This window comes from Ixodes scapularis, unplaced genomic scaffold, assembly GCF_016920785.2.
Source record: "Ixodes scapularis isolate PalLabHiFi unplaced genomic scaffold, ASM1692078v2 PGA_scaffold9__187_contigs__length_104089568, whole genome shotgun sequence".
Lineage (NCBI taxonomy): Eukaryota > Metazoa > Arthropoda > Arachnida > Ixodida > Ixodidae > Ixodes > Ixodes scapularis.
Window position 1 is genome coordinate 70824782 of NW_024609884.1, and position 62250 is coordinate 70887031.

The 62250-nt window shown below is 44.5% G+C and overlaps 1 protein-coding gene and 1 pseudogene across 1 annotated transcript; both read left to right on the plus strand.

Annotated features, from left to right (window-relative positions):
• Positions 1 to 12079: 12079 nt before the first annotated feature.
• On the plus strand, positions 12080 to 56379 carry LOC8028215. Its single transcript, XM_029981256.4, has 2 exons — positions 12080 to 12365; positions 55601 to 56379. Exons 1-2 carry the CDS (start codon positions 12165 to 12167, stop codon positions 55823 to 55825), a joined length of 426 nt encoding a protein of 141 aa, XP_029837116.3. The 5' UTR covers positions 12080 to 12164; the 3' UTR covers positions 55826 to 56379.
• Positions 28839 to 29501, plus strand: LOC115321003 (annotated as a pseudogene).
• Positions 56380 to 62250: the final 5871 nt, after the last annotated feature.

The window sequence follows — 62250 nt, forward strand, 5'->3', positions numbered from 1 at the left end:
AGCTTTTAAATTGGATATTTGTCTTCGCTTTTTCATCCAGTCCAGTTCTGCCTCACGTCTCATGGCAGAAACAGATTTCGTAAGCCTCTACAGAAACGTAGCACACATGATTATTCTAACGTAGCGTATTACAAAGCATAACAACCTCAGTGCTTGAACTCTTCTACAAACTTGTTCAGTTCCGTGCCACCAATTGTAAGCCGGTAATTTAACATGTTTTTTTCCTTGTTAGAAATGCTACGTGAAAAACACCGTCCTATCAAAATTGCTGATCACGTGCAGAGTTTCTCCCAAGCAGCATTGAGCAAGTCTTAGCCTTCAATCGTACGGACTTTGGATAACTGAATACAACCATCCGCAAAACGTCTTACACGATCAGCAAGATCGAGGCATAAATTTGCTATATCATACAGGTACTGTAAGAACAAAAATGGGCCTAGCATCAAAGTCCTTTGATCTGAAAGGCTCTTACCTGGGGACTTTACTAGCACCGACCCCTGCGGCACTCCTGAATGAACTGATAGGGGGACCGAAATTGCATCTTTACAACAAACATGCTGTGTTCAGTTACTTAAGTAAGACTGGATGCATGATCAATTCAGCCCGACCTGATGAAGCCTCGTCAATTAATTCGGTATGACGTACGCGATCGAACGCGTTTGAAAAGTCTGGGAACATGATGTCGATTTGACCCTGCTTATTCACAACAAATGCAAGCTCATGCGTACACTCGATTAATTTAATTGCGTGACCGTCGATAAACCTTTACAAGTGCACTCTACGAGACCGTGCACGTATTAGGGCAATAGAGGAAGCCCGGGAACAAAATCGCAATTTTTTTACCATTTTCTATTCACCAATATAAAAAAAGGCTGTATCTAAACTGCACTAATAATATATCATGTACACAACAAGAAATAGATAAATTTGCATGGTAAAGAAGAAAACGTACATTCCAGGAGAATGTTAGCGCAAACTAACCATCGACGTTTTTTGTTTTTTGTTTTCTTTTTCCCTCAGTATTGAGGATGGTAGATTTTACTACCTGCCAGTACCCTTTCAAAGTAAAACGCGAAAAAGCGCCAAAGTCATGTTGGTGCTAACAGTGTTGCGGAGTGTATGTTATAAATAGGGTTTCGTGTTTTCGTTTTATTTTTTTTTTTCGATTTAAAACAGCGTTTCAAATCGAATTTTTTTTTTTTTCTTGAATTTGATATAAACGTTTCGGGAGGTAATTTTCGGGGTTTATCAGTGGTATTTACCGAAAACACAGAATCCTAGTTATAAACAAGGTCACCTGCGTTCTCAACAAAAAAAGTGATCTAAACACGTGCGAGGAAAGGCTCCTTTGTATCTCGAGATATCCGGATAGCCGTTTGGCAAAAGCATCAACTGGAATTTTCTCTCTTTCAAGGATCCTCGGTTGCCTTTTTCCCCAGCTTCTACGATCACACTTCTCCCTTATATGCTCAATAAAAGTATGTAAGAAAGCTATCCTGGACAACCAGAGATAGCCTACACCAAGGAAGAGCGACTCTTCAAGATTTTCGCCGTCGTTGAACCCCCTCGTAACGCCATGTATATTTAGGTTCGTTCATGACGTAACGGTAGAAATAGAAAGCGTTTGCATGTGCCAATGCGATTTAGTTTAATTCCAAGTTCTCACCTAAATCAAATAAATATAATTCAACATTTTGAACTTGGGACCGAAGCAACTTTAAGTGAAACAATCCAAGTGGGACATAACAAGTGCCAGAAATACCGAGTCTTACTAAGCTTAAAAAAAATTGAGGCTTGACGTGCTATACTTACCTCGGAAGTTCGTTAGAGAGGGAGTAAAACATCCACCAGGCATCAAACTGTCATTGAATAAATATAAGGCAAATGCGAGAAAAGCAGTGTTTCTTTATAGCCAGCAGACCAACTGAAAATATGATAGCATGAAATTGAATCCACAATAATTAATATAATATTAGCTTTTATTTACCAAGTAAGTATGGCGCAAGGTAAGGAAAACAACTGTACAAGCAGCTTGACTCGTCCTCAGCCCCCCTCCCTCCCCCCCCCCCCAGGTACACAGCAGTTGCGAAAAACATGCACAAAAAATTATATAATACACATACTGAGCAAACCATAAAGCAATGAAAAAAGTCTACTGAAAGTCAACACAACAGTATAAAAGGTTTATTTTGATAAAAAAATATATCTCCTAATCTAACGTGTGCTTCAAGATTCTACGGTATATCAATATTAAAGCGCAGAAGCGTGTTTAACAATGTTGGCAAGGTCCTTTTAATCATCTGAAGGCCATAATCTGAGCATGATGCCTCTACTAAGGGATTCCAAAACAATAAAAAGCTATTTGTCTTACGACATTCCTTTTTATTCTTGATACAAAGTCAAAATTCATAGTATTTGAATATTTTTAAAACACCCAGACTCTCAACAAGTTGGCTGGTGTGATGACTATAAGGACACAAATCTTATCACTCTCTTCTGTAGTAAGAATAACCTTTGGAGATTAGTTTTGGTTGTCGTACCCAGACTAAATTACAGTAGTTCAGATGGGCTACAAATAATGAGTAATATAAAAGCAACTTAACTCCAGTTGGAAGGGCATGACGATGTCTGTGTAACATACCACTGACACACGCGAGTCTAGAAATGATAAAGTCCACATGTTCATGTTCCGCACAAAGTTTTCACGAAGCACATGTTCATGTGCTTCGTGAAAATCACCCCCAAAGTTTTAAACGTATTATTTTAATAGGTGAGGAGTCTAAATAAATATCACTTAGAAGGTCAGTGTTCCTTTTTTCTAGATAAAAAAGTGGCCTTGGTTTTTTTTATTATTATTATAAGATTGTTTGCATTAGACCATATTTTGAGACGTTTTATGGTGTCATTAGCTACATGAAAAAGTTCATTTGAAGTTTTAGCTGAAAAAAGTACGCTGACGTCATCTGCGTAAATTATGTACTTTACCTGTTGCGCAACGTTAACAATGTCATTGAGATTTATGTTAAAGAGTGACGCCCCAGTATGCAGCCTTGTGGTTCTCCAGATTTAACTGGTTTAATATCAGAAGAGTGATTGTGGATATTAACAAAGTTGTGAAGATTTCCTAAATAATATTCGATAAGAAGAGCAGCATGCCCTGTAATATTATTAATTTCTAGTTTTCGAATGAGCACCTCATGAATAATGTGGTCGAATACTTTCGTAAAATCGATAAATATACCCAGGACTACACTCTTTGATCCAATGTTGCGTGGAATAAATTCATTTTGGTCTAGCAAAGCAAATTCCGTAGAGCGTTTCTTTTTGCTTTTTTTTAAATCCAAATTTGAATTTTGTAGTTATGTTTATCTATAGATATGATAAAACGATTGTAAATGTTTTTAAGCCCCTGCAGGGGGCGCCTACACCTTAGGTGTTAGGTACTTGGTGAGTAGCGTCACCACGGACCCCAGCCACGTGGGCCACCATACCCATACGGAGGGGGCATCCGCTTTAGTTGGTGTTTGGTGAGTGGCGTCACTACAAACCCTGAGCCATGTGGGTTCACTCACCCACGCCTGGCTGTGCGTGGCTTAAACCGTGTCCGGGGAAAAGGGGATCCTGGTGGTTGAGCTGAGCCCGGGGTATGTTTGAACCCTTCAGGGCCCCCGGGCAAGGCAATACTGTATACGACTTCGGCCCCTGCTTCTCGTAAACGGGTGCTCTGGCTTGGCACGACCACGATGATTCAGACAGTCACCTCTTCTACCCCCTTCTTTTTTTTCCACCATTCCTTCCACCTCTTTCTTTTTCCTGCGACACTCTCTTCCGTCCTTTTTCAACTTCTTATGCGGCAAGAGCCAACCGTGAGTGGAAACAGGTCCTGTCCCTGCAACCACACTTCGGTATAGTGCGCGGGTAGCACTGGTAGAGTAATTGTGTCAGCCAAGCGTTCCTTGCTATGACACATTACCTACCTCCTTGTTGGGCTTTGTGGTGGGCGGCTCACCCGCTAAGTGATTCTTCTTCCCATGTATTAGGGGTTCTAAACTAAAACTTTTTCTTGACCGGCCTCCGAAAAGGGGCCGTGCCGAAGCACTACTCATTGAGAAAACAACTTGTATACTTTCAATGTTCCCCAAGTGTCTTGTTATGCACTCGGAGGGTGATAAACCGCTTGGTAAGTTGTCCCCTTTCCTCGTCTCAAAGGTTCTTGAGGAAATGATCGGAAAAAACTACAATGCAAAAAATATGTCACCCCCCTTACAAAAAAATGAACTGAGTTTCAATTGAAAGTGTAAAGGACTCACTCAATAGACCGCATTCAGTCTCAATTGAAACTCAATGGACTTTTTCTAATGAGTCCCTATTGAACCGTACCAGGGTATTGGCCACTGAGTCTTAATTGAACTTTTAGCAATTGCATTTCAATTGAATTTTGACAATAGCGTTTCAATAGAACTTTTGCTATTGAGTTTCAATAAAAATATTGCAATTGAGTTTCAATTGAATTTTTGCAACGTGTCTCAATAAAATTTATTACAACTGCGTTTAAAAAAAAATTGCAGCTGGTTGAGAACTTTTTTTGTATAATTCCTTAAAGCACGCAACATGAAAGAAACAAAGCACATGGAGGAAACGAACACAAACATCATAACTAAGCACCCACAACCCACTATTCGTACTCCCCTTGACTACCCCACCGCCTTATATACCCTACATAAGAAAGGTATTCATTTGGCCGGTGACCACCTCAGCATCTACTAAGGTTCCCAGTTTGCTATTTCCTCCTTGGAAGTCTCATAAATGATAAACAGTGTTTCGACGTCATTGGACTCTATCCCTTAATAGAATAATAGAAAACCATTGGTACAAGCAATAACCGTTCGGTGCAGTAATCCACAAACGACCAAACTCAATCGCATTCCTATTGAGTAAATTCAATAGAATCGAAATTGAGTTTCTTATGACCAAACTCAAATGCATTCCTAATGAGTAAATTCAATAGAATTCATATGGAGTTTCTAATGATCAAACTCAATTGCATTCCTAGTGAGTAAAGTCAATAGAATCGATATTGAGTTTCTTATGATCAGTCTCAGTTGCATTCCTATTGAGTTAATTCAATAGAATCGAAATTGAGTTTCTTATGACCAAACTCAATCGCATTCCTATTGAGTAAATTCAATAGAATTGATATTGAGTTTCTCATGATCAAACTCAATTGCATTCCTAGTGAATAAAGTTAATAGAATCGATATTGAGTTTCTTATGATCAGTCTCAATTGCATTCCTAATGAGTAAATTCAATGGAGTCGAAATTGAGTTTCTAATGGTCAAACTCATTAGACATTGAGTTTATATCGAGTTTCAATTGACTCAATAGGAACAAAATAGAAAGTCAATTGAAACTAATTGATCATTTTTGTAAGGGCCGGTACTATCCTAGTAGAAATACACACTAAGCAACAAAGTCATTCACTCGTAGCACCCAACTGTGCGACTCATTACAAAGTGACTCCCACACCTCATCGAACACTTAGCACGATTCAAGGGGTAATCTCAGAAGACAAGTTGCTCTAGAGTACAGAAGCCGAAGTAGTTGAGCGGATTTCTATACAGGGAGTAATTGCTTTCCGGCGCATTACCCTTCGTCGCGGTGGTGTTGAACGCATGACCAAACATATCATACTTACATGTAGGTCAACCACCCTTCCTGAAGTTGTACAGGAAGGATATCTTCAATGCCGCATCCGCCCCTACGTGCCGAACTCTCAGCAGCCCTTTAAATGCCAGCGGTTCGGCCATGGGTCACGGATTTGTCAGGGAAGTGACACTTGCGCCAAGTGTTCTAGTAATAAGCATGTCGCTGATGTGTGCGAGAGTGAGCCCCAGTGTGCTAACTGTAATGGCCATCATCCAGCGTACTCCCGATCCTGCTCCTTGTGGAAACAAGAAAAGGAAATTCTTACTTTGAAATTCTCTGAAAACATTTCTTAACAGTGACGCAAAGAAGAGCTTTCCTTTTGTTTCCAAAGGATCTTATGCCCACGTCTGCGTTCCCACCGACACCACAGCCAATGGTGTCGGTGGGAACGCAGACGGCTCCGGGCGATCTGCGTCTCCCGTTGAGGTTCGCCTCTACGTCCTCTGGAGCGAAGCCAGTGGCACCGCATCCAAACAGCAAGGTGGGTGCTGCCTCGTCAGCATCCATGCCGGAGCAGGGGATGACACCCCCTGCTCCACCTTCAACTTCGGCCCCTCCCCGCACCTCTGTTTGTCAACCCCCCCCCCCCCCCCCTCCTCACACCTCTGCTGCCCAGAGGAAGCGTGGGGAGCCGTACAAGCAGACGGCCTCCAAGGGTCAGCTGCTGATGGCAACAGACAAGCCTTTGAATGAGAATGGGCCCAGATCTGACGAGAATGCCCTCCTCTCAGGATCGGAGTCCTCCCTTTCTGCCGCCAGTCACTCGGAGGCAGAAAGATCTTCCTAAAAAACGTAACACCCCACGGTAAAGAGAAATTTTAAACCGTAACAAATGTCAATTTTAGTTCATCTTTATGGCGTTCTTCTTCTTTTCTTTCCTCTAAATGCCAAAGAGTTCTAGCATCATGCAGTGGAATTGCCGTGGTCTTTTCTCTAATATTGATAACATGAATATTGTTCTTGATAAGCTTCGGCCTGCCGCTATATGCCTACAGGAGACTGATCTCAAGGACACACAAACAAGTGTTCTACGCCGTCATCAGGTTTTTATAAAGGACCGTGCATCCACAAGAAACTCCTCTGGTGGAGCGGCTGTGGTCGTGCAGAGTGGTATTGCCTGTGCTTCAGTTCCTCTCACAACCTCACTAGAAGTAGTAGCAGTTCGTATTTCACTTTACATGCCACCAAATATTCCACTGCATTTACATGACCTGCATGGACTTGTGGCCCAGCTTCCGCAAACTTTTTTTAATCTTGGGGGATTTTCACGCCCACCACCCTATGTGGGGTAGTGCTTGCCAAGACTCTCGTGGTGGTGTCATTGAACGATTTTTGTTGTCATCCAGCCTTTGCCTTTTAAATGTATAAGAACCAACGTTTTTAGTGCACATCATAATACTTTTACTTCCATTGAATTTTCTCTTGCATCCCCAACTTTACTTCCCTGTTTGTCTTGGAAGGTTTTAGATAACCCTTTTTCGAGTGACCATTTTCATGTTATTTTAGAAAGCATTGTATACCCTCCATCACTTCCAACACGCATCCCCAGGTGGAAATTAGCAAAGCTGACTGGGCTCTTTTTGCATTGGAAGCAGCAGTGCTTGACCCAACTGAACTTTTGGGTAGGAAACCTGAAAATTCCACCATGTACGTTACTGACCTATCATAAATGCCTGCATATGTCTCCATTCCACTAACATCTGGAAATCTTCCCAAGCGCTACAAGCCTTGGTGGACCAAGATTGTACTGTTAAGCTTAGATCTCAGGCCAGGGCCTGGAGCACTTTTTGCCAGTTCCCAACGGTCTAGAACAAGACAGACTTAAAAAATGTAAAGCAATAAAGGCCCCTAAAGAAACAAACAAATAAAAGCTCGTGGATGAATTATTTTCTCAAGTGTTGTCAGGAGGTGTGGGACCGCGAGTGAGGAAAATTCAGGGCAACTACCTTTCTTTTTAGGACGCCTAGATTTTTACCCTCGCCTTCGCCAACTTTGATGGGCCAGGCAAATGCTATTGCGGAACATTTTTGCGAAGTTTCTAGTTCATCAAACTATTCTGCAAAATTTTAAGAAAGTTCAGAGCTGTTGCGGAAAAGCTGCCAATTGCTATGTCTGGATCAGATACTCTTGCATGCAACCAGCCTATCACGAGTGAAAAAATCAATCGGCACCTGGACCTGACAAAATCTTTTATAAAATGTTGCAGCACTTGTCGCTTGAAACTCTAGGCTACTTGTTAACCTTTTTTAATCGTTTGCGGGAAGCTTCTGCCTTTCCTCAGTGCTGGAAATGGGCAGATATAATTCCCCTGCTCTGCTCTGCCAGCGAGTGATCGTCCCATTGCGATGGCCAGTTGCCTTGGGAAAACTCACGGAAAACTAATAAATAGACAATCAGTACACTTTTTAGAGGCTGAAAGAATTTTTGTTCCCAATCAGCGTGGGTTTAGAATGGTGCGATCAACATTGGGTCATCCTGTTCCACTGGAAACGTTCATACGTAAAGCATTTGTTCATCGACAGCACTGTGTTTCAGTATTTTTGACCTAGAAAAAGCCTATGATACTGCGTGGCGGTACGGGATTCTTAAGGACTTGTACACATATAGTGTCCGTGGCTGCATGTTTATTTATTTTATTTACTTATACATACCCTCAAGGCATAAGCATTATAGAGGGGAGCGGTAGAGCAAATAACAAGAAGTAAGCATGAGATGAAAATGGGGGAAGCAATAGAAAATGAAATTACAAGAAGCAATGGATACAAACAACTCAAACACTTCAAAAATATCCAGTCCGCTGTCCTACACACACACACATATATATACAACAAAATCTGTAAAAGATATATGACTTATACTAGTACTATTACATGCGCTGCATAAGGAAATTTTAGACTAACCGAACTTTTTAGGTTAGGTTTGGCTCCACACTTTTGTATGTTTTCCTTCAAGAAAATGGCATCCCTCAAGGGGGTGTATTGAGCGTCACTTTGTTTGTGTTGAAGATAAACAGCCTAGCTTGCTGCAGTGAAATGTCCATCCGTTTCATATTCATTATATATGGATGATGTGCAGATTTCATTTGCGTCCTGCAATTTCTCAATTTGCGAGCGCCAACTTCAAGTCTCGATAAACAAAATGAGCAAACGGGCCGATGAAAATGGTTTTAAGTTTTCTTCTAAAACAACAGTGTGTGCCCTTTTCACTACGTTGTGGTCTGTCACTTGATCATTGTTTGCAGCTCAATAGCACTGCAATACCTGTAATACACGAGCGCACATTTTTAGGGGCTATTTTTGACAAGAAACTTACCTTTCTGGCTCACCTCAAGAAGCTAAAGCAGAAATTCTAGCGGTCACATAATATTCTCAAAGTGCTTTGACACACATCCTGGGGGTCTGACAGGCGATGTCTCATCGCCTATCAGACCGTAGTCCGCTTCCGTCTGGACTATGGTGCACTTCTGTATGAATCAGCACGGCAATCTGTCTTAAGAATGCTAGATCCAGTTCATCGTCTTGGCCTCTGACTTGCCACCGGAGCATTTCGGACATCGCCTGTCTTGAGCCTGTATGCAGATACACATCAAATGTCACTAGAGAAGCGCAGACAATATGTTAGCTTGTGTTATGGGTGCAAATTGAAATCTGCTCATGTAAATCCTTCATTTAGTTTTATCCACACCTCAGTGTTTTTTGTGGCTTTTTGGAAACAAACCAAGCATAGTACGGACATTAAGCTTCCGGCTTCAGAGCATTTCTGCCTCCCTGCAGCTGGCTCTTCATGAAAGTAATTTGGTTAAGGAAACTCAGACTGTTGGGCCCCTTGGAAGGCAGTAAGATTATGATGTGACTGGTCGTTCACAGGATATAATGAAAGGTCAGTTAACCATCAGGTTCTTCAGAAGAAATTTCTTCCATAACAAGAGAAATATAAAGACTACGTAGCATTTTTCTTTTTTACTGGCGGGGCCAAAAGCTCGTCTTTCGTAGGTTCCGCAGTATATTCAGTACACTTTAGTAGAGCAAGACGTATCGAAAGTGTTGCAAGTATTTTCACTGCCGAGCTTTACGCTATGCTCATGGCGCTTGAACACATCTTGGAAAACCGTGTGAGAAAGGTTGTTTTGTTTGTTGATCCCCAGGGTGGCTCTACTTGCTGTGTGCTCTATTACCGTTACAAAGAATCGTCTCGTACATCAAGCGCGTATTCAAATAAATCGCGCTCTTCTAATTGGCCTTGATATAAAACTATGCTGGGTGCCAAGCCATGTAGGTAGCGAAGCAGCAGATACATTGACTGCTCTGTTAATAGTGACCTAAAAGCATGTGTAGGCCTATCCTATGAAGATATTAAAGTTGTTATAAAAAAGATTGATTTATGAACTTTCGCAATGGGATACAAAAATTGCCAATAAACTACATAATATCAAACCTTGTTTAGGATTATGGGAGAGTTCTCACTAAAGGAACCATTGCCATAAGGTTTTGATGTGCCGCCTGCGTATCGGACACACATTGTTCAACGCATCTATATTTACTTTGTGATGACGATACCCCGCGCTGTGAGAATTGTGGCAAAACACTGTGCTGCATACTAGGTGGCACTGCTTGTGCTTAGATCGAAAACGACGAGCATGTTTTCCTAGTATTTTTGGATCCCATCTTCCATTTCATCCCACATTCTTGCTAGGAGATGAACCTCTTGTACTTTTCAGTAAAGTTTTGGAATTTCTTTAAAAAAACTGGCTATCTGTTATAACTCGTCCTTTTTACCATGTTCAATTGACCTGAGACTGGGGTAGAGAAGAAACATCAAAACGTAGAAGGGACAGAAAATAGACAGGACGACGTCTCAAAATATTAACCATTTAACCTGAGACTGGGGTAGAAAAGAAACATCAAAACGTAGAAGGGACAGACGTCGTCCTGTCTATTTTCTGTCCCTTCTACATTTTGGTGTTTCTTCTCTACCCCAGTCTCAGGTTAATTCAACATGGTTAATATTCACCAGCTCGCCTGCACCCTCACAATTCTTTTTACCATGTTTTTTTTTTCCATTGCAGAAAATTATTTATTGATTATAACTTTTATTCTTAACTAAACTTCATGTTAATATATTTTAAACGATCCATGTTCACGCTTTTATTACATCACCAGCTACTCTAGCTCTGTTTTTTTTCTTAACTCTGTAGTTGCAATATCTTATGCACCTGGCTCATTTTGGCCTACGTGCTCTCGCGCCATAAAACTCCAATCAATCAATCAATCAATTTTTCTAAGCCCTTCGAAATGGGAGCAACAAAGCTGGTACCTCAAGCCAGTTCCGATACCGAAGCTCTCCAATTACATGTGACCTTCCGTCCGCTCCGAAGCACAAACAAACAAGATAGCACTCAAGGTTCGCTGGGAAAACCCTGGAGAAACCCGCGAAAAAGGAAGCTCGAGAGAAAAACGATCCAAAATACCGCGACCAGCGATAGCACAGCGTGCAAACAAAGCGTCGTCATTGAATCCAACGCGGGACACGATCCACACAAGCCTCACCCATCAACGGGTCGTTACCACGAGACGCATCATGAACCACACAACGCTTCGACAGAAAGCCCAAAAAAAGAAATTTGGAGCAACCGCGTAGGCGTTCGGTCGTGAAGTAACTGATAGCGGCGGCGCATTAGGCAGTCGTTCCTCAACTGGGAAATTAAGCAGCCCTTGGGATGTTCGCAGTTGTATATTCCGAAGCGCTGGCTTCGCGTGTCCCAACCAAAATGGTCGCCCCTGGCCGCAATACTTGTTCCTGTTCTTTTTTTCCGAGGAGGAGAATGGCTCATTAGCAGTCCACGCGTGCACCCTTCTCGATCCGCAGCGACCGCGTAAACATGTAGACTTTGAAACGACCGTAATTACGAATAGCACCGTCGAGCGCGGGCAGAAGCGCGCGAGAAATTGCTTCATCGGAAGTCGCTCGCGTGAGGAGGCGGAGAGGCCTCGAAAAGCGCCCGTCGTTTCGTGGTAAACACGAAAATTCTTATTTCACGCCAGGGGGGCGTGAAATAAGAAGTCCTCGCGGGAAATAAAAACGGGTCCAACCGCTCCTGTTAGACCGGAAACGCACCCGAGGGTCGAAGGCAGAAGTCTCGGTCAAGGGTCCGGCTGGCTCTGGCCGGGCACGTTGGAAGCAAGGCCGGACTGCGGGTCCCGTCCTTCCGGGTGAGGCGTCTAGCTTGAACGCGAGCCGCACGCGAGGAGGGCGGGCGCCCAGACGGACCAGATTACGCGCCCAAGAGGAAAGCCGCATGGATCGAGTGACAGCGCCCGGCCACGATTCGCGCGCTTCTTGTTGTTTTTTGTTGGCTCCGGGCCCCCCCAAGGAGCGTCGCCGGGGGCTCGCTTGTATCTTTCCCAATGTACGCGATAGCGGCTGCGACGCGGTCGGACGTCCAACGCGCTGCCCAGCCATGCGCGCGGGCTGCGCCCTAACCGCGCTCCTGGCCCTGGGCCTCGTGGCCTTCGTCGCCTCGGCGGGGCCGCGCAGGCCGCACAACAGGGCCTTCGCCAGGGCGGCACAGCACGAGCAGCTCGTCTGGACAGAGGGCGCCTGTCGGCGGCCGCAGCCCAGGGTGCTCTGCCTCAAGGCGCTCCGGCCCAACGATACCAGGGTGAGCCAACGCCGCGCTCAGCCACCCACCGGCACGACGCTACGTGAGCTGGCCGCCTGGCGTCCTGTCGGGGGGTCGCCTCCGGCATTCTTATCGATGCGCAATAATCGCTTCACCGAGAGTCGCGTGCGCCAGACGCGAGAAGCTAGTCAAAGGGACCGCGACCGCCTGGGAGTGCAACGGTACTCCGCAGAATGCGCGCGCGTGGGCGACGTGATAAAGCGGGAGACATGATAAGAAATAACATCGTTCCAGCTTTCTTTTTTTTTTTTTTTGACGTGCTGGTGAGTTTGTGTGGCACCGCCCGCCGAAATTCCCTCGTTTTCTGGGAGTTTAGAAAACGACCCGGTCTCCAGGCAATTTGTCCTGATTTCCAGGTAATTTGTCCTGTCGGGGTAGTTGAAGATGAAATAGGTGAAGCCAACTTATGTAGATTCGGAGAACTTAAGAACTCAACGCGTAACATATTTGCTCTCTCAACTACTGGAAAATCTGACGTCTCATTTTAACTAATCGCGTTTATAACAAAGTTTCTCCTCTGCTATGCTCGTCCAAACATCAATAATGTGCAGCCTTGGCTGTTGGCATTCGTCTCTTCAACCTCTCTCTCTTAGGAATGCCTCTGGCCCTGATGTTAGTGGCTTCAACGTGCCCCAATGAGGCACCTAAAAGCCGTTTAAGCGCAAAAAAGATACACCTTCGCTGGTTTCATGTCGGTGCTCATATCTGATGACCTAAAGGAGGGTTTCAGTCCTGTAACCGCTCACTATTATATGTGAGTCTATTGTTAGGTTTTACTCATAGTTCCAATAAACAAAATCGTGGTGGATTTAGTCTGTCTCCTTTATTACGCTTGTCTCTTTTTATTCACTTAATTGATATATGTAAGCGAAACAAAAAGTATAAAACGCCACTGATTTCCGCGCTGAACATAATACAGAGAGGACGAAACGAGTTGTGTACGTCCAAGGCTTGCACATGTATTGATACGCCCGACCCGTTCCGCTGGCAAACCAAATTCCAACGAATCCCAAAACCAGGCTCTCCAACTGAGACAGGTGACTAATGCTCCCGCGCACGCCGCACTGAACTGAAAAAAAGACTAAGTTTGTATTCCTTGAAAGTTTGTACACAAATATCACGGCGAAATTTGTATTAACTGCTATAATACACTTAAGCTAGTATCCCTCAGCAAACTGTGCATTCCAAACCAACGCCACGTGTATGCGGCTGAATCGCCCTAGATAGTGTCGCCATATCGCTATCAAATTGACTGGGTGCCTTATTTTTGTATTCGAATCACTCGAGAGTGCAACACATTGCCCAAAGATCCTGTTTCCAGCAGAGATAGTGCTTCTTTTTACCATCGGCTGTATTCCAGTAGTCTACCGTAGAATACTTTACGTGTATGTTATTTTGTGAATTCCTGTCTGGCCCTTTACTGTTATGCAATTTGTCTTTTTTAAAAAGGATGTTTTGTGTACATTTTGTATTTTGTTTACCACCCCCCCCCCCCCCCCGCCCCATCCTCTCTCGCACCTAACACTCCCCTGCGAAATGGCTAAACGCGCATTAAAAATTTGCTTTTATAACAAATATTTAAAAGAAAGCACGTCAAATTAAGTACAGTATATAGAATAAAAACCTAGCAATTTCCGTTCATTGAGTCAAGCAGGCGTCAACTCTCGCAGGCACATCACTACTAACAACTCCGATAAGAAAGATAAGACTCGCTCGTAATGGGCGGCAAATCTGCCCACGTGAATAACGTTCCCTCCATCTATTTCCTATTCCGATCCTCGTATGTCGACTCTTGGATCGTCCTTCGAGGTACGCGTGGAGGGGACGCTAATCTCACGATCCGTCGCGCCATCTGCGTGTCGAATGCTGCTTACTTATTTCGAGCGTGTCAAGAATCTTCAACTCGACTTTTTAAGTATTCCAATGATCGATTTGTTATTTCGAGTAATGACGCTGATAATATCGTATCACTCGCCTAAAGAGAGACGGTGCTTCTTATTTTTGGCCAAGGTCGCGTGCCAGCTCGCGGTACCCCTTTTCCGCGATTAGTTGCTATGCAATCACGTATTTACTAAATAATTCATTAGCTTCCGATCGCCCTTCTCTGTACAGGGTGACAGCAAACCGTTCCTTTTTAGGCCCCTTTAAGCGACTTCTTTGAAAGTGTTTTCTGCTTTTCTCCTCCCGCAAGAAGAGACAGGAAGAAACAAGCTAATCCTGATTGATATATTGTAGGGAGGAAGAAGAGAAGGAAGCGGGCGCACGGGGTTAGAGCGCGCGGGAGGATCGAAAGCGGACACCTGGGCCTCTAGGTTAGTCGGCGGGATCGCCGACCGCCGTCATTGGCCAGCGCTGGGCCTGACTTTTGCGCTGACCATTCGCGACGCTACACTAGCCAATCGCGGCGGTTGGCGATCTCGCCAACTTTCTCGCCGAGTGTCCAACTTATGGCGAATTCGGGTGGTCAATCGTCGGCGAGTCCTTGCCGGCAGCACCGGCAACCAAAAACGCGCCAGAGGCGCACCAAATTACGAGTTATTGGGATGACGTTTATAATGGGTAAAAAAATTGTGTTATTAACTTTTTGTGCAGAAGATAAAGCACATTTACAATTAAGTATTTCCTCTCCGACCGATTATAATTACAAAAAGTCTAAGAAACCGTACGGGTTACACGCGAGTTGTATGAAAAAAATTAAGGAACGTAACAAATTATACAACTTCATCCGTATATGAAAAAATAGCAAAAACCTTAAGAAAGCTCGTGAAGAATACTATAAAAACAAGTTCGCAGCTATTTCGAAATAACCTTGGAAACCTTAGAATACTGTCGCAAACCGTTTTGGCAATTCAAAAAGATACTCTTGAAACTAACGTTTGAGTACTCAGTACTGTGATGCCCTTTGGCGTACAAACTTCATTCCTATTTTGAAGTGCGGTTTCGTCACTGTAGTCACAAGGCTCAAAAGAAAGCTTAGACAAGTATATTTCATCTGCAGCTGTAGATTCTATTATACTGACCCAAACTGATGAACAAGAAATATACTTAATCTATAAATCTTTAAATATAAACACAGCAGCCGGAGCAGATGACATCAAGGCCATGCCGATCACAACTGTCGCTCACCTTTTCTGTTCTCCCCTCCAGCATATATATGTAATGTTGCTCTTTTGCACAAATTATGTCCTTTTGACATTAATAACTCTAGGCCGATATCCGTACTTCCTTTGTTTTCAGAAGTTTTAGAACATCCGATAAAAAAAAAACGTTTTAGCAAGTTTTTGAATCATAGAGTTGTTTCTGTAATGCAGCAATACGGTTTTCAAGAAAGAAAAGGAACCGAAATGGCGCTACTGGGATCGAAGAAAGATTTATAATTTTGAAAATTATCTATTTACCCCTGAAATATTGCGTAATTTTAGAAACGCGCTTGATTCATTAAACATGATATCTTGTTTTATAAACTACCGTTTCATGGAATTCGAGGTCGCTTTAGATATTGTACGTAGTTACTTATCATGTCGGTTTCGATATACGTGTTTTAATGGGTACCCGTCTAAGACAAAAAATTTTATATGTTGTTCCACAGGGGTCTATTTTAGGTCCTCTGTTTTTTTATTATTTATATTAATGATATTGTACGTATAATAAACACTCCTGAAATAGTTTTGTGTGTCGACGATACAATCTTTATTTTTCTGGTCCATTTTTGCGTGATCTTAAAATTACTGCCAACACATGGCTAAGCGAGTTATCAGACTGGCTTGACTCTATTCAGCTTCAGTTAAATGTTACAAAAACTAAATATATATTTTTTAAGCCATGAAGTAAACCTGATGAGTGTGAAAGTATTTGAAAATTCCAGGACTCTGTGATAAAGCGTGTCTAAGTCCATAAATTCTTAGGAGTTATTTAAAAAAAAAATCTAATCTGGAGACCTCATATAAATAAGATTCATGCGAGTACCTCTAAATCTATTATTATATTATAGAAAATTAGATTGCTGTTTCCATGCTGGTTAAGATGCCAGTTGTACTCTACTTTAGTGTACTCTCATCTCTATTACTGTATATTATTTTGTGGTTCAAAAACTAAAACAAACATTTAAAAAATGTTTCTTTCACAAAAAAAAAGAAAGAAAAGCAGTACGTTGTATAGAAAACCTTTAGCGTACTGAGCGCACAGCACAGCTATTTTTCAAACACTTCTTTTTTACTATTTGTTATCTATTCCTCCAACGTTCAATGCATATCTATATTAAAATAATTAGTTACCAGTCCTGTTTTCTTTACCCACTTCTTCCTAATATTGCACAATACAATCTTCTACATGGCTCTTAGTTAATAGCTTGGTCTAGGATGAATTATGGATATCACCAATTCGCATACTTAATACCGGAGATCTTAAACAAACATCCAGCCGTTATGGAAATGATTTCAGAGTGTGCTTCAAAACAAGGCTTCAAAAATACTATAAAACGGTACCCTCTGTCATGTCATGTGGAGTAAATATTTCCAGATATTGTTTTCATTGCTCAGGAGTTGTATTACCTGGTTCGTTTTGCATTTCCAAAATGTTAAACAAGCACTGACGATTGTATTAACTTTGCACAAACTATGCTGTTCTAACTGTTGTTGATGTGCTACTATGTCTTTTTGTTCTTTATTGTGTAGTATTTTTGTTTTCGCCTGCTGAGCAGTGTAAACGGGTTATAGTGCCTCGTCAAGCAGAATCAATCTGCCTTTCTGTTACCCTTGACCAGACTTGTACGTAGTTCAACTACTCTACTCAAGTTACTAGAGTTTAACTACTTGTCTGAGTAGTTTAGTAACTTTCAATTACATTTTTATTTCGGTAATTAGTAGTTTACTTTAATTACTTTTTTTAGTAACTTCTACTCAAATTACAATTTACTTTCGAACTTTAGTGGTTGTTTTGCCTATCAACAAACATTCCTACGCAGAAGAGATAAGATGTTGGAAGATCAGCTTATATTTGCAAAGAGGGAGAAGCATGTGGCGTAGGAAGGGGGTGGGGGAGAAAACAATTTGGAGAGTTCGAAACCCACAAAAAATTTTCACAAGCCCCCCCCCCCTTCCCCCCCCCCCCCCCCCCCCCCAACTGCAACAACGTTGCTACGAGGCGCGGGGAGCGAACGGACAGGACGCAAGAGAGGCCGAGTAACTGCGGGTTTAGCGCCGAAGATCGGCGTTTCTTTGTGTCCTGAAGCCCAAGAAGACTTGACCCATTTGAAGAAAGGGCTGGTCCCCGCTTTTTCCCAGCGTAGAAACTCTCGCCCACTACAGGAGCTGCACACATTGCATCTTCACTCAAAGGAGGCAACAAAATGCAGCACCTGCTATGAAGCTCATCTGGTGCTCCCGTAGTCTGTGCTGCACTTGAAGAATCGCCTACTAAAGGGCAACGCAAAGGCGACCTTTTTTGCGTTGTCTTTCCTCCCGAAACTCAGGATATGCAGATCTTCGAAGATTCGAAGATCGTTCGAGAAACCTTAATAATTCCCCCAACGTTTTTATATAATAAACAAGCAGTGTTGGGAAGGACTCTAAGTACATGGTACTTGAAGCACTATTGTTTATAAAACTTGTACTTTACTTGAAGTACATTCTCTGAGCATGTACTTGTACCTTTCGAGGAAAGTAAAACTCCCGACTTGAATGTACATTCCCCGAATTTGAAAACAAAAAATGGCATATCTTCATGTGAAAACGCGCTCTTTCGAGACGTCATCTGGTCATTTCTCTGAATGAAGTAATGGCGGCTATAAGACCGACACAAATAAGTGCCTTATAAGTTGATTGTGTCAAATAGCTCGTCAGCAAGAGTAAAACAACTACTCTGTGGCGACTTGACTTTATACAATATATGCTGCCATTTCCGTAAAAACTGATGCACCTCCGATTACCTTTGTAGCAATTCCTACCAATTAAAAAAAAAACACTGTATAGGGAATGAAAGGTCAGTATGAAAGATTGTGTTAAAAGTATTTGTATTGTACCTTGAAAGGTATTGTGTTTATAGTACGCTAATTCTAGAACATTGCACCTGGTGTACATACTACTTTACTTGAAGTACATAACCTCTCATTTACTTTGTACTTTACTTCAAGTACTTTGAAGATGTACTTTACGGAACACTGTAAACAAGCATGCACTGTCTAAAAAATCAAGCTCAGGCAGTGCTAAACCTCAAAGTAGAAATGACACATTTTCCGCAACGAATCAAAACCTATGTACTTTCTTTTTACCATACAAAAACATATAAAAGTAACTTGAAAGGTAATTGACTACTTCCTTTACGGTAATTAGTAATTTTCTCAATTACTTTCCATTTAAGTAATTTCTACTCTACTCAAATTACTTTTCAGGTCAATACTCGGTAACTTAACTTAATTACTTTTTGTGTAACTTGTACATGTCTGCCCTAGACCTTGTGTCTAAATAAAAACAAATTCAATTCAATTCAACACAAAGCGCCGGCAACTGGTGTTTTCGTTTGAATGGGTCGCTGGTCAGCTTGTTAACTTTTTGCGATTATCTTATTGTACGATAAGCACGGTGTATACATCAACAACATAAATTCGGACTCAGATGTGTGTAAATACAAGTGGCTTCACCCTATTTTCCGAAATATTGGCATTACCAGACTCACAGCTTACACGATCTTACATTATAAACTAATGTGTGTGTTTGTACGTGTGCGTGTACGTGTGTGTGTGGGGGGCATATTAATAAAATTGTGGTGTGCTGCCCGCACACGCGTCACATTTTAATATATTTTGTTTGAATTTCTGAAAAACTGTTGCCATCTAACAAGGCTCCCAAGAAGACCTATCAGCGTCACTGTTCATTTTTTTTTTATTGGTATTATATTTTCCGGAACCTTTTCATTGAGCCCACCGCTTTGAAACTGCATTGCTCGTTCAAGTGCCGAGCTTCAGCACTATCCATATTTTTTTTTTACAGCGGTGTAATAACACACCCTGTCCAAGAGCAAACTAACCTTGTGCAAGCTGCAGGACGAATTCTTCCAAAAGTGTTAGCTTCCTTTTAAACATTGTACATTTATCTTCGTTGTTTTTGCTACGTTTTCTCGGATCACAGATCACTGTTTCTATGGCTTCGTTTTCTACTCGAACCGGTTATCGGCGAGCGTTGTTTCGTTTGGTTCCCCTTCCCGATTCGGATATGACGATACCGGACACCACTAATCTCTATTGTAGATAGTTTTCACATGACGTCACTTTCCCTATTCCCGCCTGCCGGCCGCCATTACCAGGTACTAAGAACTAAGAAGCAGACGCGGAAGCCGCCGCCACTCGTACGCTGCTCGACTACGATATCGCTACGGCGTGTGTATCGTGCGTATGTTACAGCATCCACATGCATGACTACAACACTAAGTTTCCATTCGAAATGCAGGATCACTGAACTGAACTTTTTAACTCAGAGGATTAATCAAATGCATTATGCAAACCGGCAAGGCTCATAAAGGCCGGAGGTTGTTCACCGCGTTCGTAGCCCAGACGCTGGGTGGGCACCCAATAGGGGTTCGCATTGTTCATGAGAGTCGAAGGTTCACCTGCACATTAAAATACGTGCTTGTACTTGAGGCATTAAAAGCCGCAGTATCTGAGCTGTACAAACTCGCGCCGCCACCGAAACACTACCAACATAAGTAGGCAGGGAACACTACGGAGATGGGGAAGCTCTGCGACAGAGTTAAAACTTAAAAGTAAAGAGAGCAGCATGCAGCATGGGCACCGACACACACTATAAATCTGCCTTAGCCGCTGTGGCAAAGCGCACAGAGTAAGAACTTAAGGTTTCAGAAATCTATATATTTGGATGACACATGTATTCCTTACCGATAATGAAGCAACGACCCCAGCTACGGTCGTTGTCCAGGTTCTTCAAATCCTTCCGGTGTATCCGAGCAAAATAAGCTCCACTGAATCTCGGACAGCAGTTTGTGAGCTCAAACTGTCGGTTTATCATTTCGACAAAAAATGCAGCCTTATATTTCGCATTGTTTTTCTCTCCTTTGCGGAGGACTTTCTTCTGCTGGTGACAACCTAACATCGCGCACACCGGCATTACTGCACCATTGTGACCGCAAGTGTACATAACATGAAAGAAGGAAAGTGCAGCGAAAACAATGCACCAGCGGCCAGTGTTGCCGGAGGCGGCCTGAAACCGAAACTATGTCAGTACCTGGTGATGACGCCGACATATCCAATAAGCCGCGGCAGTGACGTCCGTGAAAACTATATACAAAGGGCTGGATGGCGCATAGCTACTTTCCGAGCCGGACGTAAGTGCAGCCACCGGAAGTTCGATGCTTGTCGCGGAAGTTGGGCGTCCTAGTGCTGGGCTTCCTAGTGCATTCAGTCGATGTATTCATCCATACTTTCCTGTGTCTTTGAGTGGGTTTTAATAATCCCATTTTCAATTAAATCCCAAGAATGAGGCATTTTAGCTTGGAACATATGCTGACTTGATCAACCAGAATCTCAAAATGATCCCATCGAATTACTTCCCAGGAGTCTTCTCGGGTCTGCATGCGCTCTTACTGCCCAACAAGCAGGCTCTCTAAAGATGACAAGCAAAAATCCAGCGCCCTGGACACTTTTAGAACAAGCCCTCGGAAGGGTTACAAAGCCTGTCAACGGCTCACCTCCGGGACAAGCCGTTTACTTCCGGTGGCTTCATACCACCGGAAGTTGCTCAACACCCTCTAGCCCCCCAAGTGGCGATCAGTGCCAATACAGTCTGGCAAACAAGCTGCCCAACCTCTTGAAGCTCAGGCAAACATTGTGCCGCCGAAATGCCTGCACACGCCTGAGAAGCTCCACCCGAACGGCGTGCACTCGCCAGTTCTTGACCACGCGAACGCACTTGCCGAAGATATGGTAATATATTTTGCCAGGAAATGACCACACAAATTAGCCGCTAGGGCCACGGGTCGGAAATTAAACAGTTTGCAAGCGGAACACGCTTTATTCGATGTCGGAAGTGGAACTTTATCCCGGTAGACTCCTTCTTCCGAGGATGGAACCTGTCTCCACTCCTGGAGAGGACCAGACAGCGAGTAACAGCACCGGAAATCTGGTCGTCTTGAACCCGCTTGCTTTCCAACTAATGACGCTTCCGTAATATCCCCTGGAGCAAGCCAAATCCTCGCGCATACGAAAGGAGAGTCAGTTCTTGCAAGACGCAGTGTCATGCTTTGAGGACTTGACGGCCTCTGTCGCCGAAAGTTGGTAGCGCCTGGAGTCCAAATTCCAATAAGGCAAGGATTCCCGTGCTGTTAACGTTCCAGCCCAGAACCCATTGGGACTGCCAAGTCGACGCTTCAAACCATCGAAATACGATCATAGCACTCATTAGGGGCCTAATAGGATATTTTGCAAGTCAATATCATCTCTGTCGCGACCTATTAGGCAGAGCCTCAAAGTCTTGGCCACCCATCTAGGTGGGCCAGCGTTGAATCTAATGCATTATTTACCACCTGAACCTTGACAATCCTACCAGGCTTTGGTCACAAAACTAAAACGCGCGCTTCGGAGGAAGGCTGCTCCTGTGCATGCATCATGTACACCGTCGCAGGCGCCGCCAGTCTCCGGAGGAGACAATCAGTGTTGGATGAAGTACATCTAGAAGGTACTTCAAGTAATGTACAAAGTAAATTAGGCGTGATGTACTTCAAGTGAAGTAGTAAGTACACTGAGTGCAATGTTCTTGAAGTAAAGTACTATAAATACAACGTACTTTCAAAGTAAAGTATAAGTATTTTAACACAATGGTTCATGATGCCCTTTCATTCCCCTATACAGTGATTTTTTGACTGGTATGCATTGCCCAGGGGTAATCAGGGCTGCATCACCTATTTTCAAAAACAGCGGCGAATATTTGATAAAGTGGCCCCAGAGTACTTATTTTCAGGAATTGAGCCTAATTCCTGAAAATCACTGTACTGTGATTTTCTTGTAGTGGATTGTTGCATCCAAGGGGGTTCAATGTACTAGGAGAGAGCATGACGTCAACCCTGTAGCTTCCGCAAGCAATCCTCTCATAGAGGAGTGTCATCTCTTTAATAAAAAAAAACAAAACCAGAGAGTGTGCAAGCGAGCTGGTGATAATTATTCATAATGTGACACCTGAGATTGGGGTGCGAAAAAATTAAGGAACTTTCAAGTCGAAGGAAAAGACAAACGAGAATGTCTCAAAATATACTGACGTTCTCCTCTCTTGTCTTTTTCTTCGACTCGAAAGTTTAATTTTTCCGCACCACAGTCTCGGGTGGTACATTTTATTCATTTTGCTCGTCTAATATCTTAAACCTCTCGCTCGCACTGACCGACCAAGAAGTACAAAAAGCTACGGGAAAGCCGCCCCCAGAACAAACGGAGCGATGCGTCGTCTACTCACGTTTCTGGTATGGGTAAACTAAACCTCCCAGTATTTCTTTGGAATTAACAAAGCATAATTTCGTGATACTAATTTAACAAAACCACATTTGGGGAATGTACTTTGAAGTCGGGAATTGTACTTTCCAAGGAAAAAATACTTTAAGTAAAGTACAAGTACATACTCAGAAAATTTACTTCAAGTAAGGTACAAGTTTCTTAAACCTACTTGAAGTAGTACATTAAGTACAATGTACTTCAAGTACTTCCCAACACTGGAGACAATCTTCCATATCCAATCTCACAGATTACATCAAACGCCTCGCACGTCTTGCGTTCCTGGTGGTCCGCAAGAAACAACTGATGCTGTCGCCGCCATGACATTTATAGACACCATCTCGTCTGTCAAAGTGCAGAATGTACTTCGCCCAAGCATGTCTGCGGGAAGCACACACTTGTACCTTGGACATAGAAGCTGCTCGGTAGGCATTTCGATTCAAGTGTTTGCAATCCAAAAAGCCCCACTTTAAGGATGCAAGCACTTCCAGCTCTCATTCACTGGATTGTCCACCATCAAGGTCCCACGTGGGCAGTGTGCCAGAGCATGGCATTCGAATAGCCGGAATTCAACAGCGGGGAATCTAAGCAGAATCATACCAACTCGTGTTTTGACTCCGTCTCTGACTTCCATGTACATCCAGGGCGTCGTCAACGGTGTGTCAGTGCTCGCACCTGTTGACACCAGGACAAGAGCATCTCTCATCCGCCTGGAAGTTTTGCTGAAGGCAAGCCGAGTCATCCCACCAAACCGCAACAGGGGATATGGTAGCTGGTATGGGCCGCACAAGTGTGCCTTTCACAGCAGGAATTCTTCAAGCTACATTGCTTTTTATTGTCGCGGCTGTTGAGGAGCAGTGTATCCATGACGTCTATTTCCTCAACTCACACAAGTCCGTACTTGACTTTGATACTGGGTTGCTGCGTTTAGGCACCGACCTGTTTCCTTTGGGTGCCGCCACGATTTACGACAGTGGGCTCCCAGCAAATACTTTTCTTCCGTACCTTGGCCTCCGCGGGCTATCTATCAAGATAGCTGCACACCTTTCACCACTGTACGACTGTGAACTTGAATGAAGCCGACGCTGGTAAGATGCAAGCTACTTCAACAATGCAACACTCTTTTAGTACAGGCGAAGTCGAGTTTGGGCTCTCGTCAGCAGCAACACACCGAACAGCAACAGGACAAGCTACCACTGCACGGCAGCCTCTCAAACGCGTCCCCCTTGCTCAGCGGTCATAAGTCAGTGACATGGTCAAGACGATGCTAATAGGGCGTGATTGAACCCTCGTGTTCCCCCTGGTCTTCACCAGTCACACTAGTAAAGAGAAAGGATGGGTCAACACGCTTCTGCGTAGACTGTGGGCGACTCAATGATGTCACGATAAAGGTATCTTTTTCCTTATCTCGAACCGACGACATTTTGGACGCTCTCTTGGGGCTCTCGTGATTTTCTACGCTTGACGTGAATAATAGATATTGACCGGTTCCAGTACACCCGAAGGATCCCTAGGAGACCGCCTTTACCGCAAGAAAGGGCTCGTATCGATTTAGGGTGATGCCATTTTGACTCTGCAGTGCTCCAGCTACATTTCAAAGACTAAAGCCGGGGTCACACTGCTCAAACATTATACAAAAGACAATCTGCAAACATGAGTCACCGAAATATCCGTGGCTCCAATGCCGCGCGCCAAGTTTTCTCCTTGAACGTATTGCCATGCGGCATTCGAATAACGGATCTCGCGATGACTCGCATTCAAATCTGCATACAAACTGTTCCGTGTATAATGTATAAGCAGTGTTTGCCCGGATTTACGGAATCCATTTTCTACGATCTCATGGACACAGTTTGTCTCGTATATCTCGAAGATATTGCTGTCTTTGGCAAGACATTTGTTGATTATCTGGCAAACCTTGAGCTGGTATTTTCACGGTTACCAAAGGCGAATATAAAGCTAACACCAAAGGAATGTTCATTGTTCACAAGGCAGGTCGTATATCTCTGGCACATCATTTCGACGGACATGGTTTTCCACAGGCCATCGAAAACTCTCTGCTCTTACCTGCAGTGGTTGACTCCGAAAACCGCCGATGACGTACAAGGATTCATTGGGTTGGCATACTGTGATCCTACTGACGAAGATTTGCCCCCAGTTTTGCTGACATTGTCAAGCCTTTATATTCTTAAACAGAAGAAAAAGGTCAAATTGGGCTAATCACTGAGGCACTCAAAACAGCACTCACGTCTCTGCCAACTCTTGCCTACCCAAAAGACTCCAATATTCATACTTGACACTGATGCCAGTGCCTCGGTAGCTTGACACAAGAACAGAACTGATAACAGCGAGAAATGTCATTGCATTGTACAACAAAGACTTCACGAAGCCCAAACACAATAACTGCACAACACGGCGCGAACTTTTGGTCATCATCAATGCTATATATCCATTTCCATCACTATGTTATGGCCGGAAATTCATTCTCCGAACAGATCACGCATTGTTAACATGAACGCTAAGTTTCAAGTCCCCTCGTAGACATTCTAACCTTCATGTCCCGGGAAGGTTGTTTGAATTTTAGGACTGGAACAACTTTTCCAGGACAAATGCCGTCATCACGGACTTCGATCTTTCTAGAACTGCCATCAATAATAATATTGTTGCTGATTGTGCCTAACCTGTAATTTGTATTTTGTTATCGTCATTTTTTTCCTCCTCTTCTTTAATGCCTTTGAGCCCTGAGGAAACAAAAAATAAAATAAAATAAAATAAAATGAAATACGGTTTCGATATCCAGCATCGCACTGCTCCTATTATTATACCCACGCCGATGGCATCTCTCGTCGTCCCTGCGTTGAGAAGTCGTGCAAGCTGTGCCTGGGTATTACAAAACGCAGCTTTAAGTCGCTCACCGGACTGAGAAATCATCCTTGCAACAACGAAGCATGGTCGTTGGAAACCCTCCGTGCTGTTCAACTTGACTATCCAGACATCGGCCCAGTAGTTCAGTGGAAGATGGAGAAGAGCAGACCCCAATCTCAAGAGGTGTCAATGAGACATATCTTAAGATTGGGACTTAAGAGCTGGTGCAATGTGATCCTTTGTCCCGGCAGGCGTAAGTTGTCTACATACACTGGGAGTCCGCTGCTGCTGGTGTATGTGTCGTCTGGCAACCGGTGCTGCCGCGCAAACTTAGTTCTCAGGTGGTCCAGCAACACTTCCCATAAGGAGGGCACTTTGGCATGAATTGTACTATAATAGGGATTCGTCAACGCTTCTACTGGCTGCAGTGCTACAATGATGTAAAGCAGTGTTGCCGTCGGTGTGAACTGTGTGCATCGGGTAAAGCACCTCACATAAAACAGCGCGCACCATTTCAACTGCACGTAGCGGGAGCAACTTTTGAACGCGTTGGCATCGACGTGCTTGGATCGTTTTCCTCAATCTAAATTGGAAACTGTCCGCAATTGTTGACAACTTTACCAGGTCTCCAAAGGCCAGGGGCCATTCCCATTCACAACTAGGTCACACCCGAGATTGCTGGCGCTATGGATAAGCAGTTACGTGGCCTCTGAGCATTCACTAAGAACAAGTCAGGTGCTTCTTACGCCAAGTATTTCTCGAGGTCTGCAAGATTTTAAACATTGCAAAGACAAGTACGACGCCCCTCCACCCGCACAGTCGAACGACAATGCAAAAAAAGCACTTTCCAACCTTACTTCTATGTTCGTAAGTTATCGCCTGGACGACTGGGATACCTCATTGTGCCCTTATTTCTCTAAGTGCACCGTACGGCTGCTCACGAGGGGACATGCTACACGCCCGCTATAATGATTTTCGGTCATCACATTCGAATACCCTGTGATGCAGCCATTTCACGGACATCATGATCGGCCATAGAACCAGTGTCCTAAGGGAGCCATTTGAGAGAAACCCCCGCGCTTATGCAAGCATTTGCTAGGCAACATTTTGCAAGCGGATAAACGACAATGCTCCCAGGTGACAGGGCTAGGGTGCCTTTGTGTGCGCTTTGCTTAGGGTGATCACATCTGGTTATCTTCTTCCCCCGCTCTTTTTTTTTTTTTTTTTGCAGCGCGGGAAAGTGCGTTGTTTTAGCGAAAGCTGTTTGCATGACAGTGCTGCTGCGGCGTTTTGTTGACGGCTATTCGTATTTTTCCCGCGTCGAGATAGAAAGCTTCTGGAGGTGACGACGCCACCAGAGGTGAAGCAGGGGGAGACTTCTAGTTTGGAGGGACATGCCCCCAACGATTACCAAAATTTACAAAACCAAAAAGTGTTGTTTGGAAGAAAAGACGGCTGATTTGACGCCAACAGCTGTTTTGATCATCCATGGGGGTGTTGCCACCGACTGTGACCTCTACTTCCGTCTGCACTTGGGATTTTCTCGTTTGGCTGGCTTGAGCCGGTATGTTTCCTCCTCTTCTTCATATCTCCATGCTTTCGCGAGAGCGCGCGCTGTCGGCAACGGCTAATAAAAAGAATGGTATCACCCTAAACCGAAGGGCATTGATGCACCTCAGACAGGGCGTGCCTTTATAACTCAATAGACCCTTTCCGGAATTCAGTGCCATGTGGTGACTCAAATGGCAGTTTAACTTTTACCGCACTAATGGCGGCAATGAACCTGTGGTCTGCAGTATTTTATGGGGCACCGTCAGTTTCGCAAGTCAGCGGTAAACGAAAATGTGCGCTTCACTGTTCAGTTTTTTTTTTTCAATCTCTCAGTTTCGATGTTGAAAAAGACGCAACCAGTCAGAACGAAGCACCAACCCCCATAGACGCCTTGACAAAGTTCGATACAGCAAGGGGCTTTGAAGTAAATTCTGTGCTAATAACAAATCGACTGGGCCCGAGTTAGAAATGAACGCTTACGCAGCTCTCGCATCGAGGTCCTGTTTCACGTCGCGCTAACGTCTAGAATGGATAGGCCTCGAATCATCTGCTTAGGAGCATCTTCAACTTCTTCCTTCATCAGTAAACAGAAGGCAGCCATTAGTATGGTACATATGCCATTTTTCAGATGATGATAGTGATCAAAGTGGCCAGACTGAATACCTCAAAGGGTCTATTTGAAAGGGCTGTCACGGAAGTTGCACCAGAGCTGGGGAAGACCATTTACTGTCGTCATACTTCTCAGCGCCGTCGTTTAGCGCAACGAAGTAACGATCCATCGCGGGTTGAGGTGCACCATGACCGAATATTCGTGCATAAAGGACACCGTCCGAAGTTTCAAGAGACGGAGAGAAAATAATGTAGTGAGGAAGAAGATAACTAGGCGGCGCACGGGTTTAGAGCGCGCTTTAGGATAGACAACAGACGCCCGGTCTGGCATTAGGGTGAAACTGTACCCTTGGTTAGTGTGATTCTGAACCAACAGGTGGCGATGGGATCGTCTTTCAGACATCCTACCATGCGCCTGTACGCGTCATTGAAGACTGAGATCAACCCCCTGACTCTCTGTGGAAGCACACTGGGCAGCGGACTACTTGTCGAAGCCCGTTGCAAGCCCTACGCACCCGACCTTACCGACGCAAGTATGATCGCAGCGTGACGGATACAAGGTGCAGTGCGTGGGAAGAGACTTCCCCACTTGCTGCTGTCCTGCAAGGGGCTGTTACTAGCGCCTCTTGTGAACTCTAGAATCTAGCAGGCACTTGGCTTCACCAATGAGCAGAGCCATGCTGCCTGCTCTATAGGGGAGGCTTGAGTCCTGGTCGAAGTTTCGTCGATGAGAGCACTCTACGAGACGACAAAGGTAGGCCCTTTTTGACCAGTTAAGCAAGACGAATATAGGAATCATGGAATCAGCGTCATTGGTGTTGCCGGCGTGGAGTCAATAGAGGCAGTCGAAAAGCGGTGGTGGGGAGATGAACTTTGGGACTCTTTCGGGGGCCCTAACAGCACCACGATCAGCGAGTCGCACGACGAGAAAGACCGGCCAGGAGATGTATTTCGACATTGTTCTGCTCCTCTTGGTGCCAGGAGTCCTCTGCAACGGGGAGAAAGCTAAGAGCATGACGTAGAGCCAGTTGAAGACGTAGTGTACAACGTTCTCAAGCCTGTGGAGTTTGCCCATATAGCGGGGAACTTCGACGACCTAGACGCGTTCAAAGACCGATGGGTCTTGTCGGAGGCAACCAAGGACGGCGCGGCAGACAGCGCAGCCAAGTACGATGGTATATGGCAGGTGGAGGTCGCTGCCCAGAACCACCTGCGTAGAGACCTGGGCCTGGTGCTCAAGACCAAGGAGCGCCACCACGCCGTCGCCGCCAAGCTGGAAAAGCCACACGTGTTTAAGCACAAGCCCTTCGTGCTACAGTGCGAGGTGCAGTTCCAGGTGTGCCAGGACTGTGGTGGCGCCTACGTGAAGCTTCTTCTTGACATGGAGAAGAACGGGGTCCTGCGTCAGTTCCACGACAAGTCCCCCTACACCATCATGTTTGAGCCCGACTAATGCTCCACGGACCACAAGATGTTCCACATCTTCCGGCACCGGAACCCCCGCGAAGGCAGCTACGAGAAGAAGCACTGGAAAAAGTACGGCGAAATCTACAAATTCGACGGAGTCTTCAGAGACAAGAGGCCGCACCTCTGCACCTTGGTGCTGACCCCGGACAACCGCTTCGAGGTCTTGGTGAACCGGCGTAGCGAGGCCAAAGGCGGCGTCAACCCGAGACCGAAGGTGGCTCTCGGGAACTTTGAGCCGGCCGTCCACCGGCCGGCCGAGGTGGAATATCTGATGGATGTCCGTCCGGCATGGATGTCCATCCGGCAGATTGGGACAAGCGGGAAGAGGTGCTTGATAAAATGATCACTGTCGAATAAGAAAGTTGGACACAAGTACCAATCTCTTCCTTTTTACAGCAAAGCTTTATACCTCTACCCGCCAAGGAAATTTTCGTGTCGTTAGCGTTCTAAGCAAAAAACTCCCGGCGAACAATTGAAGGCAAAACAGCATATCTACTTGGAAATCAGACATACAGCCTACAGCTCAGAGTCCATTTCAATAAAGAAAACCACATAACAAGCATCAAAACCACATGATGGATGATAAAGCGCGTGCGACCAATAGGAACACCCTTCCACGCGTTCTGGTAAAGATAAGGTTTGCATCTGCTTCGAAAGGGGTTGACGTCATTCGAAGCCCTCGTGTGAAATGCAAACCGCATATGGATGGTAACGGCGCCTGCGAAGAATGCGAAGCACGTTCCTTCTCCCCGCGTGTGTATTCGTGTCGGCGTTCTCACGAAAAAAAAAAAAAGACTTCAGAAGATTGAAGCTAACAAAAAACACCATGCAAACAACATACAGCACAACATTCGTTTCAATAAAGAATAAGCACAAAACAAGCATCCTAACCATATAATGAATGATAAGGAGCTCCTGAAAACAATGCGAAGCACGTAGCGCTCACCGCATACGTTCCCGGTGAGGATTACTCTTGCCCAAGCTGCCGCGGCGACGGCAGCTTGAGACGTGAGGAGTGTCGTCACTAAGCTTTCATATATATAAAGAAGAACCCGCCTATGCCCCGTTTCACCTTACGTCCGGACGTAGCGGATGCTACGAGCTATCTTAGCCAATTCCGTTCTGTGGACGTGGCCCGTGATACGCTTTCCGCGCGTCGCTGTGCCCCCTCTCTAAGGTCATGTGACACTCACACGGCCTCCGATTGGCTCCGATGGCTCGTAACATCCGCTGCGCTTAAGCGTAAGATGAAACGGAGTATAGCAACTAATTTCATGGTTGCTGCAGCACCGCGATGAATAGGCCACGCATAGTTAGGACCCCCGAGGAGCAGCGTGAATAATAGGAGCGGCAAAGGGAAAAGAAACGGCAATACGGCCAGCGGCGGCGTGCTGAGACCGGCGGCGGCATTTCGTGCAGTAGGCAATCGGTGCAGGTGATACCACAGCTTCGCTGACCAACCACCTTCAAAGCGTGGATTGGAGCCCCAGTTTTTTCATTTGTTCGTTTTTATACAGTTTTGGCGTGTCTACTTATAGACTCGCGTTTCAAAGAGAATGAGCTGCAAGTATACGTAGCACACATACATACATACCTACATACAGACCTGTGCATGAACGCAATAAATGGTGTATGTTGGCGCTTCAATACAGAGTGGTATTTTTCTTTCTACTGAATTTGACATCCCTGTCCGTTCAATGTTTCGATGCGCGAGCTTTCTGTGGAACACGACCCGGCTGCACCGCTTCTCGTGCATTGGGAGCAGTTGCCTACGCTATGAGCAACGGCTATGAGCTCGCGTCTCCAGCAAATGTGGTCAGAACACTGATCTCTATTATAAGGAGTATTCACTGGACGCCATATATGTGGGTGCTGTTTAGAGCGCATGCTCAGAACGAGCCCATATTAATAGGTTGCTGAGACCGGCAATCTTGATGGTGGGGAATGCACGTTCCAAAAGAACCGTGGAAGCTCGCCATCTGCACGCGCTCAGCAGTCGCGCACACAGCTATGGCCAGTGCATACTTCCTATTAGCGGCGAGATGTTTCGGTGGCGCCTTCGTTCGATTGCCTTTCGTGACGTCATTACCTTGTGAACAACAAGTTCGATGTTGTTTGCAATGGGCATGGTGAAAGCCTGAGATCATAGCGCTCTCAAAGCAACACTGCCAACACCGTCAAAATTGAAGTTCTCTCATTCCTCTTATTTCCGTCGATGAGACATCCTTTGCTGACGTCACAGTCAGTATTCAGCCAATTGTGGTGGGCCGACCACAGCGACGCTTTCGATCGCTCACGTCGCCGATGGGGGGCTGGATGGCTCATTCAGCAAATGGGTATGGAGCCACCGGAAGTAAGCGGCTAGTCCCGGAAGTAAGCGCTTGGCAGGCTTTGTAACCCTTCCGAGTGCTGGTTCGAAAAGCGTCCAGGGCGCTGGATTTTCGCTTGTTCCCTCAAGTGAGCCTGCTTGTGGCGTAGTAAGAGCGCATGCAGACCCGAAGAAGTATCATGGGAAGCCGTTCAATGTAAACATTTTGAGATTCTAGTTGATGAAGTGTGCATATGTATCAAGTTGAAATGCCTCGTTTTCTCTCACGCAACGTTCCAAGCGGCACATGACGACAAATGCAAATCAAGCTATTCTTGAACCGTGTCGTCATCTGTATTTGATATTAGAAAACCTTAACTTGCCGTAACTGAGTGGGAAACTTTTGTGATTGAATAATGAACTTCACGAGTAATCTATCGATATTGAGTTTCTGTAAAATGTAATATGAAATGATGCTTCGTAATTTAATGTCTCGCTATTTTCGTTTGTTGACGTTATTTTTTTTTATAGCACAAGAAGATAACACGATTTTAAACTATATTTTTTTTATTTAAAAATGTACATTATCTGTACAGTTAATTTCTTACTTTGTTTAATTCACTAGATCCAACAGGCAGTGCAGGTAAATTATCGTGGACATCGGGACGTTATAAGCCGAGAAAAAAATTGTTCAATATTAGAAACTGTGGTCTATTAACAATTAAATAATAATTTAACAAATCAGAATAAACGTAATTTCGAAACGTTAAAGTATAGTTAAGAAGCAGTCATTTCATTTAAAATTAACATCATGACTGCAGAATACATGAAAAGAAAGTTATAAACCGTTAAAAATGTGGCAAAACGGAATGCAAGGCGGGGTTGCGCCTTAAACCGTTTGTAAGCGGAACACGCTTGAATATAATTAGCCATACATGTAATATTGCTGGACTTTTTGTACGTATGCCATAAACGTGACACACAATAATGAGTGAAAGTGTGAAGGTAAACTTTGAGTTGGCCTTCGCGCGCCCTTTGGGGGTGTAATTCATTAGGATTACGAGTAGCACGTGGCTTGCAATCCATCACTCCCCCGGCTATTGGAAAGTAAACAAACTACCTGTTCGTTTTCGCAATTAGGACCTCAATTCTTTCCGTTTACTGGCTACCCACGTTCTTGCGTAACGCAGGAAGAAAGCGCGAGAAAGCCTTGTTCCATCTTAAGGTGTTGCTCTCATGTTTGTCTCTTTTCATTAACAACAAAATATGAGGCCAGTTTGTTTACGGCGCACGAGGTGATTTTTCAAGGACCCTTTCAGGCTACGCACATTTCATGGCCTACCCGGGGATAACATTGGCACCAGAATCAAGGGCACAACCGCGTTCATCTAACTTGTCCCTTAATGTACGCAAGTGTTGCATATCGTTGGGAATAGCCATGTCGGGTTTTCCATATTGCACGGCCAGGAAGCGTTTACCGCGTGAACAATATAGCGTCATATCAATAAGCCCTGTTACGCGAGAAAAAAAAAAGGCCGAAGAAAAGTTCACGGCGTGTAAGACAGGACTCAAGCAATAATCAGTGGAGAGTTTTAGTATTGCGTATAGGAGCAAATGCAAGCACTCTGCGTTTGCGTTAGCGTTGCATGCTCCACACTGCGCATGCCCCAGTTCATACGTACAGAACGCCGCTATATTTAAGTACGAAGGGTAAGGTAGAGAAAAATTAGCCATTTTTTTTTATTTCGTTGGTAATGTTTTTTTTTTCGCTTCACTAATTAAAAAACACACCATGGGGATATTCTTAGGTGTCTTGACTCTTGGCTAAGTAAATATTACCTAACTAGAGCAAGTGAAACATTAAACAAAACTACAATATCTGAAAGTCACACAGTGTCTCACTTTGCCCCGCTCTGTCGGGAAAAATGAGACTACAATGAGACATACTTAAAAAACCTGATATGCGCTCAGTCTTTGGAATAAAACACTTGAAACGCATTATGTGAGCTCCAACGCACCATTCATGAGCCCAGTCCTAGTATTCCACGCAGTAGATCCGTACTGAATGCGGGGCTGCTTGGCTCCAAAGTTTTTGCATACCAGGCACTGCCAGTCTCTTGTGGTCATACATGGGTAAATTACTTTCAAAATGTAATTTAATTACAATTACAATTACTTAGCTCCCAAAGTAGTTTAACTACAATTACAATTACTACTATGCAAAAGTATTTCATTGCAATTACAAATTACTTTTTAAAAGTAATGCAATTACTTTACAATTACTTATTTCTGAGACTTACCCCCCCCCCCCCCCCCCCCGCCTTGGGCCATATAGCTGTAAACGAGTTATATGGCCGCTGTATAAATGTCACGAATTGTACTTTCCTTTTATGAAATTTGTTAAATGGATTATAGAACTTAATAGTTTGGAGTAATGAACTCCTGCGTTCATATATTTTAAAAAAAAAAAATGGCGACAAAATTTACAGGTGCGTGTTGAATCTCCTTAGAGCTTATGCAAATGGTATCCAAGTCAAACCAACAAAAATAAACTTCAAAATAATACAAGGAAACAAATATGCGACAGTACTGGTATCATAAAACTCGCGTGAAAATGGCTAATAAGAGAAACTTGTAAACAACGTCAAACATTTAAAGAACACGACAACTTACGAAAACATTTCAGCCACGATGATTCGCTGCCTCTCCCTGTCAGTAGACTTGTAACATGCCAGATGTGGGTAACCGTAGCACGGAAACTGTGGTCGCTTCCACCAAACTAGTGTCACAATAGCAGCAACCTTATGACCAGGGATTCTGGGTTAATTCAGTGCACGGTAACACCCAAAAAGCTCCTGAGATAGATAATAAATTTAGGATCGTCATGTAGCTAATCATTAGGATAGCAATGATTGTATCAATGTTATGCGTCTCATAAAGAAGACCGATTTGAATTTAGCATGGCAAGAACAACCTCGAAAAATTACGATACACTGTAAACGACTTTATTTTCGCGAATTTCGCGAATCACCTACAACTCGCGAAAAATAAGTCCCGCGAGCAATTTCGGTAAAATGTAAACACATTGGAATCTATATTGCGACCCCACCGCGTCGCGAAAATTAGAATCCGCGAATTATTCCAAAACCGCGGCCTCTTGGACGCCTCGATTTCATGAGTTACTTTAGCGTGTTTCAGCTGGAAGATATAGACGAGCCATCATTATTATATTTTTTTATAGCTGTAAGTATTATTGAAAGTGACAAAAAAGTTGCTTACCTACAAATGTTTCCGCAAATGGGAGGTCGCCATTCAGTTTGTTGAATTTGTTTTCAGAGATGATGCGGAGAGTTTGTACCTCACGATAATATTTTTTACATTGCTGCTAATCTGTTTAAAGAATTTTTGTAACAAGGCCCAGGCAGCCTTTCCTTTTTCCATTGTAGATAAGGCTGTTGCAGGTTCTCAATGCAAAGCAGCACTGCGCGCCTCGGGACGGTTCCACACGCCAGGACGAGAGGACAACGCGTGGAGGGTCACGATAGAGGTGTAAAAACAAAGTGCAAGCCAAGCCCTCTATATAAAAAAAAGAAGCCTTCAACGAACAAAAAATGTAAAAAACAAGCACCCTGCAGTCTAAAGCCGCGGTTTGTGAGTTTTGGAACCTCGTCCAATCAGGTTGACAAAGGGTTGAAAGGGCTAGGTAGAGCGAACACTAAATAATGAAGATCTATACAAAAAGGTAGACGAGGACTGGGAGAAGGAAGAGCAGTGTAGCAAAAACAGTTGGAAGTAAGGCAGGGTGAGTCGTGTTAATGAGACCTGCTGCTTCTTTGCTTCTTCGCCTCAATGTTAGACTAGCACGACTTACTGTTAGTGGTACCAACATAAGAGATAGAGGAGAAGGACGTGAAAAACTCATAAAGAAAAGAGAATAATTTCATGAACAAAAGAGTCCCCAAACTTGACTGAAATATGTAAGCGAATATGCTAGCGGCGAAGACGCGTAAGGAGAACCTCGAACCTCCCCGCCTCGACCGGATGATGTGATCGGAGCCAACCAGCTCGACTTCGACCCCCGATGCCCCCGTGTGGGAATGAGAAAAACCCCTAGAGACAGGGGCAACAGAAAGCGAACGAGAGGAAGAGTCAGATTCAACTACGACAGGAACGAAAACAGACGCGAATGTAGCCCTCATTTATCAAAATATTGCTCAAATTCGTCATTAAATCGTTTTACTGTCTACAAAATCCTTCATTCCGTTCTATCCCAGCCTCTCTTTCCCATCCCTCTTTTCCCTTTTTTTGAGCCGGTTGGGAGATACTCTTTCCCCTGTCACTTTGGCTGTACTGTCGTCTCCGTGGCCAGGAGGGAAAAACGCCACCTTCGCAAAATCTTGCAAAAGTAATTGTAATTGTGCCTGAAATTTAGCAATTACTGACACTAGAAAGTAATTAAATTACAATTACAATTCCTTTTAGTCAAAAGTAATTATTAGAATTACAAATTACCAGGAAAAGTAATTAAATTACAGTAATTGAATTACTGTAATTGAATTACTACCCAAGTATGCTTGTGGTGTGCACCGGGGATCCGGACATTTCGGCGTAGGACGTTTCGGTGTAGGGCGTTTCGGTGTGGGACTTTACGGTGCGCGGACATTTCGATGTACGGACATTTCGGTGCGCGGGAAATCAAAATCACGAGCTTTTCTTTTTTAGTTTCTTTATAAACGTAACAAGTACTATTTTAGCTAGAAATTTATTTTTTCGCACTTTACAAATTTGTAGGTTTGGTTAGCCACTTACGGTCACTTACTCATATACGACCTAAGGGACTTTGTTAGGCGCGGCACCATCCTGCGGGAGGACCGGATACGTTGGACGTTATGTTTAATTTGCCGATGTCTCTTTTCCAACGTATGCACATCGTGTTTACGCGTTGGGTCGATACGGACGTTCTCGGTGTATTCTGTGAAGGTGTGTGTTTTATTATTGGTAATAGGTGTAGGAAAGGCCCCAACAGCAAGAAGCTTGAGACTATTGAAAATTACTCGAGACATGTGATGCGCCCAGTGCGTACGTTGGAAAAGAGACACCAACAAACGAACCATAACGTACAACGTCTCCAATCCTCACGCAGGATGGTACTGCGCCTAACAATGTCACTGAGATGGTATATCAGTAAGTGGCCGCAAATGAATGACCATGTCAAAAAATGATAAAGTGCGAAAAAATCAATTTCTAGCTGAAATAGTGCTTATTACGTTTAAAAAAAACAAAAAAACTCGTTATTTTGATTTCTCGTGCACCGAAACGTCCGTGCACCGAAATGTCCACGCATCGGAAAGTCCCACACCGAAAAGTCCGTGTACTGAAAAGTCCCTGCACCGAAAAGTCCGTGCACCGAAAAGTTCGTGCGCCGAAACGTCCGTGCACCGAAATGTCCACGCATCGAAAAGTCCCACACCGAAAATTCCGTACCCCGAAATGTCCGTGCACCGAAATGTCCACGCATCGAAAAGTCCCACACCGAAAAGTCCGTACACCGAAAAGTCCGTGCACCGAAAAGTCCGTGCACCGAAAAGTCCGTACACCGAAAAGTTCGTGCACCGAAACGTTCGTGCACCGAAAAGTCCGCACCGAAACGTCCTACACCAAACCGCCCAATACCGAAAAGTACTAGACCCTGTGCACCGCACGGTCTGCAGAACGCTCGGACACTGCGCGCCCATCTTCGGGGGGTCACAAACAACCTTTCTCTTCGATTTCACTTTTTTTTTTCTTATTTTAGGGGGGGGGGGGGGGGGGGGGGGGGCAGTGGAACGCCGGTTTTTGGTTGCTTTCACCAACATCCGCTTTGCCTTGTGGGGATGTTAGAACAGTGCTGCTCTCCGACCTACTTACTCTTATTTTTCTATTTTAGTTAGGTACAGAAGAAATGTTCTTGAAACTTGAAATGTCCGAAAGATCGCACCTTCTCTAGCACAGTCGTTTTTCGTAGAGCCGCTGCTATTCGCATTTGCCGAGTCGTTTGGCTCGAATTTGAAGCGCATCTTTTGGTACGCCAAAAAGTGTGGCAGCAGTGCGAATGGAGTGACGCTGTTTCTTGGCACTTTCAAGAGCTTTGGTCATGTCACTTTCGCGCTATGAAGCCTTTGTAGTTATTCTTTTACATGTTCAGACCATCCTAGACCCCGAGAGAAAGAGAATATTTCTCAGGAGGAACCAGGAGACTAGCGCGTTATTGACATGCGCGTCATAAAATATCAGATTATCGCGTTTTGCTCCATGCGTATCCTGTAACATAAATAATTATTTCATTAAAAAACACAACCGCAGATTGCTAAACTTCGGCCCGCATGGAACTAACAAAGCATACCAATAAAATTAAAGGTTACCTTGGCAGAATAATTGGTGCCAACCGGGATCACGTCTCTAAGCGAGACCGCGCTAAGTGTTGCGTCTTTTTGGCGGGGTGTAAACACGTCAACCTCACCTCTGCATTTATTTTCTCTAGAACACTCTTACCGATAGCTCTTATTTTTTACAGACGCCAAGTGTACAGGTCACAGCACCTCTCGGTGAAGTTTAAACGTACTCCGATTGCTTGTCTAGGAGGTGTGGATGGCGATAAACTTGGAATGTTTTTTTCACTTTACACAAGCTTACTGGTACTAGTGGGACCCAAGTATACTCGCACGCAACGCCACTGGCCAAGAAACTATTTTGTTGAGGTGTATTTTCAAGGACAAAAGCGAGCGTTCCCTTTCAATCTCTCCTTCGCAAAACTTGATGACGTAGGTGGGGGGTCGCAGTATGCTTCGCAGCCTCACTGACGATATTTGAATGCGGCTTAATCGTTGCACTCGAGCATTGCGTGCATGAGCACTCGATTTGGGCTCGTGATGATCATTACCTTGACAAGCATTCAGGTAGTGGCCCGTGTCTAATCGCTGCAGTCACGACAATAGCCGAACCATAACAATATCTGGAACTCAGCGCGTGTTTTGTCCTTTGTCAACCCCCAGCGCGTGGAGGATGAACATTGGCGGCATATAATTAGATCCAAATCACGTGGCCGCTTGTTTGGGCTGCGAGTTGAGGGCATGATGTCTGTCTTGATGCACTAAATAAGAAAACAATACGCACAATATTCACTTCTAACTTTTAAACTTTTTTCTCCTGCATAGAACTGCCTGTTTTGTTTTTTCGCCTTTAAAATGTTTCTGTTAACGTTTCCTGTCTGCCGATCTGCCGATAGGGGGCAGGGGCTTTGTCAAGCTGCACATTTTTGCAGCTTTTTTCCCTGTCTCCGTCACCCATATGTACAAATGGGATTAAATAAATGAATTGAATTGAAATGATTGCTGTTCGTTTTAATTAAATTTTACCTGCGACTTCTATTGCCTATATAGTGGAAAACGAACGCGTGTTTCAGGTCATTAACATCAGGGATTCGTTCTCAGCGGTATTAGCGCAAAGTACAAAAATTGTTGCATCGCCCCTTTAAAGTGAAACGACAAAGAGACGTCTCTTCAAGTTGCCTCAGCTGTGGCGCGAGCTTTCGATGGGGCTTCAGCTCTGCGGGAGCTTCGACCGTGCCACAGCACCACTGAAGCTTGAGTCAAGAGTCTGCGCTTGGGCTATGCTCTGTTTCATACTTAGCGTGCAACGCTGTCAAACTGGTGCGAGTATCTTGTTGATCATTTGCACGCGTTCTCGCGCAAACAAAACCATAGATGAAGCGACGCGCTGGCGCTAGTAGCTTTGACAACGTTGCACGCTAAGTATGAAACAGAGGGGGAATCGGTGACCGAGTGGGCTAAAGCGCACACCCTGCGCGACGCGCGTGGAGCGAAAGCTCGCGCTGCAGAACCCAGGGATCCTGGGTTCGAGCCCCACCCTTGCCCGTTTCCATCTGGATGAGCATCGTACCGGCGTGCGGTCGTGTATCACTACTGCGTGGTGCACGTTAAAGACCCCAGGCTAGCGGTTGTACTGCACTGGCTAAATTGCTCATCTACAGCGTGTGACTCGTCGCAACTTTAATGGCTGACCAACTACACGCTGTATAAATATCCCCATAACCCCAACCCCAATTTTTATGAAACAGAGAGGTTTCGGCATGGCAAGGTACCTGGCTATTCAAGAAGACGAACGCAGTCGCGCGTGCGCCGTTTTGAATATGCATTAGTTGCACTAACGCGAAAGCAACGGTCGGTTTCAAACCAAGACGCCTGCGCCAGTGTTTTCAGCGCTGTTACAGGAGGCACTCTGGCATAAGAGCTACTCCGGTCAAGTGTGTCCAGGTCGCCACTGCGCTCTGCTTGTAGAAGAACTCGAGCTTAAATAAGGCTCCGTAATTTACGTTTGTCACCGCTAAGATGACAGTGCGGTGGAAGCTATGCGTCCTGGTTGGATTCAATAGGGAGTTTTCGTAGGCCGCGTTTCCCCTTCCGCTATGCCCTCCGCAACAAAGCAGCCGCTACTGCGCTTGCGCGCCGATGGCCTTGACTGTACAGTTCCGGATAGCGTAGCGGGTTGCGGAGAGCGTTGTGGGACAGCGGAAACGATCTACGTAAACTCCCTAATCACGGATCTCTACCATAGCGCGCTGGATGGCGCACAGCTGCTCTTCCAGCTAAAGCCCCTTCCGTTGTCTCCGCCCTTTGTGCCCTGGCTTTAAACATCGGATAATGGAACATCCGCAGCACCCTCAATATCAGACTAAGGAATGTCAATTGCCATCATTAAAAATTAATAAAATACAATGTAGCCAAGCACGAGTGTTCTCAATCAAAATGAATTTAACCGCTGCATTTGAACACACAAATAAGCAGTATAGTCTTTGCAGCGAAGGCGACCTGCGGAAACTGTGTTTGGCTGTTCTGAGAACGTGGGAGCGATTTCGATCACTTCTACAGATGATACAACAAAAAAAGGGGGGAAATCGCATCAAGCAAATTGAAATTTCCTATGATCGGCCGCAATAATAAAAAAATTGAACGAAATATTAAATGTCCTTTTTCGATAAAGTGGGTTCAGAATATCGATTAATTTCATTTTCGACGATATTTCAAATTTTATATAAAAAATTCAGTGAAAATAAAATAAAATAAACTTATGCCCGCCGATATTCCATGTGTAGGGCTACACCCCCTTGGTATTTGGTAAGCGACAAATATAATAACTCATGAGTTACAAGGCTCTGAAGTTGTCACCGCATTGTCTCGTGGGAGCATTTCGATCACTTCTAGAGAAGATACAACAAAAAAAGGGGGAAATCGCATCAAGCCAATTGAAAGTTCATATGATCGGCAGCAATAATAAAAAAATTGAACGAAATAAAAAATGGTCTTTTTTGTTAAAGTGAGTTCAAAATATCAATTAATTTCATTTTCGACGATATTTCAAATTTTATATAAAAAATTCTGTGAAAATAAAATAAACAAAACTTATGCCCGTCGATAGCCCATGTACAGGGCTACACCCGCATAGTATTTAGTAAATCACAAATATAATAACTCATGAGGTACAAGGCTCTGAAGATGTCACCGGATCATCAAAGAGACGATGTTTGGCATTTTTTACCTCAATAAACAAAAGTACAAAAGTATTTTCCTTTAAACTAAAAAATAGTTCAAATAACATACAAGAACAAAAAAAATTACTGTGAGTTTTGTATGCTTCCCGTATTCATACCAGCGTACAGAAGTGGGTAGAAAAATCACGGAGTAAAAAACACATTTTCACCCTGCTCCACTCAATAATTTTTTGTGAAGCGAAATATTTGTTTAATAAATTTTAGAAAGCAGTTTTGTTCTTTCCAAAAATTGGGCAATTACATATATTTAAAAAAAAAATCAAAAGACCCACCCCGACAAGCGTGTTCGATTTCAAATGAAACCACCCTGCTATATATCGAATAAGTAAAGTGTATTTGTACAGTTTGTTTAAGGATAGGACGTATGGTTTCGTGTGGGTTGATTGTGGTACATTGATTATAGCTCGAATTGCCTTCTTTTGAAGAATCGTTAGTTGCAGTTGATGCGCCCCAGACCAAGTGACAATAATTCAAATGTGACATGAATAAAGAATTGTAAATGAGAAACTTTGACTGGCAAACTTGAACGGAACTTGTTGAGAATGCCAACAACACTTGAAATTTTTTTATTACACTTTGAATGTGGGTGTCGCATGACATGTTTTCATTAAATATTACACCTAAGGTTTTTACATTCGGGACGACTTCAATGATAGAGGGGCCAAGTTTCAGGCGCAAGTCAATATTTGCCAATTGATTATGTGGCTTAAAAATAATCCCTTTTGTTTTAGATGCATTAATTAGTAGAGCGTTTGTTTCACTCCATTTATGTAAATATTCCAGTGTGTTGTTAGTGGTTTCTGCAAGTGTGTCGATATTGTTAGCTGAAAAAAGTAGTGTTGTGTCATCAGCATAAATGATGAAAGTGGTATTTGGGCTAATCGTTACAATGTCGTTTATATAAATGTTAAACAGAAGTGGGCCTAATATACTTCCTTGAGGGACACCTGTTTTTAACGCTTGAAAGTCTGAAGAATAGTTGTTTATAAAAACGGATTGTTTACAAAATTCTAAATACGATGTTAACAGGTTAGGGTTAGTCCACGGAAACCATAAAACTGAAGTTTACTAACTAAGGTGGTATGATTTATGCGATCAAATGCTTTAGAGAAATCAACAAAGACACCAAGAGTTAAAAGTTTTTGTTCGAATGATTTTAAGATGAATTCTTTTTGATTTAGTAGTGCGAGTTCAGTTGATCTACCCTTCCTGAAACCATATTGTGATGAGGTTATGAGCGAGAAACGGTCACAAAAAGAATTCATACGACGATGAATAATTTTCTCTAGGCACTTCGAAAACACAGGAAGAATGAAAATTGGTCTGTAGTTTGAATGATCGTTTTTGTCTTTACCTTTGAAAATAACTATAACTTTCTCAATTTGCATTTTTTTAGGAAAGATTCCGGATGAAATTGAAATGTTGAAAATATGGGTAATTATGGGTGCTGTATGTCCAGTACATATTTAACAGGCTTGATTTGAATGTTGTCGATATCAGTACATCTGCTATTTTGAATTGTGTTAAACATATGATAAACCTCATGTTCATCAGTGGGGGCGAGGAAAGCGCTGCTCTCATTCGCCGTTCCTAAGTAAATTGGTGCATCGCAGTTTTGTGTGCCCTTTACTAGGTTTGCAAAATAATTGTTAAATGAATCGGCTAGGGCCTTTTCTTGTAAGGATGATTCTCCGACCTTTATCTCGGTTACATTGTTTAGCTGTGCTGACCGGTTCAATAATTTATTGATTGTTTTCCATGTCTGCTCTGGCCTGGACATTGACTGGACAATAAATTAACATAGAAGATAGTTATCTTTCAACTTTCTCAGAAGCTTTGTCAGCCGATTTCTATAGGCTTTAAAACAGCATAAATCATCAGAATCTCTGGTCTTTAAAAATTTTCCGTATAACCTGTTCTTTTTCCTTGTCATTTTTAACCATTCTCTGGTTATCCAAGGTTTTTGTCGGGAACGTTTTGGGCGAATAGGCTGGTATTTAAATGCTATGTTGTATATACGCGTAATTTTTGTTAAGAAGGTATCGTATGCGTCATCAGGATTACCCAAGTTATAAATTTCATTCCAGACTGTGGTGTTTACTAAGGACCTAAATTTTTCGAGGGTGGTTGCGTTTACATTTTGGAACGTTGGTAGATCTTCAGTCTTATTTTCTTTGTTCGGAGTGGCGTGGATTGTAAACATGTACAGTAATGAGAAAAACTACACAGAAACACGTCCTTGTTCGCTGTTTTTTTTTTTTTTTCTCACTGTGTCTATTGACTACTAGAGCATGCAAATATCCGTCAAACCGGATGTAAGCAAATCCGGCTTCAAAAGTTGGATATTCGCGACTCCAGCGACCTATAGGGGGCTCCACCACCAAACAAACATGGCGGCTGAGTCCAGGTCGCGGCGGCTCGGCCGGGCCGCCTGAACAGGTGGCGCGTTCAATTTAACAGATTTTTTTTTTTGTTTAATGCCTAATTTTATAGGTATTTGAACTGAGACGGTTGAGTGTAGCCGGTGCAGATAAACTTGCAAACCATATTTTGTTTTGCCGGTGTTTTTTTGTTCTTTTCGTGTCAAACTTTCGTTTCGGAGATTTCGTTCAAAACCGAAACTATGGGCTCCGGAGAGACTGTAATATACTAATCAGTTTTGATCATCTAAGGAAAGCGGCGATGACTATAGAATTGTTCCACAGAGAGTAACTTTTCAGCTAACTCGCATGCCTCGACCATGCGACTTATCTGTCCGCGAAATCGAGTTTTTGTGCGTATCCGCGTTTACGAAGCAGCTCCAGTCGTCTGCTCGGCCAACAACACAGGCTGCAGGAAAATTACGAAAATTAAGCAACCGCTTCTTGAGCCAAGGACCATGTTAACCCGCCGGTGCCCCACCAAGCAGCTGATACTCGTATTGAAATTCAGGTTTTAGTAGCAATCGAGAAGTAATTTTGACGAGCGGGTTATGCATTATATTACGTACTATGGGGGGGGGGGGGGGGGTCCCACTGAAGCGATATTAGTATATCCTTCGGGTTGAAATATGAGCTTAGTTGACTAGCTATTAGGTGAGCTGCTGAATAAAAGTATATATGACAGACGGAGACATACTACTTAAACTTAGCCAAATGGTTCTATAGCCGGCAGCAAGGGGACAAACTGAAGAGAGTCTTCATTGAAGATCCGCACAGAACCCCTCTGTATTGAACGGAGAAAATTAGTATTTCTTTGTGGCCGGTCAACCTGACCAATGTAGACGTATATTGCTGCTGGCTTCGACGTCCTCGTAATATAAATATTGGAGGCGCGATAGGTCAAAATGCCGTGACAGCATCTTACGTTGCGAGACTTGTCTCCCACCTTTTGAAAACAGATAATTTCCCTCATTCATCATTTGCAGTGAGCAAGTTTTCCTGAATCAAGTAATTGCGAAATACGCCCAACTCCTTCAGTGTGGTCCAGAGGCTTTTTCGGCGAAAAGCAGCCAAGATGAATAGCCAACGCACCGACCGGCGTGGGTGGCTCAAACCTAAAGCTAACCGAACACAACCAAACTCAAGAAAAGCAGCTATCGAACCTTCCCATTCACTTGACTGCAACATTGGTGTTCCCTCCAGTATCAGTTACCAAGCAGTCGTCACTTTGAATGTGATTCGAGACAGACAAGAAAACAAAAAGTTTTTCCGTGATTCCTCCCCATCCAAGAAATCGAAGCAAACACGTAATAGAAGAAAACCTACTGAGGCTTCATCACACTAATGATCACTCAGGCAAACTTAAGAAATATTCGGACCTTCGTCAAATTACATCGTTCGCCACCGCGCCGACAACACGCCTCCGCGAAAGCCACCAGAGACGCGGAGGGGCGCGGAGCGACCTGGACCGGCTGGTTCCCGGTTTTCCCGCTTGGCGGCGTCCGTTTTGCTGGAGTCGCGAATACGGTTCTCCGGTTTTTCGAAGATGATATATCCGGTTTTGGAAACCGATCATTCGGTTTTTCGGATTTATCTCAAGTATATTAATATTAGGGCTTTCATTTCATTTTTATTTCGCAGTCCTGGAATAACAAAGAATGCACCATATTCCTCTGGTAAATAGAAAGTAATAAATGTACTAATATTTGTGCATATGGGGAGGAGAGCGAACTATAGGGCGCGCTTTGTCCCGTTTATTTTGTACAAAGTTCGGTGTTTACCCAACAAACGGCTTCTGGACTAGAATAGTTTCGTCGTCTAAGTCGATCGAGTCCTGGGTGTAGATTTGACTCCAGTGCTCCTTTGAAACTCAGCCAAGCGCTGACATAGCGTGCGTCTACGTCAGCCGAGCGCTGCGTTAGATACACAAACAAATAATGCATGTTGTTGTTCCCAAGGGTGTAGTTCTCAACTTAGCCGCCAGGGGTGCGATGATTGGATGGATGCTTGACTTCCGAAGATCCCACTTCATTTTCAAAACATGAAGGCTACAGAGGTGAAACCCCTGGGCGAAAGGCTGCAGGGATAAACATTTATTTCGGCCGAACGATCTCGATTTCGGTACAGGATAAATGTATATGAATATTCAGATATCTGTATATATATATATATATATATATATATATATATATATATATATATATATATATATATATATATATATATATATATATATATATATATAACTTGTTTTCAAATTAGAATAATTCGCTCACACGAATAACCGGATAACCGGTCATGTATGTATAAAAAGACCTTTGCGATTAATGCCTACCAACTTGCCCAGCCTCTCTACGCTACTTCAGCTTAGCAATATAGTGAGCTGCTAAATACAGGGCACGTGGAACAGCGACAGTTCGCCGGGAGGTTAAGTTGCAGACGAGCTGCATAAACACGAGCGGCTTCTTTCGGGTCTGCTCGCTGACAGGTATTCGATGATGGTGTCACAGAAGTCAGCGTACAACGGCGTATCGCTGCTTGTTTAGTGTTTTTCACTCTCAACGAGTTCGGATCATCAACGTCACCATAATGAATGAGGTAACGGATCCTATATGACTATCGAGCACAGCGATCCCACTTTGTTCCACGCGCGCAGCTTCGCAATCTCTCGTGGGAATCTGGGCCCAGTCTCAGCAATACCTCGTTTCACAAAAACCCAGAGCGCGGTCAAAGGCACACACAAGCCGCGCAAACTGTCACATTCAATTGGGGCGCACCACACCACACCGCACTGCACTGACGGACGCGTCGCGTTCACATGGTCGTTTCGGTGCGGCTGCACTACGTTCATTTGGGGCTTGGTGCGGCGCACGACACCGGCGCGTTGCTGCACCAGCTGCACCGTCGGAAGGAGACCGTGCAGCTTCGCGCACTGCGGGCCGGCGCGGCCTTGAGCTACCGCTCTCCGCCTCCTTCGGCCCCTTCTTTCCCTCGCTTAGTCTTCCTCGTCTCGGTAAACATGGCGGCTCGGGAGACTCTCGCTAGATGGCGCGCGCCGCCGCCCCACTCGCGGCGGATTTTGTTCAGTGGTCCACCCGTTTATGTTTTGCCCTTGAATTGACCGCGCCAAGCGCGTTGCACGGCGGAATGCTTCGCGTTCACTTGGTAGTGCGTCATACGCTGCACCCGCGCGGTGGCGCGGCCTTGGGGGCAGCACTTTCTCGGTGCTGCGTGCGCCCCAATTGAATGTGACATAATAACAACGCTCGCCCTGATCACGTTCATCCGGTGATAAGTATTAGCTTCGTTCGATTTACCTGCACCTCCTGAACCGGTGCAGAATAGTACTCTCGTTTAAAACTGCTGTTTCTTCGAGCACCAGGTTTGGGGCTTACGCAGGATTAGCGTCGCCTTCAGCAACACCCAGCTGCCGTCGCAAACGACCTTCGTTACATTCGATGCGCCAGCGTGCATTGGAAAAAAAGTCTGTGAGGAAGCCAGTTGCATCGAACAAAAGAAAGGTTGCAGCGAATGAGAAAGCTCTGATTAGATCTCAAAAATTCAATGTGCGCAGCGGCAATGTGCAAATCAACCGCCGTAATCAATGTCCCTGCGAACATCGGTTTTTTTTTTTTTGTGACATTATTAATTGTTCTATTGAGCGGAGCCGGGGGCGTGTCTGACTGCGAAAAACCGCGCAAAACGTGAAATAAAATCCCAGAGAAACGGCTCCTAGATAGCCATTGGCCGGAGCGTCATAGTTCCAAGGAACGCCACTCCACATAGAAGCCGTCTTCCTGGCGCTGCGGCCCGCACGCCAGTGAGCGCGCTCCGCCGCCGCTCTCGTGTCAGTCGCCTGTGGGGGGTTGATTCTGTTCCTCTCGGTGCCGAGGAACGTCGCGGCGCCTGAGGCATCTATATCGTCGGCGGCCGCAACCTCGGCAGTAGCGAATCGTGGCCGTCCACGCAAGTACACCGCAGACGAACTAAGGGAGCGGGAGAATGACATTCATGCTTTCGCATTTACAACTCATAAGAAGTGCTGAGGTTTCCTCGGAACTTTTTTTTTATTATTATTATTATGGTGGGTTCAGCTTCGTAATCCGATGGGACCCTTATAGTGTTTACCGTGATTGTTTGTTTTCGTGCTTTGTGGGAAAACGAACGCACAGAATTTTTCATAATGTCAAGTGCTGCAAAATCGCGACCCCGAACAAAATTATTTCTAGATCAAACATCGATAGGGGTCTGAATCATATACACTCTAAAACAAACAAGGAAAGACTGTGTGTTTACTCTTCGATATTACAAAAAAAGCAGCCAATCACGGCGAACAATTCCAGCCAATGAAACATTTGAGAGTACCATTTTTTGTTTTTGTTGTTATGTGCACAAGAACAATGAAACGTTGATGCTTACTGTGCCTACGCACACAACTTGTCTTCTTTCTTTATTTTTTTTTTTTATTTTTGTCTAATTAAATTTTGAGTTTTGACATTTGCTGGGAATTGTTCGCCGTAAATCGTTGTCTTGTGTTCTGCAGGAAAGTGAACTCGCATACTTTTTTGTGTTCGTGTGTGATCTTAACGCGCGATCTTAAACGGCGGAAAGTTCCTCTTTTCCGAAATGCGGTCGCTCGTGTCTCCGTCTGAGAGGACAATAGACTACTTCCATAAAGCCCTGCATGCAACACGGCGCGCGTTGCACTCTGGGAACTGGTTGGCCAGGGAGAAGAGTGGCATGGTTTCGGTTTCGATCGACACGTCGACAAGAGATTATATACACAAAGCGTGGACTATTAACGGTCGTTATCTCATGTTTTCTGGTCCCGAGAGCGTCATTTGTGGCCTCTAAACTAACCTAAATGGCCAGACCTCGAAGCTTGAGCACAAGCCTGAGACGTATAGCTTGTCTTAACACATGCTTGTTGTATTTTTGTACTTGAGCCTTCCTATTAGCGTTCCAATCGAGGTATGTGGACGAGCCAGTGCTGGGAATCTCGATGCTGCGAAGCTGGGGGATCTTGCTTGTGTACGAATCAAAAAGCTGTAGCAACCAATAAGTACGCATACATCGAGCTCGCGCCTTTACATTAGTGTTGTTGATCAGGAAGTTTGTTTCGTGCATCCATAGACGAAATATTACTTTTTGCAATTACTGTTTTTCTTAGTATGGCTGAGTATGCGAGGTAAAACACGGAGGCCCCATTAAAAAGCTCAATTTTAACACACTTCTTATCTCTTATCTGTACTGACCCGCAGCACTGCACGAAGTGAAGTCCCCACCCGCTTGCATTCCAATTCAACATCGCGTATGCGCATAAAGTTATCCTGCAATCATATAGGCACAATCGCACATACAGACCGTGTTAAGAAAGCAAAAGTCGAGCACTTGTGTGAAGAATGTCGCACCGTTCGCCGGAAGTGCGCCGGACGGGCATAACCCCTATGCGTCCGGCGCACGGTGCGACATTCTTCACACAAGTGCTCGAACGAATTCAAAGCGCGTTTGACGGTTGCTAATGGCCATAATATTTGTTATGTGTTTTTTTTCTTCCTGCCTGAGTATGCCGAGATAATTTCAGACACACCGTTCAGGCAAAGATCTTGGGCATCAGGAAAAGCTCGTCCAAAAATGCTTAGCGAGGAGTAGGGGACGCTTGGGCCTCCGTCGTAGCTAGCCGATCTCAGCGTTTGCGAAAAGTTAATCTTCTATCGGAATAAAATTTGAGTGGGAGATATATGATGACACGAGGAAGACATCATAGTAACTTTTGTGCAGTAGTGAGGTCGAATTTATTGCGTTTCCTTAAAAGTTCATGCGTAAACGCCGGGCTCAACTTTGGTACCCTGTGAGGATGCGGCTGGCTTTTCGCCCAACGAAGTAACACGAAACGAACGTTTGGCAAACAAAATACGTGTAAGGTTCCAGATGAACAAATTTCAGTTCTAGTTCACTGGTACTAGACGGGATTATTGAAATTGAGCTCAAACATGCACCCGTACGGTGAGGTGACTAAGCCACGACTTACTACGCTCGCATACGCACGCACAATATCCGGTGTTTCGGGAACCAAGGAAAGTGCCCCGGTCTTCGTTTTGTATCGATCGAGAATGAGTGTATTGTACGTTCGTGAAAAGTCAGATAATCGAAAACGGAAGCAGCGCGTTCGGTCGCGGCGTGATAGCGTGAGATGAAGCTGCTCAGTCGAAACCGAAACTGAGTGGCCAACTAGTTCCCAGAGTGCACTGCGTGGTATTTTGCCGCGATGGGGCGCGTCGGTTTCGGAAATAGTCCACGAAAATTAGCCTGTGGCTTTCAACGACCATCGCATACAAGCGACTCTACGCCGACACAATAGACCCTTCCGCTAATTGTGCGCCATCTAGGGACGGCATTTCGAAACTACACGCAGGAACTGATGCTGGCCACTCTTGGCCGCGATCGATAAGGCAAGAGAGTTTGAAGCACTTGTGTTCGCGCCGCTGCTCCAACTCTACTGATAATAGCCCCTTCCCCTAGCAAATAGCGAGCGCTTGCCTAGCGGATTCCTGTGCCCCTCGTGATATGCGAGTGATCTGTCCGTGGGCCGCGTGTAGAATCTAGAGCCGGTAAAGCGCTGGCGAAGCTGCTCTAGCCGATCCGGCGGAGCGTCGAGCGATACGGAGTTCTCTGCGCTGCGCCTTTTTCGGTGGAGTTTGAGTCATTCGCAACATTTCATTTTCGATATCTGCGTTAGCGGTGGTGTGGCAGCCACGAAATCGATGGCACCAGTAGCACTTGACGACGGAAAGGTATGAGAATATCAGAGGGATGCGGTGCTGTTACAAGCCTCGTTACGTGCTGCTCGAAGGTCGGCGAAGCGATACGACGCTTTGCCCAGGTGTAGACGTTCCCGCCAAACAGCCGGAGCTGCGATCAACATGTGTATAAAATCACTCTTAACGCTTATTCACACTGGAAGCGGATCCGCGTTCGCAAAGCGGTTGAGAACGCGGTTGTATAAAGATCCAGTGCAATTGCACGCGCACTCGATGACATCAAGTGCGCGTGCAATTGTACTGGATCTTTATACAACCGCGTTCGCAACCGCTTTGCGAACGCGGATCCGCTTCCAGTGTGAATGAGCGGTTAGTGGGGGAGTATACTTTTATTATTCCGCGGGAAGGGTACGTCGATCGGTTGCCTCATAAGCAGGGTTGGGCAGTATCGCGATACAAATGTGTGACGATAGTATTGCAGAAATACTTGTAGTATTTATATTTCTGTATCGCGATAAAATTTTTCAACCAGTATTTGTAATTCAGCATTGGAATACGTTTTGGGTGTATTCCTTGCATCGCGATACAATCCCGGGTCAATGTATCTCGTTAAAATATTCGAGAAATCAGTGACCCTCAAGCTAAAGCTAAGAAGACGGTTTCCTTTCTCCTTTCGTTCTTCAGAGGGGTAGAAGGTGCAGTGAAAGGGACCTTTAGGCTTTGTTATTAAGCGGACTAAGTTTTATTTCGAACATTATGACCATTGATAACTCTCTTCCCTATCTTTCAAAGATAACATCTTCCGGAGGCAACTATTTTTGTAAAATCAAAACGATGAAGGCACTATGGGCACGAGCTTTACAACTACATTGCTCTCCTAGCCCCTTTTACTAGGGCGAGCAAAAAGTTTTCTCCTTCAGATCATCAGCTAAGAGAGAATGATTTCATTTCAAGGCGACGTCTTGAAGTGACCGCAAAAAAGGTACCGACATGGGACTAGAGGATGCTGACCTTTCGGGGATATTTCGGTAGATATAAAACGAATTTAGATGTTCTTGTTACATTGCTTCGAAGTTGTGCAATATATTTAAAAGAGAACTGCACTGCATTATGGATGGAAAGTATTTCCATCCTACTGACGACTCGCCTAATTCCCAGAGCTTTATGTTAAAAAAAAAAAAGACAATTATATACGAAAATAATTTCGGGGTCGAGAACGCCAAGTTCAACTTCAGTGTTTATCTCATGGTTAGTATAAGTTTCTGTTTCCACCGAAGGGCTCGTTTTTCGCTTTAGAAGTACAAACCCAGTCAAAGGAGCCTACTTATTCGCACCTTTAAGTGTGGTCTTCATATACATTAAAAACTGAAAAAAACAATATTTGCATGGTTTAAAACTTTTTTCCAGTGTGAAAACGGTGTTCGTGCGTTTTAATATGGAAAACACGTGTTCGTTGACACTTGTAGAACGCTTAATCGAGTTCGCCAACATGACTAAACGAGCTATTTAAAAAGCGACTAAAGTTACTATTGGACAAGGCAAAATATGCAACACAAATTTGTTTCATTTCTTTTTTACAAATCGTAACTTCTTGCCGGTTATGGAAAAGTTCGCATCACAAAAAGGCTTTTTGTTTTTATGTATATGAGCATTAGTGCCCCGGCAAAATGTATTGCTGTATTTAGATTTTGAGATACTTTTTTTTTATTTTTTTTTAATATATTTCTGATACGCATCGTGATACTTTCGTATGGATGTATTTGAGTATCAGTATTTGAGTATCAGTATTTTAGCAGTCTTCGTCATGTATCTCGGTATTTGTATTTCCAAGTACATTTTAGAGTATCTTAATTGTCCAACTATGCTTATAAGTAGGGCTCCGTGTTTTCGGATAAATCTGAAAAACTCCGAAAAACACCCGCCGGTAAAATTTTTGGCAATTTGGATTTATCCGATAAACTCCAAATAACAAAAAAAAATTGTTTTTCTTTTTTTTTTTTTTTACAATTTGAGCAGCGCAGGAAGAATGGTTCTGGGAAAATAACACCATAATTATCTTTCAAGCCTCGGACCTCTGTCAAAAGGGGGTCTTACGGCTTGTCTCGTCAAGATTGGTTCAGGGTTATATCAGGTCTGTTCTCGAGCACGCGTGTACAGTCTGGGACCCACCAACTGCTGTTGATAGAAATAAACTTGAAAGAGGTCAAAACTTAGTGGCTAGATATGTTCCCGGGAATTATAACAGGCGACTCAGCATGACAAGTCGGAAGGAATTCTTAGGCTGGGGTTCTCTTGAAAACGAAGGAAAATCTACGGCTAAAATTATTTCATAACATTTATCACTGCAGAATTGGTATGCAGCGCGAAAACTACATTTTCCTCCCGCATTCTATCTCTCATCGTGTCGATCACGAACGAAAGGTACGTGAATATAAATGTAACACAAACAAAATTAAATCTTCGTTTTTCCCTAAATCTATTAGCGAATGGAATCAATTGTCTTCGGAGGTTGTTGACATTTTGGACAATGACGCTTTCTTTGCTGCATTGTGAGAACTGTTTTCTTTTTTGTTTCCCGTATAGGGGGTATGCATGTGCGCGTTCTGTTATGCTCCTTTGTATTGCTTAAATGTATCACATTGACGAAAATCCCCCCTCCCCCCTTCTCTTCCCCTCCCCCCTCCCCCTCCCCCTCTTCCCACTGTAATGCCACCCTGGCACTGTGGGAAAGTGAATGAATAAAAGGAGACAAGTCATCGTACCATTCGTGTCACGACAAAAGCCACTCTTTTGGTTTCCAGTTTGGGCCATGGGATTTGGGATTTAGAGAAAGGAGAGGGTATGTTTCGGGGGGTAACAGTGAAAGTTATGGACCATGGAGATTGTATAAAATAGAGAAGAGGGGCAGTTGAAACTTCTCTATTACATCCCTAACCCCTCCACCTCGCGCGGCCGCGGGATAGAATGATGGAATGACTACGAGCTTCCTTGTGGCTACCTCCGGCAGTTTATTGATTTTAAGGTATCGACCTTTATCGAAGCCACACTTGTGTGCGACTTTTGTCGTAGGACAAACTAGTATTGCCCATGACACCAACGCCAAATTCAACTGAGGAAATCTTAATTGATACAAGCTCGTTTTATTCTTTATCTGGCATACGTTTGCATCCGGTTATTATTTATTATTTTTAGTAGGAAACACTGCGAAAGTAATCTCCGAATTTCGGAGAATTGGGGATTTACGAAAAATAAACTCCGATAAACACCGAATTTTCGCTAAAAAATAAACTTCAAAAAACACCCTCCGAATTTCACGATAAAATAAACTCCGAAAACACGGAGCCCTACTTATAAGCTAAAGCAGTAAACACGAGCCGCGCTAGTTCAGCACAACGGTTTTCGTGATGTATGCGGGGCCATGGCGAGGCATCGGAAGGCGGTGGTGGCGGAGACAACAACGGTGGAGGCCGCGCAGCGGAAATGCCAGCGAGCAGAGCAGCTCCGTCTGCTCATGTGTGCAGGCTTGTAGGCGTTATTAAAGAAAAGTGAGGAATTACATTTACAAATACTCAAGGCTAAATTGTAATTAATTACAACTACCCTCCTATAAATGTAAGTGACCGTTACCCCAAGAAGTAATCCGTTACTTACATGGCGTTACTTCCAACATTATTTCATTTCATTTCATTTCATTCTCAAGTAAGAAATAAGGGGAAGAGGGTTGTTCAAATTATTGACCTTGAGTATTTTCAGCAACAGCTGGTTCCCGAAAGTCTCGTCAGACATCTTGCGTCATTAGAAGATGTCGACTGCTACGCTGAACACCCTTTCAAATGAGACACTGAATGGTATACTGTCATATACTGTGCCGCACGAATGCTTCATGCTCTGCATTGTGCTTCTTCGCCGAAACTTCGATGTACTTTTACCCTGAAGATAGAGCAAAGCTTCGTCGTTGCAGCCGTTGCCTGATACTGTCGGAATCGCGAAGCTGTAGAAGTCGTAATACAACTTGCCAAACCTAGAATAAGAATTTATTTGCGTCCGTCTACTTATACTGGCAAATATTGCCAGACGGCAGCAAAGTTGGTAACAACAAGGTGACAATTAAATAATAAATAAGGTTTTGATCAATAATATTCTTCTTCCTTTCACTCTGAACAGGTCGATCCTCAGTTGAGAAGTTGGTAAATAAGAAAACTCTTTCAAAATAACAAACTTAAAAAAAAAAAACTCACCAGGACACTCATAACAATATTTAATTAGAACGTCGGTTAAAGCAGGAGATATAAACGCACGTTTTCCGTGTGTACCTTTTTTGATGCCGCTCAAAAATGTACTTTAGTATGGGCTTGATTCTGGTGAACTCTGCTGCCTGTTATTCCCTTTCACGGTATCCTTGTTTGTTTTCCGAAAGATCCGGTTGCGCGCAAGAAACTGATGATTGCCGTAAAACGCGACAAGGGCAAGCATTTCCGTTTCGAGAGGTACAAAATGGGGGGTACATGAAACATAAGCCACGAAAACATTAACGTAGAGTACCACCTCACGGCATTCGCTAACGCAGAATTGGGATGTATCCACGAAGAGATGTTGAGATGTTGCCGTTTTCACCGATGGCGGCTCGAGGTACACTCTAAGAAATGCCTGCGCGCCTACTTACCCGCAAAACACTCAAAGTGTCAATCTCAGCGGTCTACGAAATCAGCTCAGCGAATGGTGAGGCGGAGCATCCGTTTAGACATAAAAATGAAGTCTGCGCTGTGGCATAACGCAATGCAAAGCGTCATGATTGCATTGCGCAATGCTACAGCGCAGACTTAATTTTGAGGTCTAAACAGATGTTCCGCCTCATCATTCGCTGAGCTGATTTCCTAGCTCAGCGATTCACGAAATTCGCGTAAAATAAAGTCTTCACGAAAATTAAGCCGTTTACAGTATATCATGGTGGCGCACCGCGTAAACAGTGTTGCCTGTTGTAGTATTTAGCATAGTCAAACATGGCATCTTAACGTTGCCAGCAGAAAGCTTGTAAAGGGTCTATTAGGGGCGCATTGATTTTCAAAAAAAAAAAAAAAGGGCGCTATCCTTCCCCGCAGATCGTAAACCGCTTTCCTCCTATGTCCTTTCGCTTCCCCGGCAGAAATACGTGCCGCACTGCACCATCCTGCACCGCTGCGGCCCGGATACCGGATGCTGCTCAACGGAGGAAGAGCACTGCCAGGCGAAGACGGTGCAAGCCGTGCCGCTCCAGTTCCTGCTGGTCCAGCTGAACGCCGACGGCCAGTCCCGCTATGAACCCGCCACTCTGGCCTTCGATAACCACACCGAGTGCGAGTGCCGCCTCAAGAACGAGCCCATCCGCTGACACGGCGGTCTGGACTCCGAACACTAAGCCCCGACTGATGGACAACGTGTCGTGACGTGGCCCATGGTGACGTGACAGACGGTGACATCACGGACGTCCTCCCGAAATCTCGGTGTGCTCGGGATATCGCTCACTCGCCTTTCACCTACGCAATCTTGTCAAACACGTTCGCTTGAATAACCACTTCGTTGATCGTTTCATGATGGGTGTGAACAAACGTGTTGGCGTTGTTCTTGCTGAACCACTGTCACAGGTGAAGAACTTGCTGCATGCCCGTGAAAAAGGTGGTGTTCGTGCGCTGAGCTGCATGTCCTCGCTTTGTCCGAAAAAAGAATGGCGCTTTTGGAATCGCTGGTGCACTTAATGACTCCTTGGCGTACCTGCATTGCCATAGATTATTTGGTGCTATGTAGGTTGATGTGTAATAGAAAGAAGATTTCCACAGGACCAGCGCTAATCAACTGCGAAAAACGCATTGTTACGCACGGAAAGTCGAACTGCGTATAATAGTATTTATGAAATCCAAGACCAACATAATACCAGATTTAGAAATCTCTGCTGGACGTACTTAGGTAACTCAAGATCTCCACTTCGCCTACACCAAGGTTGGCCTCTTGATAACAGAGTAAGTGACGGTTTCGAATAAGATGTTTCATGCAGGATTGTTGGAGCATCGTCATAGCCGCTTTTCTTTTCATTATTGTCCTCCTTCCCGTTTGTTTATATATAGCAAATAGTTTAAGTTTAGTCATAGGCGTCTTGAGCTTTAACGGGAGTCCCGAAAGCGGCTGCGACTGTTTTAACCAATCAGCTAGATCAAAAAGGGAGATATTAAGGAAGTCATGCTTGTTCATCCGGCTAAGGTTCACCGTATTTCTAAAAATAGAGTCGTGGGGGCTCCACTAGAGGCCCGCGGAATGTTCTCACCATAAAGCGATTCTTCCGTAAGCTAGAGTCACTAAATAAGCTACGCTTTCAGAGTATCGCATTCCTTTTCTTCGGCATTTTGCCGACAATACAGTCGCTCTATTCAACAATAGTCTGGTTCACTGCGCTATCATTGGACAGCGGCAGTCACGTGAGTCGCTATCATCATCATCGCGTTCGTTCAACGTCACCATCTTGGGTCCAGCGATCCGCTGCCTTCTGCTGTTTTACTGTTTACTGCGCGCGCACGCTGAAGTCCGTCGCTCAGCCCGCGCTTTTTCCTTCTTATGTCGAGATACGAACAACACGACCTTGATTCGCTGCCATTGCTGCGGCCAACGTTGGCTGCGGCTGCGGCTGCTGGCGCAGCCGCAGCCAACGTTCCCCACTAGCTTCCTTCCCCACTACGAGGGAGGCAGGGCGGTACCTACGCTCCTCGGCCATTGAAATTCCACGCTACCTTACGGCAGTAGAGATTCAGATGTCACCGTCAGAGGTGGTTGGCAGTGTGGCGTAGTGACTAACTGTTCTTGAGTTGCAACAGAAGTCCTGAAGGTAAAGACGGGTATAGTTTTTACGCAATTGCATTCGCTGTCTCTACTTAGTACTTTTTACTGCCAAATGTCTCGGAGATGTGCGTCAAATATTCACCGTTTTGGGCTCATCAGAAGCGTATTAGATAGTGGCTGAGTGTCTAAACTCAAGGCTCAGGTGGCAAAGGCTATAAAAATCTCGGCCGCAAGTTGCGACAGCGCTGAGATACACTGTAATACCCCTGTTACACGGGCACCCTTAACCGTGGTTAACTCAGCTTTAACTGCTGTTCTGTGGCACCACAGTTACCGCACTATACTCTCGGAGAGCTATTTCAGAAGCGAAGAGCACGCGTGCACTGCTTCAATGGGTGCTCAAGATGCTCAAGCGCACGTTCGCCCATAGCTTTGACTGCATAGCCGCAGAATGTTGTCCGCAAGTATTGTGCGCTAACTGTGGCTTAGCGTAACTGCAGTTAAGTGAGCCCGCGTAACAAGGGTTTAAGACGCACTCTGTGCAAACGGCAAAGGGTAGCCAGGGGTCAGGTGACAGCGCCCCCCGCGAATTGCGGCGGGAGGTGGCGATTGCCCCAAATGCAAAGGCTGTAAGAAGAGAAAGAGAGCGCGCGCTTCCAGTCCGGCCGTGACTCCGTACAGCCTTAAGCTGAGACTAGAAGCTCCGCCTTCAGCGCGAGCTTTCTGCACTTGCTAGCACAAGTGTGAACGCGCAGGCGCGCGCAGTCAAAGCACTGCGGAAGCCAGCGATCTCGCGCTGAAGGCGGAGCTCTTAGTCTCAGCTTAAAGGACCTTGGCAACGATAATCAATTGGAATGTTTTTCACTCTACACGAGCTTACTGGCACACCTAGGACTCAAGGATACCCACACGCAACGCCACTGGCCAAGAAACTCCTTTGTTGCGGTGTAATTTCAAGGACAAAAACGATCATTTTCATTCAATCTCTCCTTTGCCAAATTTGATGACGTAAGGTGGGGATCGCAGTACACCCAAGTGACGATATTTGAATGCGGTTCATAGATTGGACCCGAGCATCGCGTAGGCACTCGACTTGGGCTCGTGATAATTGCTAGCTCGAGAAGCATTCGGGTAGTGACCCGTGCCCAATCGCTGCAACGACGACAACAGCCGAGAAATAACAATGTCTGGAACTCGGCGCGTGTCCTGCGCTTTGCCGACCCCAGCGCGTGGCTATGATCAACACTCGCGGCATATAATCGGCTCCAGATCACGTGGCCGCTTGTTCTGGCTGCGAGTTGAGGGGGTGAACGCTGCTCGTTTTTCTTTAATTTTTTTCTGTGACTTCTATTGCGTGGGGTGAAAAACGAACGCGTGTTTCATAGGTCATTAACGCCAGGGACCCGTTTTAAGCGGTATTTGCGCAAAGTACAAAAATTGTTGCATCGCTCCTTTAAGGGTGAACGGAGTAGAACACACTCTTTCTCGTCATTTTCTTAGTGAAAAGTGCACCCTGTCGTCACCATTGCCTCGAATTAATTAGTGTTTCAGTTAGATTGGTTGGCATCACAGTCTTCGTCTTCTTCTTGCTTGCTGTGATTATAATCAAGCACTAAATTGAGGCTTTGAAATTATTCGTCCAATTCATGTAAGTACAAAATGTATATGCGGAGCGCAAGTTCGTCCGCTTCTTGCACAGGGGTTGCGATGACGTCAGAACGCGGAGCTCTTATTGGCTGATCGAAAAAAGTAGTGGGGTAGACCTCAAGGCATCTAGCATTGAGGTTTACCCCCTATCCTTCAAGTCAAACCCAGTCAGAACTCGGTGTCGTTCTTACGTCATCGCAACTCCTACGCAAGAGGCAGACGACTTGCTGTCCGCATAAAATGCAAAAAGACAGTATTGCTTCAGATTTTTTTTTTTTTTTTTTAGATCACAGTTTACTATTTTGATTTACCCGAACGATTTTCTTTGATTCCTAGTTCCCGAGCTGTCGCATGAGTGTGCTCGAAGCTTCGAAGCTGCGCGTCCTATACATTCCTATGGTATGTTAACGTGATGAAGCACGGTTTGCTAAAGCTGATTTCTTAGTCCTATACGATATTGACGTCCAGTAGGTCGTACGGGAATACAGGTCTTGTACCGGGCGTACCGTGCCGACCTGCTAATATTCTCTCAGCGTGACGCGAACTCCGGTCGAGCATCCAAATGTATGTTGTCAACAAGCGCATAGGACGCGTGCTTACTGCCAATGCCACAAGCGCCACAGTTCGAGGTCCACAAGCACGAGAGCTCGAGATCACTGCCTTGAAGCGTCTTCCACAAAATAAGCACTCGCACTAGATATGCACGTCTCGAAGCCAGGAGCGCGAGCTAGCTCGCGCTCCTGGCTTCTTCATTTATTAGTTCTTATTCGTTGGAGTAGGAGAGTAAACTCGAAGAATTGCAGGCAGTTTTGTATCGATGTCAGGTTTCCGGCCACCGAAGAGCAGCACGGCGCTATACTGATTGCTCATCATTCTTACAGCAGTAGAAATCTGGAAAACACAACCCAACGTCAACAAGAAAGATTATTCTCTAATGGGCGACTACGCAGCAACTTTAGTTTGGCTTGTAGACACATTTATTTATATTATTTAAGTACAAGTTGTCATCAAGTCATCTTTTGCATTTCAACAAAGTACAAAAGATGAGAAGCTTATATTAACAATGCTTCCAAGAAAAAATTGACACAAAGTCAAAATAAATTACACTTCCTTAGTTGTTCTTCGCGATTAAAATAATTACAGTAAATCCTTCATGTTGAGTTTGACAGTTACGAAAATTATGCCCGTGACATCCTCGTCGAATGGTCAGTTTTATGAAATTACTCCATTCAAAATTAGTTGGATTTTAATGCGTTAATCGCTGACTCGAGAGGTAAATCGATTAATTTCCCAGCCCTAGCTGCTCGTAAGTCGCAGCATGGCCAATGTTTATTGACGCAGACCTCGGAAAAGGCGTCAGGACGTCCACCAAGGCTAGATGTCCTTTTCGGCCCCGGATCGTGTCCAAGTTGTGACATTTAGTCATTTTGCTTCCCAAATGTTGTGCTGATCCTGGCTTTTTTTCTTTTTTTTTCTATGTCAACACTGGCCACTAGTTACACTTCGTCTCACTTGACAATGTACCGCAACGGACGTTGTGAGTCCTATCAGCCAGTCCAGCGCTTCACGCGTGCCACATGTCTTCACGCGCTGCCCATCGCTCCCTCTAAACGGAAGGTCAGGTATCACGCTCCGTGGTATGGATTGGCTTCAGTACCTCGTAGGCTCCTTTCTGGTTTGTTTACAGAGCCCTCCCTTCCCCCACCCCCCACCCCTTCCCCCTACATTTTTTTTTTCTTCGCAATAATAAACTACGCATTGCCAAACGCCCATCCAAATGTAGCGCTAACAGCGGTTCGGACCAGACATCAAAGTCTCAGAGCTTGCCGTTATCTTATTCAAAAATGTAAGTGATATTCTGAAACTTTCAAAGCGAAAATGGGGACCGTTCCTTGTAGCTGACGCCCTTCATCTCCATGTGTTTGTAAGGTTCGTCGGCCCCCATTTTCACATTGAAAAGTTTTAACAGTTATTTAGGACATTTTTTTATCAGATGACGGAAAGCTCTGAAACCTAAGAATCTGGCTAAGACCGCTAGAGTTGCATTTGGCTGAGCATTCGGCAATGCGTGGACACGCGGCATATCATAACTGTAAAACGGAGTGTTGTGCATTATTTATTTTTTGCACATCAACGTGTGCGTCGGAGTCGCAGGAGGTTAAAAATACGATTCTCTTGTTAGGACGACATTGGAACCTTTGTGAGACGCGTATAGTCCCGAAGTGGCCACTGATTCAGGACCCCATAAAGGGTTTATAGACCTCCGAGCAAACCAACCCTGACATTCATATGAAATTAAACTTACGTGTAACGTTGTCTAAATAAAGACTGTTATCCGTAGTTATCACCTTGGAACACGCGGATCTAAAACGAAGTGCGCTTTGTGATAATAGCGTACGCCCTTAATTACACTTAGCTCTAACATGCGGGTCCTGGTTTCTCCGTCCTCCCAGCGCCCACATAGCAGATGTACTGCCAAGCACCGCGCATACGAAGTGCAGCGGACTTGTTCTTCCAGACTCCGTGGTGTTTCGGAGTGCACGTGCTATGTGGGCATTGGCAAGATGGAAAAACCACAGCCTCCCAGTTATAGCCGAGTGTAGTTAAGGGTGCACGTACTTCCCTCGCACGCCAAGAAAGAACAACTCGTTTGAAATGCAGCACTAAAAAAAAGAAAATCTCTAATTACGGTAGCAATTTATCGGGTTTCGAGATATGTTCTAAAAATAGAAATAATGCACGACTCCCTCACACATGAGCTTATTACGCTGCATCTCTCTCTCTATATATATTTTTTTTTTCTCTTTCTCTCTCTCTCTCTCTTCCTTTCTTTTCACTGAAGCGGGGCTCTCTCGTGGCCGACATATGAAAAGGTCACGCGTGACAGAAACGGATCAAACTTCAGCCAATCAACAAAACTTCTCCATCCAGGTTTCGAAACACATTAACTTGTGAGTTAGAAGCCTCACTTAACGTCGTTGTGTCGACTTACGTATTGGCGGTGCGCGCAGTGGAGCAGCACGTTATAGTTATAACCATCCGCGATTACACCGCTAACGGGGTTGCCAACTTCAGAGTCAACGCACATGCACTATTTTTGTTTCTGCTTCTCGCGTCTTCAGCGACCGTTGAGTGTGCAATCTGAGATGGAGGCTGCTATCACGTTTCCATTTTTTTCTTTTTTCTGCCCGAGCTCGATCCTGAAGCAGCCACGATTGCGTCGTTAAGGCCTGTTGCAGCCGAATGAGAAATGCGCTTCCCAGAATGAAGGGAACGACGACTCTGATTAGGCGAGCCCTGCAGAAGGGGGCCCTCGTCGGAATGGTGCCAGGGAGCGAAAAG

Excerpts from the sequence above, each read along its gene's own strand:
- LOC8028215 (XM_029981256.4), top strand. The coding sequence starts at position 12,165 with ATGCGCGCGGGCTGCGCCCTAACCGCGCTCCTGGCCCTGGGCCTCGTG. Across the intron at positions 12,366-55,600 it reads TCCGGCCCAACGATACCAGG|AAATACGTGCCGCACTGCAC; the intron begins GTGAGCCAACGC and ends CTTCCCCGGCAG.